Consider the following 72,089-nt stretch of genomic DNA (forward strand, 5'->3'; position numbering starts at 1 on the left):
ACAATACTTCAGGTGGAAAACATTTCAAATCCCGTTTAGAACGCGAAGAAAAACCTTTATAAGTGCTTTTTCAGCTGACGGCGAGTTAGCCGATCTCGTACGGATACAGAAGAATTTTTCTTTTCAAAAACTCTGGTTTCCAATCTAGCGAAGCAGGCAAAGTGGCCAGAACAGTCGTAAATAACAAACAAACATCATAACATCATACAATGGTCTCATGGCATTAGTTATTTTCAAAATAACCCCAACCCTCAAAAAATACGGACAGTTTAACGTAATCCTCCCCCTTTAATAGTTCCACTAGCCGTAGGACGTCAATTATCTTCAGCTGTCCACTTTAAATTTGATTTTTAATTTCGGAAACGGAAACAAAAAAAGTTCTACGGGTGGTTGATCTGGAGAGCAGGAGTAAGTGAGTGTTAGCATCTAATTTCTCGCAAGAAACTGAAGCAAGAACAAGATAATGTGAACGGGTGAAGATACTAGTTATCGTGATTCTACTTCTGCGATTTTTTACATCTTAATCTCTCTCTCTCTCTCTCTCTCTCTCTCTCGCGCGCGCGCGCAAAGGCCCTGAAATATCGTATAAACGTATCTTGATGTTAAAATTACGGATTAATTTTGCTCTACAAATTCCATGTGAAAGGTTTCTTCCACAACGAGGATGTTTTTTTACTTTCCATTTCAATGACCAAGTTCTTGCGGCCCCCGAAAAAGTAGAAACTGGTTCTCTAGATATCTGTTTGGCTTCATAATCGCAGCCATAAAGCATGTTTGATAACCCACTGTGAACACACGTAAAAAATAAAATAAATAATAATTCATTTTGCACGATGCAGTGAAACAAACGTCCGACAATAGTCAAGGACAACATCTCGTTTATCTAATAACAATCCCCTGCACTGCTTAAACTCGCTTAAATTCACTTGGACCCATATGTTTATAATATGGGTTCAAGTGAAAAAGCAGTTATTAAGCCATCAAACCATTAAGCCTTCAATTTGAATTTGATTATTTAGTACCCATTTTCTCGTCTTCAAAAATACAAATAATAATGATTAGTTCTACTATGCAGCGTGAACTTCTATAATTCGATAATATATTATCCGGTGACTCCTCTTGGTTTCGTGTGTTTTATACGCATTGGATAATCTGGCATAAATTCCAGGTTCTGGTGTTAACCGTTCATACGACGGTTCTTAATCATGACCAATGTTCATTTATACGACCCCGCATTCGCAACTAACGAATTTAGTAACGGTTTTAGCGACATTTAGTGAATCAACCAATGCACTGAATTCGTGAACTCAATTTACTTACGACATAGTTACTAACTATTTATTAACTATTATTTTACTTTATTACTTTAATGATGGCAGATAAAATTCAAAGTAAGGGTGCTGTTGTCTCCATGAAAAGAAGGAGACGCATTAAAAACATTGAATACTAAGATTAAAATCATTAGTGATAGTGTTCGAACCTTAGAGAGACCGCAGGCTTAACTTGCGCTATTACTATGACAATTGTTAAAAACAAAGATAGAGTGAAAGTGCTATATTATAGTTATCCGTAAACGCGACAATCTTATTGCCGAAATGGAAAAACTTTTAATGGTGTAGGTCGTCAAACCAACCAGTTTGATGACCAAATTGGTTGGAGTGTTCCCTTAAGCCAAGCTGTTCGGAATAACTTTTTCGTTTGCGCAACTGACATAAATGAATGCTTTATTTACGTCATTTATGCGCATTCATGACTGATTAAAAACGTCATTAAATGATTGCATGAATCCAGAATTGAAATTAAAAACGGGGGGGGGGCAGAAAACAGTGATTCGCCGTACGACAAAATTCGCTATATAATATATACGACGGTGGTCTGGAACCTGATGTGTCGTATAACCATGATATGTTTGCATAGCATTTTTTTTTTCAACTCGCTTCAAGTCTCCAGTACTCCGATGACATCACACTTGGTGATGAAAATCATCTGTCATTCTTAAAATTTAGTTCAATAGCAGGACCATTGAATAAACGAAACTTTATCACAGAGTAGGAAACTACCGATGTCTCGTTACAAGTAAACTCATAAGATAGAAAACAGAAGTTATCTGGTCAATATTCTCCAGCAGAATAAATTTTTTGACAATTTAAAATGTATATAATTTATAATAACCATTATAATATTAAATAATTTGCAGTAATATCATCTTTTAGACACTATCATCTTTTATATTAAAATCGACTTCACCTCTTTCTGATCAGTAGTTCTTCGAGGGTCTGTAACTTGCACATTCAACCCATTACCAGTACCATTCCATTTAATGCTCTCGGTAATTCTTCTTTAATATCATTTTCTTAGGTTACACGTTAACTTACAGAATGATATACGAGATAACATAAAAAAAAAATTCTAGGCAATGAACTAGGGAAAACGACCACTTGATTTATGAGCAATCCCTCAAGAGCAAAAAGGGGGTCTGAGAATAATAGATGAACCAGAAGAAAAACTAATAATATCATGTTGTAAGACTCTAGTCCTTCTAGCGTTACGCCCCAAGTCGTCATTTAAAGTGCACTTTTGTCCACCCTATTTTATTGAGAGAGAGAGAGAGAGAGAGAGAGAGAGAGAGAGAGAACTGTTTCCGACACACTAATAATGTTCCAACAGGAAAGGGTAGTCTACAAACACGTGCTCTTGGCAGAAACAAATTGTCTTGTTTAGTGTTGTTTCAACAGAAAGGCTAATAAATAGAGGGAACGTGTCCGAGGCTGGAATCGGGTTAGTTCAAACAAAGGACACAATGTCAGGATGCAAACAGACAGGTTGTGTGCTCTCAGTGAAATGTTTACGAAAGAAATTTCGTCATTTGATTCCTAGTGGGAAATGATGGATGTCCTTTACCAGCACGTTGATTAAAAAAAAAATGAAGAAATAAATAAAATAATTATTAGCTTTTCTTCTCTATTGCAAAGCGTTTCTTTGAAATCATTAGGAATGATTAATTACCCTTATTAATTTACAACGTATCGTTCAGTTCTATATTAAAAATATCTTTATTAAAAGCTGTCATATATATAATAATTCGAAATATTTGTATACGGTCCGATAGAATTTTAGTCCCAGATAAATTAAAACATAGTTTTCGATATTAAGGAAAAGGATTTTTTTTTTCTAATAATATAACAAATGCCCGAGTAGTAGTAAGAATAATTATGAAAAAAAGAAGTATGAAGAAGTATAAAAAATATATCAAAAGTATCAAAGAACCATACTTTATAATATTATATTACACTAGGGGGTCCCCCCCGGAGCCTACGGCGCCCAACCCCCCGTGTTCCGGACTGGAAGGTGGGTTCTCACTGAATTCTGATGACTCGAATTTTGAAGACTCGACACTCAGGGTAGCCCTGAGTTTCAAAACGTGACAGAAAAACGTGACATAAAAAGGCTTATCATTTTATATATATATAGGATAGATATAATTATGCTTGCAAACAGTGTTACCTTTAATGATCATAAATATGTGTATCGAAATTTATTTTCTTGGTGCTTAAAGGAAGCGAATCTTATCTGGTCGTTTACAGGCATTTGTGTATTATCATGTTCGCTAGCCTCGATCCCAGTATCATTGTTTTTTTTTTAGTTTTTGAGTTAAAAAACTGTTGTGTGGAAGTTACCTTCATCATAGCGCTCTAAAGTGTAACTGTGCACTTTAGAACGTAGTTGTAATATGCAAGCTACTTCTTCAATCGTAACCTTGCAATTCCGAGGACGACTCGACGTCTGTCCCTTAGGTTCAAACCCCATCGATGTCGATGAGAGTTAAGTTAGAGTTCAGAAAAACTCCAGTTTTTCACAAACAGAATAATTCACGTATTTGAATGGAGTTTCCTCTGATATTTATTACTATTCATCCTTCGATGTTATTTTCTATTGTCCAGATGTTTGCTACAAAGTTTCCAGCAATTTGTTAATATACTGAAGACTTCTCGCCCATTTTTCCTTTATATAAATCAAATAACTAATTTAAAACAGGATATACATCGCACATTTTTTTCGATGATCATGTATGACTTAGGACAAGCATCTCCCATGTGGAGGATTTTGCGTGCCGGATGTACCAATCTAACCATAGGTTGGTAACCTCTAGCGTAGGCGAATTTCGAACTTTAAGCTTAAGGGGGAAAGTATCAAATAACACTGGAATCCTCTTCCTAATTACCATAGTAGAACTTCATTCGATTATCTGTTGGTTAATTTGTAGTTAAGGCTGAAGTATCGAATTCCTATATGCGTTTTGATGACGTAAATAAAACGTCTTCGGCGACGTATATGGAAGAAAGCGTTCTTCTCACTGCCCACATAAAGAGGGGGGGGGGAAATATCCGTTATTGATTGTATGTTGAACAGTAAAGGAAATGGCCGACTGCTATAGTGCTGACAAAAGAGCATAATCAGTGATTCAGTGCACCCTAGTAAATACCAGCTGGCACAGAATTTCACTTCCTTGATTTACCATCACTCTATCACCAGATTAGTTAGTTGTTTATCACGAGGCTTGCATAACTTCTTTAATATTTATTATTTGTTTTTTTCTTTTTAATTTTTTTCCGTTAATATTTTGACACACGCATGTTATAAATACATGCTATGACGTAAGTGAAATATCAGGAGCACCACTTCCTTCTCTATGTGCGTATTCGTGTCTTAGTGTGCTTGGGTCAACTTCCTACGCTTTTCTAATCATTTTAATAGGAAAACAGCGCCGAATAAGTGGAACATCCCTCATCTTTTGTTGCTCTTGCTGAGTTACAATAAGTACTTAACACAGATACACAACTCCCTACCGTATAAAGAAGATTTTGGATCCCCCAGCATGTTTTTATACTTTAACACCTAATTGTAATATTGCTTGTGGTGGTTAGTGTATGTTTATTTGAATACTTCCAATTACACAAATCGGCATTTCGCATTAATTGGAACGCTGCCAATAATTTTTCTCACGGTGATAGATGGATACGACTAAAAGACTGTAGCTTGCTTTATCGCTTATAATAAAGGTAATGGAGATCCACTACGGGATAACCAGGACACGCTTTTAAGCATTGGACCTTCTAAAAAGCTCATGTTTTTGTTTCTTTTCTTTTTTTTTATATATATAAATTCAAAGTTTAAGATTTATGCTAAGTCTACAATGAATAATAATATACCTTGCAATAAAGCAAGTTTATATACCGTAAACATTCCAGTCATCCTATATTTCAGTAAATATGAAATATTTAAGTAATATTATGATAATAACAATACAATTCTTTCAGAAATTTAATGATCGTTACGTGATATAATAAGGTAAAAGTATAAACACATGAAAGCGAGCATTCAGGTAATATTTCTTCAGAATAAAAATAAAAAGAATGAAAACGCAAACGGTACAAATATTTTGCTGAGTATGTATACCAATTGACGAAATAATATGGGACGGTTTGCGTACATGCAATATTTTTATGATAACAATAAAAAATCCTACTTAGATTACGAAATTTTTTCCACGGAAATACGATAATGATAATCAGTCAGTTAAAAGTGTGCCTAATTTGGAATTATGGAATGTATGAAAGGTATTTCACTTTTAGTGCATGCTTCATGCGCCCACGTATGGAATGATATGCATTCAATTCAGCATTCGTTTAAAGGTTAAAAAAACTATTGCTTCATTTATCAGGAAATCTGTGTTTATAGAAACCGCCTCCTCCTCCTTCTCTCTCTCTCTCTCTCTCTCTCTCTCTCTCTCTCTCGCTCGCTCGTTTCGCTGTCATATGCTTACCTAAAAATAAAAATACATATCTGGAATGCCGTAAACGGAAATATTATAATGTTCAAATGTTTCTGAAGAAATATCAAAAAATCATCAGCTTATGCTGACTGGCCTCCTATATCCATCCACCATTCTCTTTGTTAACTATTTAGTTTGACTTCAGTTTTGAGTGATAGTCGTTTCGCGGTCGAATCTCCAACAATAATAAGTTTGACTCTTGAAAATATGCTATCTATCTGTAAATTGTGTAACACAAAATTCATATATAACATAAACGAATTCAAGCATTTCTGTAAATGTTTACTTAAATGCAGACCTATTTAGATATGCGCTGCCTAAGTGGGATGAGTGGAGTGAATAGATTAAAATCTTTACTCCTTCCATAGAGAACTAAACTTTTACATGGACGTAGTCTTTGATGTGCAAGCAATGGGATAGAATGCCAAAAAGCGTAATTTTTGAGTTTCAGTAACTCGCAAATGTTTTTCAAAATTCGTGCTTCGCTAACAGAAACCGCACGAAGTGGGCTACTGCGCATATGCAAAAAAAAAAAGACGCGACAGATAATTCGGCATTTCGGTTTAGTTTGAAGCTAATATGGCTGAAGTATGGAAATATAGGGTCTGTTAACCGCGTACATTCTCCGGATAGTTTATCTATTTAGCGGAGGAAAAATCTATTCTCCCCGTATGAGACTGGCTAACTCATCTTCATTTGAACCTTTACATGTCTTTATAAAGGCTCATCGAGTTCCTGTGCTAAGAGCAACGGAGCAGAGTCGTCGCCGGCCTGGTTGACTGAATGGTTAGCGTACCCGCTGTGGACATGGATGTTGTGAATGTCTTTAGGTGGGAGATGGATTTCATCGCCCTATGTGAGACTACCGCCCCGCTTATTGGAAGTCAGAAGAAAAAGTCCCATGTTTTGGTCTCTAGAGAAGGTTTTCATAAAAATATTAAAAAAATTCTTAACCTACCCATGGTAGGTATGTACTTTAGGTTCACAAATAAACCTTTCGTGGGCGGGAGCTACATAAAAAAAAAAAAAAAAAATCCAGTGGTTTTAGCTTTTAGTTACTTGATATGTCGCTGAGCATCACCTAGTATTATCACGTTCGCAAGTATTATGCTCTGCTCCCCAAATCCATTTACTGACGTCTTCTTTACAGAAGTATCTTCTTAGAATGCTCTATACGATATTTGCATAATCTCTATTTTTCATGCTTTTTTCATCACATGCACATGTGAGAGTTCCTATACTTTTGGCAATGTAGTGTATATCATATACTGCGATTAAAGTTTTTTTTTCCCCTCAAATTAAGGAATCATTTACTAGAAGTATATGGAATAGTAATCCAGTTAAGTTTATTATATATAAAACTACACACAATCCATTCGAGCCCAGGTTACAAATTCGAAATAGCCAGATTCAGATAAACATGTTGTTATATATCACTTAACAGTCACTTAATTAGTTATATGTATGTTATATGTAACATACATGCAGCTAATTAAGTGACAAAATTTTGCAAAGCAATAGCGATCAAAGGCTACAATGGAAGACCTCCAGTTTTAAAATATTTCCACCTCTCATATTTTGTATTTAAATACTTAACTTCATATTTCGATTTCCTTTTACATTTTCAATTTCAGCTTTGTCCGTGCGGTTAGCCGAGTGGCTATGAGCTTCGCAACCCTATGTATGGGAAAAGTGTGTCCTGGGTTCGATTCCCGTCGCCGACGTGAGGAGTTTAAGTATCTTTCTCAGCCATAGCCAAGTTAGCCGGTCTTGGGCGTGAACTGCAGGGTTTTTCCTCCCGCAAGCAGGCAAATCGACCCCGTGATCACACGCATTTACGGACATAGGACACACCGGGAGGCATAGGACTAGCCACCTGATCCCCGGGAAGGGTACGGCTTAGAAGAGCTAAGGATAGCTCCGTAACAGGCCACTAAGCCTAATACGTAAAGGGAAGAAGAAGAATTTCAGCTTTGTCACGTTCTGCATAAATTTGTAACGAGAGAGAGAGGAATTTTATTAAAGGAATTTCAAAGAAAGCTAAAAACAATGCGAGCATTTTTTGTATATCGTCCACAACGCAAAAAGCGTCGTTATTTTTAATTTCTAGTATATTGTTTTTGCCGTTACTAAATTTTACATTAATAAATAGTAAATTCTTATGATTTACTATTCGTTTCTCAAATTCTAAAAATATTCTCAATGCATTCTTTTAACTCTTTTTTAATAAACAGCCCTGTATTACGCAGGCGTGTCTAAATTGAACCTAGCTGTCTACCGATTTTTGCAACACCGAACTGTATATTGTAAGCATGACATTATATCGGTCTAGTGGAAAGCCACCCGCTAAGTTTTGTTTTGATGAGTTTGACAAGTGACAGCATGAATGCAAGTCCCATAGATAATCCTGGAGAGTTCTAGTTTGCGTTGCTCGCGTTTAGTAGAAAAGATCAGATAAAAATTGGTGCTTTTAATTGATATTTACTGTTATATGTAAAGGTTCAAAAGCTATCTCCATACATTAAGCATTAATCTACTCAGTCGTAGTCATTTCGTATATAAAATAAACTTTTATATGCATAATATAATCGGGCAGTATCTCTGGAGTGACGAAATTCACAGCAGGATGGTGAAAAGCAGGTTCACCATCCTGCTACCATCTCATGGTTTGACACGACGAGATGGTAGCCGCACGGCTTTGCTCTTCGAAAAGATCATTAAAAATTTTAAAAATACTTCTGTTTTCAAAAATGAAATTCAAAAATTTGATTCGCTGTGTGTTAAAATATGCCTTACTTCACTTATTATTATTGTTATTGTTACACAAAGGGGAAAAAGTATTTCTATCATTGACCTTTGCGTCTTTATTTCCACCACCCCGATTAAAACCTTATTCACCTGGTCTTATCCTGTTCGTATAAATTGCTGTTTGTGTTTTTCCATTTTCCTTCTATCATAACTGTGCTTGTAATCTTTTTGCTACTTATGATGGTTCATTGACCGAAAGGTAGTAAATACACAACACAAGGTTTGATCTGATGGTTGAATACAGAAAGCGGGTAGTCCTGGGGCACCAACCTACAGGTAGCCAAGCTTCATTTTAGCGGAGCCGCCACACGAAGCGTGTTGGCGCCAGTTAGGCATGCTCATAGATCCCTCTTTTCGAGCAGATCGCCTCGGTGATATTACACTTGTTTATGTCATGTTCCTAACAACAAGCGATGAATTGCCAATCGTAGGCCTATCTCAACCATCTGAAATAAAATTAAAAAAAAAAAAACAGACTATGGATAACATTGCAACGCACGGCATAGCAACGTCTAGTTTAGCTCTTATTCTTCGGTTTTAAAGCATAAAAACCATCGCAAAAACTTCTTTTTTTGTGTATGGAGTTTATCTAAGTTTCTGACTGACTTGGAGATTATCTGCAGATGGGAATGAATGTTTTCCGAAATTAACCAATGGATTCTTGCATTCGATGTTTTAAATGTTGAAGCGATGAAATGATATCATAATAATTGATCTAAATGTCTTTCGCATAATCATTTTCAAGATCACAAACCTCCGGGATGGAAAAAAAAAAGGGGGAGGAACTTTTAATATAAAAAAGAAATGAAAACTGATACGAAAAATAATAATAGTGACTTATAAAGAACAAGAATTAGACATAATGTTAAATACGGGAGGATTTAAAATTACAGTCATCACAGTTAACATAAAAATAAATTAAAAAAACTACGAAAACAAAAGAAAGTGGATTCATAAATCAATATCATACAAATATGAACAGAGGCTACTTAACAATAATTGAGTTATATGCTCTAGCAGAAGGAAGAGAAGATGATTATATACTATTATTAGGAAAGTTAAATATAAATAAGAATTGAAACAAAAATTAATAATAATAATAATAAAACAATATATGGAGAATATATATATTAAAATGGTAAAAATTAATACATTTTATAGTATTAACAATCATAATGTACGTAATTATTTCTATGATCGAAACATCCCGTTATGAAATCAGAATATTAAATGATACAAATGTGCAATGGCTATATGTGCAGATAATTAATTAATTAATTAGTTAATTAATAATAATAATAATAATAATAATAATAATAACAAAAACGAATTAGAAATTAGTTTAAAAGTAAAAAAAAATGAAAATCGAAAATGAAAAATGAAAAAAAAAAAAATTCAAACTTAAACTCGCAATTATCTAAATAATCAGAATAAGATTCAAAGAAAAACTTTGTTCAAATTATTTTTAAATCAAGTATTCGACAATAAATCCACCAGAGTAATAGAAAACAGCAGTAATGATTGTTATTTATATAAAAAATAATAACGTTCTAAAAATTATAAGTGTAAGAATTTCAAATTCTTGTTATAAAATGTATATTAAAATATCAAATAAGAAATTTTAAAATGTTCAAATTTTATTCTAGAATTATAGAACGGTTTTAGAGAAAAAATAATATAATGATCCAGATTTGTGCGTGAAAGTGGTAACAGAAAAGAAAAAAAAAACATCATGATTTAAAAAAAAATCATTTCATAAGGTAAAAAGAAACAATTTATTAAAATATTAGAAAAAGACAAATACTATTCTAAGAGCTAACTTTGTTAGAAGATATATGATGATGAAATAAAGACAAGATTAAATTCTTATATATATTATCTCAGAAAGAAATAAACTAAAAGGTTAGATGTATATGTTCCCTATCTGCGCCACTATTTAATATTCTTTTAAATAAAATAATACTAAAATGGAATAAAAAGAATTATTAATGTATTGAATTATCCTCTAATGTAAATTAAACAAGATAATTACTGATTTTAAAGATCAATTTCAGAAAGATATTCTAAACCTACAGAAAAACAACCGAACCGAAGACTCAGGATTGATAATCTTGAAATAAAAATCGGAAAGAAGAGCTTTTAAAGGTCAAAATTCGATTAGAAGTCAAACGGCAATAAATAATATTATTTTTTTTTAAGGATTAGGTAACCTGGAAACCAACCATTGAAACTTTTAACTCACTTCAGATCTCCCAGTAACCAGAGTGGTAGTCTTACACCAGTTAACGAAAATCATCTACATCTAAGGACTTTCAGAAACATTCATTGCATAGTTGGATATGAACCAACAGCCTGTTGGCTGGAAAGGGGACAATTAACTCAGTATAAATCATTCCGAATAATGAGATTAGATCATCCTCAAAAGGAAGAAGTACTCCTGCGGCAAAAGGAAGTAGTACTCTTAAATCCTTGAATTGATGATGATGATGATGATGACTAAAAGGCAACTTTTCATCCAATACGACATTCAACTTTAACATTATTCTTCAGTTGTGTTTATCAAGTTTGAAAAACCTTTTGAAAAAAATTTTAAGTTTTTCCGTCCGCTAGAACTTGACCAACCTTGATCCATATTATTAAATATCCAACATCAAAGGTTAATGTCCGGGTCATGAAATACAGTTGTTTTTAAATATGTTTCCAATATTTAGAACGCCATTCTACTGTTGACTAATCAGAATAACGATATCTCTTTCTTTCTCTCTCTCTCTCTCTCTCTCTCTGAAAAAGTCCTTATAAATATTTCTTGCGTATTAAACAGAACTTGAACCCATATTTTTTTCCAACCGAAGGACAAGGTCTGAACTACATCTTTGAACTACAGCTAGCTCAAAGATGCTGTTTGTTAAAATCGTTATCTTTGCGCTTTGCACTGAACTAAGTGGTGCGTGTAGTATTTCGTTTCAAATTATAAGTAAAGGTTTTTTTTATTGCGTATGTCGCAGATATTATCTTCAGTTTCTTTCTTTGTTTTTGTGATACACCTCCTAAAATAATTTATCTGGCCGCCAAAACTTGGCCAACCTTGATCCATATTATTAAATATCCAACATCAAAGGTTGATGTCCGGGTCATGAAATATAGCTGTTGTTAAATATGATTTTCATTGTTTAGCACACCCTTCTAGTGTTGACTAATTAGAATACCGATCTCTCTCTCTCTCTCTCTCTCTTTCCTGTGCGTGCGTGTGTTGTCCAGTCATTAGCTTCTGGTAGAAACTCAGCAATTAACTATGTGCCCGCCCCTTGAGATTAGGTTAATATGTCACTCATAAATAACAAACAACAAAATTAATGTGTGCGTGCGTGCGTAGGTATTTTCACTTCATTTGCTTTTGTGTCGCCTGTCTACTGTCTTTCGCAATTCTTTCTCGACCAGGCTGGTTTTCCATTTCGATGTCTGGACATCAAACTGCTCACTTCGCCACGCGAGGACATGTAGTCTTCTTCAGTATGTAGCCTTCAGTTAGCGCAGCAGCCAAAGCCACATTCATTTATAGCAATAACTCATATTGTTGTTGTCAAGGTAATGACGTCACATCCATCAACCCCTTGTCCAACAAAGGTTGTGGTCACTTCCTGTTTTCTAACCATCCCGTTTGGCAACACTGCTTCTTCCCACAGCAAGTCACAGCGGCGCCGAACATACTCCTTTTTGTCATCTTTTTTGTCTCCCATTTTCGGTATGTGCCGTCTGTATTCCATTTAGTTGGATTTTATACGTAGTCACCCTGTCGCTGTGCATTCCCTCCCTCTCCTTGTAAATCTGATCGTCAGTGTTCCCATATAAGTAAACTTTGAGAATAAAAATATTATTTTAATAACAGCTGTTGCTAGCCAAAGCATAATGTAAATGCACTTCTAGCGTACTTGTTGCTAGGCTACATCATAACTAGGCAACACATCATGCATTGCTTAAACATTGTTAACGTAGGATGTATCATTCAGTTTTGGCAATCGTTTTCAGAGCCTCAAAGAAGAAATTACGAACTAAAGCGCGTTTATTATAATGTTTACTGTTTTTTTTTTTTTCGAGATTTTATTCTCTGAAAGTTTGTAATGCTAAGAAATAAACCGCATATAAATGAGTGTGTATTACACATAGAAAATGAACAAAAAAAAACGATATTTATTTGTATGAAATAGTGCTGGCATTTGTTTCTACATACTGGGAAGCGCATATGTGCACAGCACTCTACTGTCCATCCTCTCTCTCTCTCTCTCTCTCTCTCTCTCTCTCTCTCTCTCTCTCTTTTCCTCTCCCCGAGGATCGACCTTGAAATAGAACTTGCGACAGAATCACGAGTCATCCTCATAAGCACAGCTTTTTCTTTCTTTCTTTTTTTTTTTTTTTTTTTTTTTTTGCAGTAGCGACCACACTTGCTTCATTCCAGTCATTGAGAGCGCTCAAATCCATCAACCAATCAGGTACGTTTGGGAAGTTTTCCCCAACTCCGCGCGAGGGCCGCTTACGGTATGATGGAACGCTATATATTCAGCGGTTCATGCCAGCACTTGGCAGTGATTCAGCAACGCTAGCAGCTGTCAGGGAGGCATTTCGCGAATGACATTCGGAGCTCCGCGTGTTTTCGGGGACGACCACCTTAAAGTCACGTGATAACTTCCGTAGACTCCCGAAGTCAATGGAGGCGATGCTGGCTTGTACGTAAAAACAACTCTCTTTGTTTGGCAGTCAGAGACTGGGAATTTATTGTCACCATAGTAACGGTGAGGCGTGAACTTCCTCCAGTGTTTCATCCGTTTCGATAAAAAGTAAAGGGTAGAAGAAGTTAGAGATGAGGCTTAGCGTGCTTTGCAAGTCGGTGGTCCTGCTGGCAGTGATAAGTGGTGAGTAAATTATCATTTGGAAGTAGCAATCGTATAAATCGGATTACTGCATGTGTATTGGTTTATATTCAGAGTGAATTCAAATACATTGTTGAAAAGTAAAGTCAATTGTTTGAATACGACAACTCTTTGCATGCAGTTAGCATATTATTGACATCAACCGAAACCTAAATAGCAAGTTTGATGTTTACTGTTTGATTACGAAAATTGATAATCATCCTTATATACACTGCTAATATTATATTATCATGAGTAGTATTAATTTTTCTCGTAAAGAGAATCCATCAGACCGTTTTTATTTTGTAACGTGATTGGGAAAAATAATAATCATTCTCATTTTAAACAGTCTTCATAAGTATATTTCAATCATTTAAAAATTAACATGAGAAACGCAACTAAGTTGTACTTCTATGTATATTTTGGTGATTGCAATATTAAGAATAGATAGTTATTAGTTTACTAAATAAATAAATTGTTTTTAATTTTTTCGAATAACGCCATCATTCATCAAATCAACTCTTGTTTTGGTGAATGATGGCGTTATCCGGAACGAAAAGTCTGAGTGTAGTTAAAATGGAATATCTTGATAAATAAGACGGAAATGAGAAAATATGCTGCAATTTTTTTTTTTAAATCAATAACTTGTATTTTTAGTATTATATAAGTAACGAAACTTTGTAGCAGTTTTAATTTAATGCATTCCTTCGTTGATTCCTTGACATCCTTCTTATGAAAGGGAACAGTTATCCTTTTTAGAAATAAAAATGCTCAAAACTTCATCTTCCATGTTTGGATTCTAGTCAGTCTGTTATGCCATTGATTTACATTATAGGAAAGCATAATTTCGTTGATGAATTGTCTAATCAGAGAACTTAAATCTGGGAAAGTTTCTAATAATATTATCATCGAGGAATCTCTTCTGCAGCTGCATCCGGATCTCTTATCTCGGGAGTGTTTATACTCTTCTTGTTTATAGCGACTCTCATATCTGAATATGAGGTTTGTTTAACCAGCACGACAATGTTCGTCATGAAAAAAGATTGCAGCAGATCACATTACTGGATCTCTTTGCATGACTTTACACCTGACGAATGAAAAATGAACAATCACAAAATAGAATAGTGAGAGGTTTGCATTAAGACGGAAGGAGTTAGGTATTGATATGGTTGCGATGATCCAACTTATGGACATTTGCATTTATATACAATAAGCGGCCTGTTTATTAGATATACCCACTCATAACATCATGAAGCGCCAGCATGGTTGGCCGAGTGGTTAGCTTATCCGCCCTACAGTCAAGAGGCTGCGGGATCGAATCCCACCTAGGCACGGATGTTTGTGATTGTCTTCGACCTTCATACATTCATTCCTACAAATATATATATACACTCTCCCAATATAGACTGGGTCGCCATGGGATTAGTAGACCCAAACCTCCTTCAATGAGAGACCTTCACCCTGCAGTGAGTAGAAAAATAGACTGTTCATCATCAACATCATGAAGCACCAGGAGCCTCTTCGACACACCCTCAGGATGCAGCAGAATCAACTTTACTCTGTTCCGGAAGCACTCAATAAATACCCTATCCCGACTTAGATAATGTTATCCTGTAGTTCAATAAGATTTGCAGGCGGTCGGTCCCCGCTAATAGCATCTAGTTCTACCGTATCCCAAAGATGATCAATGATAGAGAGATCTGAAGAGTGACTGGGAGGGGGGGGGGAGTAAATCCAATAAGGTGAAGTCATTATCATGTTCCTGTAATCATTCCCGGATAATACTAGCCATCACATGAAGTATAAGTTGTCAATGGGAATATCCATTCATATTGAATATTTACTTTTGTGCTTGTTCTGCAACGATATTGTAGGCTACACCATTCGGCCCCGCTAATGGTATCAAGAAGCCTAACGAGTGACAGCAAAGCATACCTTAGACCGTCTCTCCTCTCTCTCTCTCTCTCTCTGCATTGACGCATCGGGAAACATCCGCATGAAACAACGGATTATTGGTCATGCACTGTCTTCCGAAAACAATGTTTTTCTTTCTTTCACCTATTTAGTCATAACTGCTTTGTTTTTGTTGGGGAGACGTAGTATTTACAAATGTCGTTTGCTGTCATATCCCATTCGGTACGGCTTAACAATGCAATAGTGCACTGCGATGCATTCCCTCGCATTTGCAATGTTCATGAGCAGTCATTTGATATTTGTAGTAAAGCTTTTTGGATTCCACAATCTTGTCGATCCGTCGTCTGCATCTCGCATCAGTCAGCATTTGCTGGTGATATGCTAGATATTAACATAATACTTTCTGCTTATCGCACCGCTATATCCGAAGGCACTGTTACATGATCATTCCAGCAGTTCTATCCACAGTCGTAAGTCACTACCTTCGTCCATTATCACACGCACTTGAACGCAAATAACATCTGGAGACCATCCACCTCGTTATATTATTCGACGAACGGACGAATGGATACTCATTCATCCACTTGGAATGCTGCTTCGAAGTGGATAAATGGACTCCCTATGTGAGAAAAATACTAATATAAAACGCGCTGTGAGAAACAGATACTCCATCTAGTCTCTCCGAAGTAATGGGATATTCCGTCAAAGTATGCTGTGAAAAAGATAGATATCTCGATTCTCTTTCGGTAATGTGAATCTTGCATTTAATACTTTGTAAACTGTTTTAATATTATTTTATTCAAGAAGGTGAGCGAGTTTATCCATTGCTCGGGTTTTATTTTTCGATTGGTTCCACTGCTAAACCCGCAACCATAAACATCTGTGAGGTATGACTGAATTATCAGTTGTTTTGCTGTATCCACTTGAATATGGCCGATCTGCGGATTTAGTCGTGATTCTGGTTTTGAATTTATACGTCGTAGGTGCACTTTCATAGATAGGTGGCAATGGATAAGTAGCTTGTCCATCTCCAATCCAAGAAATTTATTTTTTCCTACTGTGCATCGTAAGCAACGTAAACCCAGAATTCCGTTGTATATTTGAATGAGACAAATGCATAATTATTCACTTAGGCGTTTTCTACAAGGAGTTTTATTCATCCCAACGTATCAGCACAGGAAGGTTGATAACATGACATGACATCGCCGTCATAATTACGACACTCATATAACAAATTTCATTCAAGTGTGCCTTCCCTCGCAATAGAGCTTTTTAGTTTCTGTCTTTACTGAATATATTGATAGCGTACCTAGATAATACGAAATTAAAGCTGACAAAACGTTGGTGTGTTTATAATTTATTTACTTATTAATTTTTGCATTTCCCACTAATAAAGTAGTTATTTTATGATTATTACTTGTGTGCACGTAAAATAAAACGATGATGTTATTTCTATCATTTTAATTTTTAAATTAAATTCTTAATAAAAGACTTCATGTTTTCAAGAACTTATTGTTCTTAATTAAATCTATAAATTAACATAACTATTAATATATACGTTTTTCTTATAATATTATTGTGTGAATTTTCATTCTTCCTCGAAAGGTTGAAAACCTAATAGTTCTCAATCTTTAACGGGTAGTTTTACATCAATATAGCCGTTCCTCTGTAGTGCACTTGCGAAAAAGAAATGACATTTACCATTCGGTTGGAAAACAGGCATTTGAATTCCATCTAGGATTCAATGAACCTTTTTTTATAAGGCTTTTTCAGCTGAAGACGAATTAGATCTAAAACAAAGTGGTCGAGTTTTACTCTCGCAAAACAGACAAATCTACCAAAGAACACACAAATAAAACAGAAAAAAAAAAATACTGGCTGCACGGCCTTAGTTTCCTCTTTCCGCAATTCCGACCGGTGTTCCTATATTATAAAAGTATGTGCTTATGTCATATTGGATGATGAAAATCATCTGCCTTAACTGTTGCGTTGCATTTTGTGAAAAGTTTTCATCTTGTGCATTCATTGAAGAAAAAAAAAAATTTTTAATTACTGAATTAAAATTCTCACGTTATCAAAAATGAGCTAATAAACATATCTGATAACAACAGCTAACATTCCGAATTTATTAATCAAAACAGTTTGCGAACAAACGTTCTAAAGAACACTGAAAAATACTGATCATCATAAGAGCACAGCTGTTATTGAATTTCGTGATTTTAACAACTCCGAAACAAAAGTATCATTTAAAATGAATTCATTACAACTTCCTTTATCAAGGTTCACAAGTACAGCCATAATCAGGACCGACCTACTACTAATAGGATTTGTTGATTATGGCTAAGCTTTACTTGACAACTAATTGATTAAAAGTCGGACATCTAATCAATTCCCAGTCATACTTTAGAATTACTGTTATATGCATAAACAAATCAACGTTTCACTTGACGTGATAAATGTTGAAAATAGGGGACAGCGCTGATTAACTACAGTTGCAACAGCCATACTGCAACCGAACCATACAAAAAAATAAAATAAAAATAAAAATAAATAAAATGATTAAAAAAAAAAAAACCAGCAGTACAATAGCCCACAACCATAACATATGCCCTGTAACACTGTGTGTGTGTGTGTGTGTGTGTGTGTGTGTGTGTGTGTGTGTGTGTGTGTGTGTGTGTGTGTGTGTGTGTGTGTGTGTAGTAATCTAATTTGCTAAGCTTTTAGTTATTATCCCTAAAAATGTTAGTGTTATACTGGACAGTTTTACTAAAACCTGTATTCTTGTCATACATCGATTACATGTTCGTGTATTAAATAGAATTTTGAAACAAACAAAGACCAACAAATTTATTAGATGTTGTTATCTATATGAAATCGAATTGTCGTCGCATTGGATAGTGGTTCAGGTTACCTTGGATGAAGATAAAACGATAATTTTATGAGGTAGCCGTATTCCCCAATATGCTGAAAAATTCATTATGTTAGAATTACCGAACTTTTCCCCAAGAAAAAGAAAAAATCATTACTGGATTTGTTTTTGTAGAGACATCTTTGCAGCGATTAGTCTTTATAATAAAAAAAATCATATATAAGAGAATGATGTGACTCTGTATTCCTTTTTGATTTAATACACATCTACTTTGTTTTCTTTTCCATATCAAACATGTGACCCATTCCTGTACTTGAAGTTCAATTGCTTTTCTTTCTAGATGCTAAATAGTAATATTAAAGTCCTTTTTGGAATAAATTTATTATCACAAGTTTTTAAATAGCTTTACATGTTTAGATTGACAATCACAAATTCTTAAATCTGTATATTTCAAGCTTTTTTCTTAAATTATATATACTATTTTTATTATATATACATATTCGATATATTATATATATCAAATTCTTCTTCAACCCATCCGGAAGAAGCACAGAGAATCCCGTAATTAGGGGTTACGGCGAATTAATGCAGTAGGCACGCCACTCATCTGCTGTATCCTCTAAATGTAAGTATTTCTTCTTGTAGATATATGTGTTCACAGAGGTCGTTTGCCTGATTTGAGACGAAAAACTCTAGTTTCTGGGAGATACCCTCAACCTGCGTATGAGGGAGGGTACCTCCCAATTTGATTCAAAAGACCTGATAAATTCCTCAAGTCATAAACGGGATTCGAATCCGGGTATGTCCAACTAGCTATAACAACTGAGCTAGGGAAGCTCCACGTCGAATTCTACGAACTGGAAAATATGCATGTGTAGTTCGTATAAAATACTGAGGTAAGGGTTCTGTTTTTCTGACGAGGTAGTATGTTGTGTCGATGTGTGACGCTTACCCCTACATGAAGAAAGACAAACAATCGTACTTTGGAATATTCCCTGTCATCTGAGAGTTTGCAACTGCTGCAAACACATTCTTCATGTCGATCTTTCAGATTATTAGTGGTGGGCGGTTGAAATGAAAATGGCCTATAGGGACCGATCAGTAACCTCACTTGATCTGAAAGACGTCAAATGTGATTTTGAAAACATTACACTAGTAATGTCTCTAAATGCAACGAATCAGTAACACGTGGCTTCGAATATTGACTTGGAGCAGTAAATGCTAGTGGAAGTCAAACGGGATGACAGGAGTATCGTGGAAACTGGTATCCTGCTAGGGTGGTAACCCGCAATTGTAAATCGGTATACATTTCACAAAAACGATATGATCAACAGAAAACGTCATGGGTTGTTATTTGAATGCAAAGCAATTGTGATGAGATGATGGGTTGGAGAATTTTCTAAACTGGCACTCTCTCGTTGAAAACATCGTTGCTGACCACCTTACTTGAGATGTCATTTCCAAAAGGATAACACTCCATATCAGAAGACATATTTCGTCCAGAAATGGTCACAAGAACATGCTAGTGACTTCGCCGTAATGGACTGCCTCCTCCTCCTTGGTAACTGGATCTTAGTCATTATTATTATTATTATTCCTGACACCTCCAAGGAGTTCGAAGACTCATCGCGGGAGGACACCTACAACTGTCTCAACCACTACACCGAACCTCTACTACAATCATTTCCATCAACGCCATCTACCGCCCACCTCCACCACTACCACAACTAGTCATATTAAACATCTTTGGGGATGCAGTGGAAGGGGGGGGGATTATGACAAGAACTCATCAGCAGCAAATTAGTACATCTGCCTGAGGTGGGAGAGTGTTTTCCGAAACTCATGAAGTCGATGGACGCCCTAGTGTATTCATGCTGTTCTGAGGGTTCGTGTTGGTCCAACACACTATTAGTTGGATATTCCACTAAAATGGCCATTCAGTGTATATCGGTTTATATAGTAGAAAGCAAACTTTACCGGCATTTTTATTATACAGGGTGGCCATAAAATAACTTTCCATCTTTGGAGGCATCTGTAGCTAAAACCAATAAACGGGATGAGACCAAATTTTATATTGAGACTTTTAAAGGCAAGTGGAGATGATTTCCGCGAAAAAAAGATTTAGTACCAAAAGTCGCCGATAGGGGAAATTTTGGCGCTGGAAGAGCCGAAAACAAGCGGATAATTACATTAAAGGCATATAAAATGGAATAATAACATTGCTGCGGTGTAAGCGACAGCCGCATCACTCATTCCAGCTGAATATGTGGCGCCTTACAATGATAATAATAATAATTAAACTAAAACAACAACTTGCGAGAAACATAAATTAATCACACAGTTGAACTCACAGTTGAATGGCAGTTGAACTCACAGTTGAATGGCAGTTGAACTCACAGGAAATAATGTTTTATTCATAGCTAATCATAGCTCTCAGTGCTATGACATAGGACCTGTACGCAGGTTATGAAGCCTTCTAAATTCCCGAAGGGAATTTAGAAGGCTTCATAACCTGCGTAAAGCACGCTGAGGCAAGATAGGATGCATATTGAGCACAATTCGTCAGTCATTCGAATAACTGCCTGAACGTTCCCAATCCCTTTTTAAGTGGAATTGGTGGCGCTGCTGTGGTCACGTACGCACAGTAAAATTTGCATAATCCTTTTTACCGCATTTACTGCAAATATTTGACACTTCTTTAGGCTCCGCCAGCGCCAAAATTTCCCTATCGGCGACTTTTGGTACTAAATCTTTTTTTCGCGGAATTCATCTCCCCATGCCTTCGAAAGTCTCAATGTAAAATGTGATCTCATTCCGTGTATTTGTTTTAGCTACAGATACCGCCAAAGAGGGAAAGTTAATTTATGACCACCCTGTATATAACAACATTTTAATCAAATATAAGAGTTATATTCGTCGTAAGTGCGTGCTATTTCCTTATGCTGTTCTACTTGAACCTTTATTTGCGATATTATTCAAGAATTCGAAATGGATTTTCGGTTGGAACGCATCGTAGTCACCACCTAGTAGTGCATTACTGGAAAAACCAGTACAAGTCGTATATTTTGATTTTTCCTAGCATTCTTACACGACTTCATACAATTCAGATGGCCTGACATACGGTCTAACACTATGTCAACATCAAGCTGTCGTTAGATATGCCAGTATGCTATCGGTCATTCTTGATATACCGGCGTCCTTTCAGGGGTTGTCTGGTCATTTTTGCTAACCCACGTACATGTTTCTCTGCTGAAATAACAAAGGAGTGTTCGCTGTTACTTTTAGCACTTGCAATTTATGTCAGCTCTGCAAAAGGCGGTAACCTCACATTTGTAGGATGTCGCTTATGGCTGAGTCATCTATTAGTCCTGAAAGCCAACCAGAATATTAAACATACTTTCATTTCAGTCAGAAGTTACGCCTTGTTCCTTCTCAAGACCTTCGAAAAGAAGAAAACAGTTTTGGCAAAACAAAATACTTTTTTTTACTAATTGCTAACAGGATATGACTAGATGCGACGGAAGACGTGAGGATATGACGCTAATAGGATATGGCTGATTTAATCGGTATAGGATAATTATTAAATCATGTATAATCTTACTTTCACTGTCCGCTTTTTTTTTCACGTTTCGCATTGTGAAAATGGCTAATTTCACTGATGGCTTCGCTTTAAAATAAGTTGGTCTAATTAGCATATCAAGTGTTCGTACCTGAACAAGTTGTTTAGGATTAATATTAAAGCATCTAGGGATTAAAAAGTGTGTACTTAGTCTGTCAAATGCGTGGCTTTTTCTGTTTTGAGGACAGAATAAACCAGAGTTTTCAAGAGAAAGAAAAATTCTTCGCGTCCTTGACGCGATCTTTCTATCCAATGAACATTTCCATTCATCTAAGTACGTTACGGATGGGACCAGAGACGATATACACAGCTTGGAAAGAAGTCAACGACCATCACAGTGTGAGGAACAAACAGCCATGGCGCCCACCTTAATAAGATGTAGGACCTCCTTTCATTGTGATGATTTCAGCAATCCTACGGAGCATACTTTCCACAAGCATACAATAGCGATCAGTGGGAATTTTGAATCATTCTTTTTTGTAGGCATGTAATGAGATCCTGGGCTGTTGTGGAGCGGATGTCTCTTCATCTCACCCGACGCTCCAGTTAATCCCACGGATAGCGTTGAGATCAGGGTTTTGTGGAATCCACTCAAGTTGAGTGGACTTCATTGAAACCACGCCGCAGCGTTGTCCTGCTGAAAGAAACAATGATATGATCAGTTCCGCAGAAATGCCACAAATTAGGAAGCATTGCATTGTCCAGAAGTGAGATACCTCTCGGAGTTCAATGTTCGTGGCCACACAGGGGTCTGAGGCTAAACCAGGAAAAGACAGAACCATGCCATTACACCGTCACCTCCGAATTTCATAGTTGGGATTACGCACTTTGGTAAGAAACATTCACTGGACATCCACCACTCCCACACCCGTCCATCTGCTCAGATAGATGGCATAGCGTGATTCATCTCTCCATAACACAGCAGCTTTCCAAGCTTCGACGTCCCACTGCACACGCTCTTCGCACCAACTGAAGACGACGCTGCATGTTGGTTTGGGTAATGCGGGGCTTGCATATTGCAGTCCTACGATGAAAATCCATGTTATGAGCCTCGGTTCTAAATGTTTTTGTGCATATTCGTATTCCAGTCAGTCGATACCCGAAAATCCGCATTCAACGTGTCGGCTGACGAATGGCAGTATTTACATATTACTCTTGGTAACACCCTGCAGTCACGTTCAGTGAGTGTGGTAGGTCGTCCACTGCAGGTAGCACTGGCAGTTGATTCCCCGAGCTTCCCTCTCAGTATGGTATCACAGATTGACCTGGAATGGCCCAGTTTGCTAACAATTTGCCATCAGTTCCCTTCTCGCAGCCATTTCACTCGGACACAATTGCACTGACTTGGGAGCATCATATTCCTCCAATTTATATCGACTACAAACACGTGGCTCATTACATGGCACGATACGCCTTGCCCATGTCCATTGACATCTTTCCAAGCAGCGTATAATAATTACTTTTAACATATTTTCCAAGTGTACAGTTGTAAAATCTTGTGAGAAAAGTTAGAAGATTGTCTGGAAGCAAATAATCTCTATCAGTAGATTAGGGTTAGAACTCGGTGATATCAAAATTCCTCTACACTCAATGGAGGTCAGTCTATAAACTTTCGAGAGAAAAAAACAAACTAACCAGTTTTATTCATGTTGGAGACTTGTTGAAACTTTCATAAAATTAGACATTCAAACAGCTTTTCCCCCAGCTCAGCATTATGTGAGTATATACTTGGGAGCATCATCATCAGGAAAAAAGCATATGTAATTGATAGATATACACCACTTTATGTGATATTTTGTATGGTTAAAAATGAAAAGAAATTCTTTAACTCCTTTTTTTCCCCTTTAAAGGGACAGAACTCCTTTAGCCCTAACGTTTGAAAAACACTGGGTCCACTCTTTCCTTCAAGCATTTACTGATAGTAAGCCCAAATATCAAGAAATCAAAACTTTTTCAGGGGGGGGAGAGAGAGGGTGGGGGGTGGGGAAGAATGAGTACAGCAAACAAATACCGCTATCGTGGTCCTAATTCCTAACACCTCGTATTATTGTCCCTAATAGTGCGAGTTCGGTGGCTTTTCTTGAAATGTACGGTTAAAAACCCAAGTTTCCGATGGGGAAGGCCTACTTTCGCGTGACGGAGATAGATTTTTCTTTGCTCCGCCTAGAATTATGGATGCAAACACCATTTTTACAGGGCTATACAGATACTTGCTGTTAAAAAGACTGATTCTTTAATTCTTAAGAAACTAAAGAATATTTATGTATATCAATAATTTCCAGTCCATTCTGGTTGAAAGATCCACCAATAATTCTGGTCTTTTCGAAAACAAGACCCACTTGACAGATTTCCAAATGTAGTATAACCATTAACTATGGAGTACACAAGAGGAAAAAATACCTTAACTTTCGCATTTAGGCGTACTGCATTTATATAAATCTTTGTAATTATTTTCTATTATTAAAAATACTTATTTAAAAATAACAAAAAAAAAACACTGTTTGCTATTTCAAGAAAATCATTTCATACATCTACTATTATACTGGAACATTCTGCTCAACTTTATTCATTCATTTAGACCAGTGATTTTCAACCTTTTCCATAATACGGTACACCTAGATTAATTATTAAAATTCTGGGGCACACTAAAAATATATTCTTTTAATCTTTTTGATGATCTGGAAAAAAACAGGCATAATTTTGATTGATTTACACACACAAGAAGAGGGAAGACCAGACCCTAATAAATAAATGCGCAAATTACGACATTATTTCTTTCAATTAATTTTTTTTCATAAATCTCGCGGTACACCTGAAGACCTCTCGTGGCACACCGGTTGAAAATCGCTGATTTAGACCAATGTTGCTCGATCTTTCTTTAGTAATCTCCCCCTAAAGGACTTTTGTAAGTAATTTTTTTCTGATCTCCCCCATACTTTTTATATTTGTCCCTATAGCTTTTCTAATTGCCTCCTATAATTTGCCATACCAATATATTAATTTCATAAGGGTTTACTGGACTTTTTTCTTTTCATCAAGCTTCAATAGGTCAAATAGGAAGAAAAAATTCCTATATTGAAGGAGGACTGAGCGAAGTCAGCGCTTTTCTCTTGGATGACACATACGAAACACGATGATAAAGAAGCAGTATATCTTTAAGCAATGAATATGTTTCCTATGAATCATGCTGCAAAGGGTTTTTCTATTATTTATTCACCATTTTAAAAATTAAGTGTATATTTCCTCATTTGTTATATACCTCCATTATCTTTCATATGGCAGCGTTGCATTACGGCTGACGTGATTCCTGATATATTTTTCGCACCAAAAACTAATTATCTCTCCTCAAAATAAATTTTCTCCCCAGTTGAGACACAATGCTTAGACTCTGTAATACAAAAGATGGCTTCTGTATGAGGTACATGAGGAGTATCTGTGTTTAGTTCTTTTCTCAAAAAAAAAAAAAAAGTTTTGTTTCCTATGCACAGCCATGGGCATTTGTAGAAGCAATCTGAACGGCTGATAATATAAAAATGACATCCAAATCCCACTGTTGATAAGAATATTATAGGTCTCTTTTTTTTTTCAGCTAAGAGGACAATTTTTTCATTCTATTACTTCATTTTTCCTACACAATATAGTCAAACCTGTTTTGTGATTGTATAATCCTGTTAAAAAGGCAATGATGCGAATCACAATTATGAGCAGATCTCAAATTGTACCAAGTGGGCATTGTAGACTTAAAAGAGCAATCTCTCTAACATAAATAAAATAAACTCGTAGTTAATCTGAAAAATATTACTGCACTATTTTCAAATGAGTTAAAGGTAGGATTCTAGTTATTATTCATCCTCTCTCTCACTCACTCACTCTCTTTCTCTCCAAAAGATTTACTATGATGAGTCATGCGGACAAAAAACCAGGAAAGAATGGAAATTCTCTATGGCTCCTCCGTAGGACATTAGGGAAAATAACTAAAACCTTCCCATCAGGGAAACGAGGAACACTTTCAAGAATTTTCAAATGACGGTGAGATAGCCAGCTCTTACATAGGAGACATTGATTTTTTTTTCTGGTTTTGCTTCTGCAAACAGAAGAACCAGCAGCAGAACACTCGGAAATAACATACGAGTCTGTACTTGCTTTTACAGTCTGAACTGCCGGATTGAATTCATAAACAGTAGCGGATATATAGGATATTAAACTGAAAACTGGGAATATTACGGGATTTTGACACCCAAATCTTGCACAGCCTACTAAATATAACTGTATAAACTTCTCTGTAGCAATGCAATGGTAATTTTATCGCCCTAGTAAAGGGCGATAAAAGTATAATCATATCGTCATAAGTATCCTTTACTAAGACGATATGATTATGAGCAGATCTCAATCTAAATCATCCACTAACAGTGGTGAGACCTCCTCACCTTTGTGCTAGGTATAAAATTACGAAGCCCTGGGGAGGGGGGGGGGGGGTGAGAAACACTATTTTTTTTTGTACGAATGAGTCAAATGAATAGGTGAGTATAAACTGTACTCATTCATGCATTTGGCATTCACATTTTCGTGTAACGTTTCACAGTTCTGGCAAGTGAAATGCAGTGTTAGTGGGTGATGTCGATCTGGATCAAACAGTAAAATATACTTTGATTGAGTGAAAACAAAAAGTTCATTCAAGGGGGATCGAACGCACAGATATCTGTTCTGCTCAACGTTCGATGTACATCTTATACATAAGCGTTGGCGCTGAGTCATTGTCTTGAGCCATCCATCATGCAGTCATATTAAATCTGGCTCCGTCTAGCTTTCATTTCTTCTCAAAAATAAAGGAAAATTTCGATGGCGTATTGAAGATTTGTTTCGATCAACTATGAGCTTAGTTCTATGTTGGCGGCCTTATTAAACCACATGATGGTTGACGGAAGTGCATGCCCACAAAGGTGATTTGATGAGAAATATCTGCGTACAGTTACAAAGTAAAGGTCAACATTAGTATCCGTTTTTGTTTCAATCAAATATCTACTCTCATTATCTGAAGAGAAAAATAGGAGTAATTACTTTCGACATGCTTACATACATATTATCTCCATATTTAAAGGAACATATTTTAATCATTTGATAACTTTTGAATCTAGTTTACTAAGAAATTACTTTACTGATCAATCTAGCTAGATTATGATTCGATGAGGGCTTTAACAATTTTCTCCCCAGTTGAGAAACACTGCATAAAAATTACATCCAAATCCCACTGTTGATAAGAGGGATATTATAGGTCTCTTTTTTTCCAGCTTTAAGTGCTTCAGAAAGCATGAATTTTTCTTTTGTTCAAAAGGTGCAAAAGCTGATAAAAAATACTTTTTTTGCACTAGATGAATGCAATGAATTCATCACACGTTATAAGAAGTACAAGTATTTCAGTTTTGTTAGTCTTTTTTCAGCTTTCCAGTAGATATTTTATAGTATGCAAATTTAGCATTGAAAAGCACTTTAGTCGGAGTCCGCTGTGCAACTAATTTCCTTCTGAAAGAATTACACAAAGCATTTTAATGACCGATAAGAGACACCAGTCATAATGAAAAGGTGGTCATTTCACCTTGGATTAATAAAAAGCAACAGAGAATCAAAATTTATACAGAACGAACTTTTGTGAATAACGAAGGTCCAAGTGAAGAGGTAGACTGTTTTGTATACTTTGCCTGATTTTCTCCTAATTCTCCTTGCTGAAATTATGTTGTTGCTTTGTATTTCTTTTCAACCTAACACTGCAGAATCTTTCGAACTTACGGTTGTTTAAAGATGTACATTTATCAAAAAGAGTATCAGAAAGATAGTAGTCATGAGAGTCACTCTAAAGAATCAAATCATCAGCATATCTACCTAAAAAAAAAAATTTAATTTATTGCTGATAAAAGAACCGTTTCTACCAGTAAGTTTCACTTGAGGTATGCACGCGTTGTGTTATTACCTAATGAGGATTTGAGTGATACCTTTTCAATTAAAAAAAAAAACCAAAAAACTTTTTGTTTCTGCTGAACTTCAATGAAAGTATTGCTTATTTTCAGGAAGTGAAAGCAATAAATAAATAAAGATTTTAATTATATTTTTCCTTATATTTATAAATTTCTGTTTCCAACTCATCTGTGTTTATTTTGCTAATACTTATTTTTGTATATTTTTAAATGCAAATACTGAATAAAAAAAATGAAAATGATAACGCCGTATCTTTTGTTGACAATCTGAGCCTATGCGTGGTAAAAGCAGTGCAGAGTTTACATTAGGCACATTGCACAAAGTTCTTTAAAGCAATAAATAAATAAATTCCTTATTTATTTATTTATTGCTTTCACTTCCTGCATTTAGATAAAGGTAGGGATTAGTTGGTAATCTAGAACACGTTCACAAAACTACGCTTTTGGGTCAAGACAGGTCATAAGCTTGGTGCAGATTGCATTGATGAGAGAGGACTAAGATGAGGAAATATTAACTTAGCGTATGAATCGGAATTGACACTTCCATCAGTTGAAATCTTTAGCAAGAACTAAAAATAGTGACGCCAATGCTGAATAATGCCCATGAGTGTAAGATATTCTTCTTCGGCATGCTATTTCTCGGGCTGTAGTGATTATTGTACAGTATGGTTGCTGTTTCCTTTAGCAGCATTTGCGATTTAACCATCGGAGACATTTGTTAAACATTCTATGCCACACAACAGTAGCTGGATCAGTGCAACTAGGAACTATCGGTGAGTTTGGTCATGTCTCAAAAATAAAACCTCACTGAAGAAGACATTTTCAGTACAACTACATTATTTTAGGCACTACTAGACTAGTCGCTTACAGATCTTTAGAATATTGTATCTTATATAATTTTGCACCTCATTTTAATATAAAATGCTGGGATTCAAATGATCTTTGACAAATTGTTCTTTGTTTTCAGAGGAATAGAGCATATCAGCACACCAAGTAAATTATTTCGATATTTTAATTTCTTTTCTCTCTATCTCTCCAAGGGCATTAGCACTACTAGCTATTCACATTTCTAAACAAATTTCTAAACATTTTGTGGAAAAGAAATAACCATTCTTTTGCATGGTTCTCTTTCACGTATCACTTTAGATCTCCTAAAACAAGGAAGTATAGCGCCAAAACAGTTCACCTTCCACTTATGAAGGTCTTTGCTTGGTAATAATGATTTACATTCCAACATACAACAACAACATAAAAACGAAGACACTTAATTATTTGTAATTAGCGTTAATGGATTTTCTGTCCAGATGCCGTGACGAAGTTGAAACTTATAATGTAAACACCATAATTGGTAGTTTCTTTAGCCTGACAAAAGGTTAAGAGTGTCCGTTTCCCTCTTCCAAACTTGAATACGATCCGGTAAAACCATCTCCTCCCTCTACTTCACATTAAAATGAATGTCATGCCGATTATCCAGGCGATGTTATTTTATTCATCGAAAACAGTTTATAATTTGGGAACGTATAATTGGCTCTCCTTTGCCAATTGCTGTAACAATAGAAATTGCCTACCCTCGGGTAAAGCCTTACAGCTGCGTGAAGGAGGTAATTAAAAAGAATAAAGAAAAAAAAAGTGATTTTGCACGGACATACCGGCTTTCTTGCTTCTGAGGTGTTAATCCCACTTTCTTTAATAGTAGCTGCAACGCTGGTCTCCTGATAAGAAACTTTACTTGGCATGATTGAGTCACGACACTGAAACTGGGAGTTGTTGATCACGGCCCGCTTTCAGGCCAGCAGGTAAAATACTGCTTTTGCATCCTGCTTTCTTAAGAGTGGCATTCATAATACTGGCTTGGTATGTTACTAGGTTACGCCCGTGTGCCTGGAAATAGGTCGCCTGTGGACATGGGATGCAGCAGAGAGCCGAAGTGTCGTCGCATTGTGCGAGAGCCGTTTAAGGGGGCTGTGTCACGACAGGTGGAGAGGTCAAGACCTGGTCTCCATCTCTCCTGCAGTGCGAATGCGTAGTAGAACCCGCGGACTTATTTAAAGGTCATTTCTTTAACAAAGAACTTCTGTTTTGAAACTGTGGATACTTTTTAAAGTCTTGGAGGCGGTAAACTGGGTTAATTCCTTGTTTTCTTCGTTCCTCAAAGAAATACAGTGATGAAAGGATGCTTTAATATTTGACCTTAAGTGGTATGAATAACTGTGTCCTAGTGCCCAAAGCACAATGTCTTAGATTTTTCTTGTTATTTTGTTATGTATAAGTGAATGCTATGAGTTCTTTGTGATATTTTAGTGCATCAAGATTTTCCTTCTTTTTTTTTTCTTTTTCCCCCCTTCCAGAGTGATTTTTTACTTCTATCGGATCACTTGTCCCATCAGAAAAAAAAGTATAAATTATTTTTGTCATTTACTTCCTTTATTGTAAAAGAAAAAGACAAAAATAGAAGAGAGACAAAGCATTCCTATTTCTAACTCGTTTAGTGAATATCTTGTTGCTACGTGGAACGTAGCAACAACAATTGGAACGAAAATCGTATGCAACCATCTTTAAAAGAAAAAGTCTAAAACAAGATTAAAATGGTTTTTGAGTATAAAAGATACGCATCTTTTTTCTACGCATGAGTTGTATTCTCAATCTTTTTGTTTTATTGCATTTAAAATTGCTTGCAAAAGAGTAGGAGTTTTCAGGGCCGAAACAAGCAACTCCTAACTTTCAGCCATGAATACACCTACATGAACTTTCTTTGATGGTTTTTAAGTCGTATGAATATTTTGTTTTGTGTAGTGCCACTTTTTTCTATCTGTTTAGAAGTTTGGTTAAATATTTTCAAATTTAATTTCGCCTTGTAAAAATTATAAAAAAAAAAAGTATCGCCCTTCTTCATCTGATCGTGGAAATATATTCAGAAATTGGAATCTGAATTCAGAAAACATCTCATCGCTTAAAAATGTCACTCAACAAACTTTAAATCATAACATCAGATGCATATTCATCCTGCTATAATCCGGATCTATATACGGTTAAATGAAAATGTCCATTCGTGCAATAAACATTTGAATTATGTTAATGTTCAATTAACACTTTTCCCCATAAGTTTTCTTGAACCAATTAATAATACTAATATTATCTTTTTTTTTTTTTTGGCGAATAGCGACATGAAAAAGCAAACCTAGGTGTTGTTTGTTTTGTTATCGTCCGAAATGATCCGCTTTCCTAAAGATTACCGGAAACTGAATCCAAGTGATTTTTCTGTACTTGTTTACGCATGCGCTAGGAGATGAAAACTATTACCGTAAGGTGGGTTGTGAGGAATGTTGTTTCCGAGGCGTGGCTGAGACAGATGTCTCCACATTTTCAGCACATTAGCCTTGGTTTGGCATTAATGACCTTCTGTAGTTATAGTCCTAGCAGCTGGCCTTGCAAGCCGCTTGGGTCTATGATTTATTTTCCGAACGTCGGCCAGTCTGACGGACATCAGGGAGTTAGATGTAAAAAGTGACGCAGCCATATTCGGTTTCAGGATAGAACGCCACTGAACTCCTAGAAACCCACGCAAACAGATAAAGATCGACCCAACGCATAACACAGAGGCGGATCTGTGGGTCTTTTACCTTTGTGAGGGTGAGAGAGGGAGGAGCGGCACGTGACCTTGCCATTCTCTGCCAAATATGTGCCCATCAAAGAGAGAACACAAAAAAAAAGTCTGTTTTATCCTCTCCTTTTTTCATTGTCAAGCTTTATAGTAAAGGAGGTAATAAAATTACGGCTTTTTGAGGCTGGGGTGGCATTTCCGGTGTTAAAGAACACTTTACTGTTATCGTATGTCTCTTTATGCATTCGCCTAGTTAGGTACCACCTAATATAGATCTTTTGAAAGACAAAACTGGGAATATGTCATCGGTCTGATGCATTCTCCACCCAGACTTGCGAGGTTAAGCGATAGCTTTAGACCAACCCTGTCTGATTTTGTTACAGAAATCAGGGAGGTCAACTAGTTGACCTCAAGAAAAAAAGTAATCATAATTAATTGTTCTGCAATAAACAGAGGATTGCAAATATAATTGAGAAGCTCTCTCTCTCTCTCTCTCTCTCTCTCTCTCTCTCTGGATACAAAAGAATCTTAAGAAGTCATTGTAATAGTTTTAATTTATAATAGGAATTCTTAACCTCAAAATTTTATACATGATCCTGAGAAATGGTTACCCAGTGAGAACTGGTTAATAATTCTTGGAACAGATGGTAGCTCAATCTGAATATTCCGTATTTTCCAGCAAAAATTTTCGAAAATGCTGTAAATAATAATAATTATTATAATAACAGTAACTTCAGTCAACTCATAACTAATTTTCATCGACTTCTGAGTTTTGTCAACTTATGTGGGAAGTATTATTGTTATTCAAGAAGTATAACAGGTTTTTTCCCCTTTCTACGCTCTCATTTTTCCCTAGTATTCATTAATTCTGTACTTAAATATTATTAAATTTTAAAAAAATGACAAGGAAAATTTAAAGATAAGAGTGTGGAAAGGGGGCCTTCATAAGGAGTTTATGAATCTTTAAAGAATAAATAATGAAAAATAAACTAAATAGATTAATTAAGAGAATATTTTCAATGATAAACTCCAAAAATAGTGGGCCTGAAGATGTCTTTAGTAATGTCTGCTTCTTATACGTTTTTCGATCTGAAAGCCTTTATGAAGATGAGTACTGGCTTTTTTTTTTACTAACTCGTTACTAGAAGTGGCTCGTTAAACCGACTGAGGAATGATGGGCTTACTTCAACTGGTCACAAAGCAGCTATACTTTGGGAACTCACCTTTGGTGACAATATTTATATATATTGTTTCTCCAATACATAACTAAATAATAACAATAATATAAGAAAATAAATATCTCTTAGAGTGGTTTGCAGCTCCCAACCAGTTTGCTGTCGTGATTTAGATATGAATTGTAACGTATGAAATGAAGTAGATGATGTTTAAGATTATGATGATGATGGATGGGCTAAAGGAGACAAGACCAGAAGATTAGATCCCCTTCCTTGTATCAGCAAACCTTCTGTCCAGTTTTTTAGAAATACATCTGTGCATCTGTGTCCTGTCTAGCGACTCAGTTGCTTACAACTGGATTCTGTTTTTTACTGCTGTTTAATTTCTTAAAAAAAAAAACTCTGAGCTGTCAAGTTTGAGGAGGGCAAAAACACAACGAAGGTACAAGAACTGGTCCTTAATGGGATTTGTAAATGTCTAGGGAGCGATTGTGGCTCGAAAGGGTTCAACCATTTACTGTAATCACACGTGGGATCAAGTAGAAGGTGGTCCGAGTGCCATATATCTTGGGGTAACAATCTCCCCGAACTGTCGGTAGCCATCATGGCGCAACTGATCAAGTGGCTAGGTCTGGAACCCTTGTATACCAACTCGTTAATCTTTTTCCGCCCTGTGGTTGTGTGGTTAGATTGCCGTTAGTGTGAGTTTTGTTTTTGTTTTTTGTTTTTTGTTTTTTTCAGCACAATATGACCTTGATAATGTGATAATTCTAAAATTTACTAAAACTTCTCATGTTTAGATCTTGAAGATTTTGAGTAACTATAGAAACCGACATTCGTGGGAGTATCGGTTTCTATAGTTACTCAAGTCAGTCAAAAGTTAGTCACTTTTTTTTTTATTCGCAGCATGCGTCACTGAAAACAGACTAACATCGTTAAGGCCTGCTGAGAACAAGTACGGTAGGTTGTTCAAATGAGACATTTGCCCTGAATTCATTACAGTTCTAAAATATCCATTACTCCATTTTTGCAATCTGCATATTTATTAACATAATACCGGTAGTTAAAGGACGGCCTTTTTAATGTCTTTATAAGACTGGAAGATATTAACGAACAAATAATAAAAATTTGAATAATAATGAAGTAACATTCCGTAATCTACTACTTGATATGCATTTTCTTCTTATTATTATTAATAAACGTTTGTGAATATATAGTCTTCTATAATGTGTTGTAGAATTTTTCTTTTCTGTACGTGATTTATGCATGGTGGAACAGGTAAAACGTACATGGTGATCAACAACTCAGCACTTGGCATAAATATCTCAAAATTTCCTTCAAGATAATGAAACTCGATTTATTATCCTAACACAAGGAGAAATGCGATGCTTCTACTTATCAAGCTAAAGTGTGCTTATGAGATCTCTATTTAAATAGTTCTAAAACGTTAACCAGATACCTCAACTTGATTCTTCAATCGGCTGAAAACAAATGCACGGTTTATATCGCTGAAATTTCATTCAGTATTTTGTCGAGGTTAGTTTGACATCGTCCAATAGATTCTCTTTTAGCCATAAAAGTCTTCTTTTATTGCTGAAAGAAGACTTCGACGAACAGATCATTAAACTTTTTCCTTTTTTTTTTCTTTTCTTCTTTTCCTATCCATACAAAGTATAAATCGCATCGTAAATGTAAAATAGGTTTCGCAACATGATTAGAATCTAAGCCAGCTGGCAAATATGCAATAGAGAAAACTGTTGAAGTGCAAAAGGGCAAATTTAATTTATGGACATCAGCATCTCTTCATACTTGAGGCGTCACGGGGAACGGGAGCTCACTCCAGATACTATCGCTAATCAGATTAGTGCATTCAAACAGTCATTTGGATTAGGTGAATGACATGAGACATATCTGCATAAGAATAAGATGTGTTTTTCTTACGTCACGTTTTATGCTAAATTCCTTTGTCTGTTGAGACTTGCAACATACCAAAGTGTTTTCGATTTGAAGGCGAAGGAAATGTGAGCTGTACAACTGGCTTGTTATGCTTTGATGCTGAAATAATGTATTGGAAAATAATTTGCGCTACTAAAAGTTAACAAAACAAATTGCTTATCTACAGTACGGGATACCGTACTGTAAATTATCCCCATTTGTCGTGAACGAACCGGGAGAAAATTTGAGAAGGCGTCGAGAAGATTTACGAATTGTTAATTTTTTTTTTAACTTTTAAATGTCTGCTTTTCCTTCCTTAGTAACGGTAGCTACGGTAACTTAAAAATCCCATAATTATTTATGTATCGCTTTTTGTGTCGAATTCGCATACACTGATACAAATAATTAAAAAAATTGAATTTTTTTTGCAGTTTAAGTGGGATGTAAATTAAAAATCTGCCTTATCTATTGGATTATTATTGAAGAGGAATGGTTAATAAGGTTTTTAAACAATTTTTCGAGTCGAATGCTTGTTTTTGAATCTCCAGTTGCATTCCTGTCAAATAAAAAATAGAGGCACCCGTCTTTTATTTTTTCTCCCACTTATGTACGCATAGTAGGAAAATTGTTACTATTTACAGCTATACTACATTGAGAAATAGATGGAATAAATGCAATTATGGAAGTTTGTGAAGGTCTTTAGATGCGGATCCGTGTTAGGTCATTAGTTTGCATGTCGGAAGGGGTAGGATTCTAAGATTATATAATTCTGTGCACATCCACGACATTAATTAACCTTCTGTGGGTGGAATTATCATTAAGAAATGTAGCGAGTGCAACTAAACAAGCTTTATTACTGGCGTGACATCTTAAGACCATAAATTAAACAATTATAATTTTGAAACATACTTCATAACAATAAACAGAACATAACAAGACTATTTAGCGAAATTTTCTATAAAAGTGAAGTTTTCCCGTGTGATATAGGCCAGCGGAGAAAACAAATTTGTACTTAAAACTATAAGAATTTTGATGATAGGTATAAAACTTTGGAATTCGATTTAAACGGTAATGTAAAACGATTCACAGCCTTTGGGCATAGTTTAAGTTGTATTCGTGTAATACAACGACACACACACACACACACACACACACACACACACACACACACACACACACACACACACACACACACACACACACACACTAAAGCCTAAGATATCTTCTCATATATACAGATACTTCGAAACCCGTAGCAGTTTCAACTGCGAACTTTGTTTGCACTGGTAACGCATATCAAATACTTAGCTTCATTTATTGTTCCTGATGCACACTCAGGGACATAAGGAGCATCAGTTGAATACATTGAATTATGAATTAGGAAACAGTAAAACAATTTTAATAAACAATATACGCTTAATTCAATCGGATGTAAGAAGAACACAAAATATATCGGTCTCAACTTACTTTTATATTGCACGCCGTCATTTTCTAAGCAAGCAGAGTGCAGCTAAATGAGAAGAAGCCTGTGGATCTGCTACACAGTACTTCATTATAAAAGTTGTTGTTAATGACGAATATTTTTGCTTATGTAGAATACAAATTCGTTAATAAAATTAGTATACAGGGAGAGCGTAGATCATTCTAGGGGACTAACAGTTGTAGATATCGTAACGTTCTTGATAGAATGCATGTATTACGTAAGGGAAGAATTACTTCAAATTTTCTACGATGTGCGATACAAAAATTTCTGAATTTTTTTTTTCTTCCAAAGATAATTACCTGCTCAACTGCTGTCAGCTTCAAAGTATTTTTTGTTATTTGATATAGCGAGTCCATTGTTCGTGCCATTCTTGAAAACATTTGCAGAGGTTCTGTTTTGAAAGTCGGCAAACAAATTGTGAAAAGAAAGAAAAGAAAAATGCAGTGTAGCAGATCTAGAAAGATCTGGTACCAGATCGTTCGTGACCAAAAAAAAAAAAAAAACTTCATAGACTAAGCAAAGACAAATTAGAGTATGATCTGATTCTGTGAATCGATGACAAATGAAAATGATCAGTTTTGAGGTTCATTTGTACTTTGGAATCACTCACAAAATGTTTCAAATTAAAGCCAACCTAAACAATAATTAAACGAGTGATTTATTTATTTATTTTTTTAACCGATAAGAACGTAGTGGTGAATTATATGCACTCTATGTTACTCATTACGTTCGAGACACAGTTCAAGTCTATTCTGAAGGTTTCGAGTAGCTCTTTGTAATGATGTTGCGTGTGTGGTTCAAGGACATTCTTAGTGGCAGTTTGAAGTTCTTCGCTGACTCCCTAAATGGGGTCACGAGAGAGAGTAGTTTTTTTTTTTTCTTTCAGTATAATCCACAGGAAAGCGTTAGGTGACGTAAGATGTGGAAATTGAGAGGGATAAGGAAGTCTGTGTCCCGATAGATAATACTCCTTTCGGAAGTGATTTCTCAGACAATAAAAGGAACGTCTACTTCGAGCAATAATTGCTGAGTCAACATTTTGTTGAAATTGCAAATTTACCAGGATCTAGATAATGTAAAATGACATTTGTCATATAAGTAGCACAATATAAGTGTAATTATTGTAATGAATGGCTTCATGAAATGCACTAACAAAAAAACAGTTCGGGTTGAACTACATTGAGTTTTCGAAACACATGCGATGGGAAAAGACACTTATTGCACTCAAAAAGTGATCATCAGTTTGACCTTTACAGTACCGGTTTCAGAACGAATGTTTTCTTGTTCCAAAAGACAAAGTATTGTGTAAATTCTGAAATTGCCGTTTCGAAGACCCCGATCTGTTAGATTCAAGCCTATCAACAGTAAGTAGGTTAGTAATAAAGTGTCCGAAGAAATTAGCTCCTCTAAGCTAAAATATTAAATTTTAGGGTTAGTGGGTAACGTTGTTGAGTTGGACTCCTTTTTTGACCAGCTATAAGTCTCTCTCTCTCTCTCTCGTGTGTGTGTGTGTGTGTGTGTGTGTGTTGATATCATATGTACTTTCTTTGGTTTGATTTCCATCCCAGTACGAGAAGACACTTTATAAAGATGAACGTAAATTTTTCAAATGAACGTAAATTATCGTCTCATATCGAGGAAGAAGGCTTTTCTTGTTCTGGAATCTTGGGTTTTTCATCTCCCCCACCCAAAATAAAAACATATAGGTCATAAAACACGGGATATTTATAGACAAATAAATTTCAACGAATAGTAATCGAGTGGATTAATAAAATGTGATCGCTTCCCCCACGCGTGCTAAATAAATAATTTAGCATGCATTGGGGGAAGATAATTATTATCCTAGATAACGTCCCAATAATGAATTAAAGAAAGCATTCAATTTTTTTTAAGAAATTAAATCTTGAAGAAGAAACGACATAGAATGAAATTCACAGTTTATGGAAGAATGAAGTCGGTTTTCTTGCTATGTCAACGATCAAAACCAAGCACCATGAAAGAGGTCGTAGCTAAACAAATGATAATCATTATACAAAACTATAAAATTGATGACATTCTACGAGAAAAGTGAAATGGAGGGAACAAGAGAAAAGTTATGATTCTGTTATGAATGACTTCATAACAGAATTATAAACGCAATTCTAGTAATGGAGAAATTTGTTCGAAAATTTGGAGATTCTAACATAATTTTATTATAATTAAATGATGAAAAAGTAATTAATAGTTTAAATTAAAGCAATAAGTAATCCATATTTATTAAAAGGTCGACGTCTTGGTTGACGTATACCGTACGCTTAAAAAAATAACTGACAAAGGGGATATCATCGAACTGTTGTTATAACTATGATGCATTAAAATCCGGAATAATGAAGAATGGGATGAGGGAGTGGATAATAAGAATTTAGAGCTCGATAAAAGCGTTACAGGCATCCTTACAGAAACATCTAAATTGGGCCATTTAAAGCTTTGCTTAACTCTTGCCACTGCAGAGCTAGTCATTAACATCCAAATAAATAAACAAAATGCAAGTCCATTATGTTTTTTTTTCTTTATTTCGTGCTTGAATCGAATTAAAAAAATAAAGTGGAACAGAACTGTGGTTTTAGAGAACTTGAGGACCAATATTTCAAAAGGACAGTAGAATGTCTGCTGGGATAGAAATCGAGGAAAACAAAGAACGAGAAGATGGTTCTGATGATGAAAGAGTGGCTGGGCGTTAACCGGATGCCCCAAGGAAGAAAGCGGACACTAAAAATAATTACCGTTTTATTAAAGGCTAACACATAAAAACATTTTTTATCCTGTTTCCTATTCTTTATTCACAACAGTAGTAAAAAAAAAAAAAAAAAAAAAAAAAAAAAAAAACAGTTATTCAAGTGAAAACAACAATTTGAAAAATATTAGTGAATTTAATATGAATGATAACATGAATTATAGGATATCGACGTCATTATAACATGTTATAGTTGTACAAGTAAAAAAAAAGTCTATGAAGAAGCATCATTAGTATGAGCCTCCGTAGCTCAGTCAATATAGACGAAGCCCTTTGGTCGGAAAGACCTGAATTCGGTTCCCGTAAATGGTGCGAGGAACCTTTATCTGGTCTCTTTCGACAAAAGGTGAGTTAGCCGGTCTCATACGGAGGTAGGGGATTTTTTCATCCGGAAAATGGGGTTTTTCGTCCCCCAGAACAGGCAAACCGGCTCAGTCAACACACGCTTAGGACACCTCCGAATGCCTACGCGTGAATGTAAATTAGGATATTTTTATTTTTATAGTTTATATTTTTTATTTTAAATTTAATATTTTAAATTTTATATTTTTATATTTTGTAAAAAATAAAACAAAACCACGATTGTGATGCAGTAACAACAGTTGATTGTATACCACATCCGGTTGCGCTTATGTGAAAGTTCAATTGCATCGGTTAAGAGGCTGCTAACCCTGTCTTGGATTTGTTACGAGTGTGATGTTACCGCAAAAGGAGAATGCACTTTCTCTTCGGGAAAAGGAAAATGTACTGCGAAGATATCAGCAAAAAATAGATTACCAACATTCAACAAATTGCATCTCTTCAGAGAACAGGGCTGCTATTCGAAGCGGTTATCGCTATAGAATTGCAAGGTCACGCCAAATAAAAGTGAAAGGACTGTGGAATGTTGGAGCAGGAGTCACTGCAAACAGCGATGCTGTTAGATCGGTGGGCAACCAATAACGTAAAATAGTATCGTCTCGGAAAATTATTCTGAACTAAAAACATGCGTTCTTCGCATGTTCTTGTGCCCTTTTATGTAATGTGGAAGTTTCGAGTCATTTGAATAATATACGACACTGCTTCAAGTTTTGCAATTATGCGATAAACAAGAGCCTTTCCTCGTCGAAATGGGCTAACGTATATGGAAAGAAATTAACAGTAGTACATCTATGCATAGACATTATTTAACACGAATTTGATCGGTTAAGTTTCCATCGAAACCGACTACGATTGGAAATCGATGAATGGAAACTTGCTATGATTTCTGGATAAAAATTTGGCAACTTTTATAGTTTTATGTTAATCTAATCTAGCTCCTCGGCTTTCACTTAAAGTAAAAACGAACAAAAGCAAGCTAGAAGATATCTAGAAATAGATGTATAAAGTTTCAAGAGCGCGTATTAAAATACGCGCAGATACACAGAGACCTTGGCTCACTCTTTCTACGCTCTAAGTCTATATTATCATAATTAGTAGAATTTTTGCTATATCATAAAGGTGGTATCTTTATTGTTTACTATTCTTTTTTAATATAATTATGAAGAATAAAAAAAAGCGCACAACGGTTACGTCAGTAAATCTACTATAGCGCCACCAGTTTCTTATGGAAGAATTAGAACAGCTTATTATCGAAAACAGATTTAATTTGTGCGAAAAAAAGTATTTACATACTTTTTATACTGATTATGCCATTCATTACGTTACATTTGACGTCATATAGGGTGGAGTTCTGTTAGGTTTCCCTGAGTTCCTTGCGTGTCCCAGTTTTGAGATTTGAAAATATGGACACTTCATGTAAGGCACTACGTGATACATTGGAATTGACATTAATTTCCTTCTGCAGCTGGCGACGTTGCCTTCTATGGCGATTTGAAGATTTTTGAAGAAAAAAAAAAAGAACAAGTATTTTTGTTTTGTTTTCTTTTTTTTATATATCTTTCTTTTTTTGTGTGGGGGAATAGAAAATTAGAAACTATGAGAATGATAACTAACCCTGTAGTGTAGGCACATCGGGATGGGGTAAGGGACTATTTTCCATGGGTTTGCAGTGGGTTCTTTTTTTTTTTTAACTTCAATTAGTTCCATTTAAAGCGAAGGTAGATACTGTTTATGATTTTGTAAGAAAACAACATTTACTTACATTTTCCATCACAATATTTTAACAAAAATTAGCAGTTTAACATAGACTCTTCATGGAGTCTTCGTATTGACTTTGCTTCGGGATGCCAAAGCATCCTCAGCCATCCTACCTCTTTGTACTTGGACAATGTACTATCCAGCTACAAATGGTGAAATTGGATTTATATGAGGCACAAAATCAATTTTAAAATCAAGCGAAATGCACTTGGGAATGATGGGAACAATCCTGAAACACCCGATACATGATGAAATAAAATTTGTGGCCATACTAGCAGAAAAAAATCACAAATTATTATTTCATATTTTTACCACAACTCCATTTTCTTTGGAATTCGTCTGATGTCGATGATATATTTAAGCTTTGAATCAATTTAACACTAAAACTCGCTTTTATTTGACAGTTTTACTGAAAATAATCCAATTCACAGGTTAAGAAATATGGTTAGATTTAACATATAATAAATTCATTTAAAAAGAACGCAACGTGATCTACTGATCAAAGAGATATGCACTCGTTCTGCAGTTCTGACAATACAGAATAAATCAGTCGGCAAGTTGCTATAGCGCATAACATTTAATTCCAATTACTCATGTGATTTTTGGTGATATTTTCTATCACGAAGAACACATTCTATCCCAAGGCATCCTTTATTACCTCATGTCGTTTTCATTTAAAATGAAAGAGAAAAAAAAAATCTTTTTCGCGTTTCATTAGTAGCACATCGGCCATACAGATTCATGTTGAGTAGCTTTAAATTTGGGTTGAACTGTAAAACTAAGTGACAACATACCGAGCCGAATTGGGAGGTCTGAAGTGGCTTAGAAGAGGTTTTCAGATTATATAACCCCTAGTCCACCCATGGTACTAATAGGTTTATAAGTTTACAATTTTTCTTGGGTGGAATGCACATAAAAAAGTTGTATCATCATGTTGCTAGATATCTAACCGAACCACTGTGATGCCTCTTCAGATTTGCTGGATTTTAGAAATGTAAAGATGCTATTTCTTCTCTTATAAACAAAAACGGAAAAGAAGATGCTATTTATTATTGACTTCTGATGTCATTTTCTGATTAATTTCTTTTCTTTGTACGTAAATTTCCATTTATTTATTAATTTTCCATTTCAATAATTCCTCACTCTATTAAAAATCATTTTGATTTCCACGATGGAAGGATGTTACGAAAGAACAATTTATTCTAGCTGGTGCCTCATGCGGCCAATAATAAATTCATCACACTGTGAATATTATGATTGTTTTGCAATGTGGCATTGTCACGTGCTAACTGCTCGTATGAGTATGCGCTATAACTGTTTTTCTATGCTCTGGTTAACTTTTGACACTTTTGAAATTATTCTCTACCATTTCTAAAATAATTTTTTTTAGGAGTAATATTGTAAAGTGGTGTTACTCGGTTTTTCGTACTGAATTAAGAAATATAGGAGTCTAGTACTTTAACTCAGTGAGTTAAAGTACTTAATCAACCTTGAGTTTCAAACTGAATTGTTGACTTACGCATTTTCACTTGTATTTGCTTACATATCGTTCGTATTTTCATATACGAACGATATGTAAGAAATTACATATCGTTATTATATATATATATATATATATATATATATATATATATATATATATATATATATATATATATATATATATATATATATATATATATATATATATATATATATATATATATATACATATAACATGAATTTTCCAATGCCAAAATATCAGTCTTAGTGATTATATCTGATTGCTTTGAATAAGTAGACTGGACAGAATACTCTACAAGTACTATTTTCGTAATTCTCTGAGTTTAACGTAGAAGCAACTCCTTCCCTGAAGCTGCATTCAAAAAATAAAATCCATGCTATCGTAAAACATCCTTAATATACGGTGTTAATTTCATTTATTTTGCGGTAGAACCGTAAGGCGTTTATTTAATCTAACTTCTTTCTTCTAGCTTACACACCGACAAAAAAGAGCAATAGGGAGGAAGGTAGAGAGGAAGATAGATGAGAGAGAGAGAGAGAGAGAGAACAAACAGATGGTCTTCACTTATTCTCATCACTCCTGGGAGCCCACGGAGAAAATTAAACCGTATTAAGCTGCAAATCACTGCTATGTCTGGCTCTGCAACATTCCACAGTTTATTTATATAATTTCTTCTTAAGGACCCTGCTCACTAGACGAGGACGCGGCCTCGAGAGGTCAGGCCGACGACATGCAGTGACAAAGAGCAACCGGACCTGTTCAGCTTGATAAAACGAGCTCGGAGCCACCTCTCCGCCTACAGTGTGTTCATCTACATACCACTAGAATATAGTAGCTCTTGGAAATGCAAGCAAAAGAAAGATGTGAAAGTATCAAGGTATCACTTTAGCTATTCCTTTTATTTGATGGGGCGATAAACAGGGGTGTTGCCGACCTTTCACATCTATTCGGGACAACTACGTGCCTTCAACACTTACAATGTGTATGTTGTGCTCATAGCAATTGTCTGTTTATCGGATGATCGCTGTCTTCATCTGCAGAATTCGGTTAGTTGCATAATAAGAGGGAGAATACGAGTTTCAATTGTAACGTGCGGAATCTACACGGTGAAGATTTAGTGTTATTTTTTCCGACGCGCCTGAAGAGGCTTCACAGCAGAGCAGTAGACGAAGCATCCACACTGTGTAGACCAAGTGTAAATCATTTGAAACTGATTTAATTGCGTCTTTGCGATAAGCTGCTAAAAAATGACAATGACATGAAACAGTAACTATATTTTTCTGCTCTTGTTTAATAAAATTTTAATATTTACTTTAGTGCTGCCATCTATCGTGCATTTAGCGACTTACGACTACAGAAGATGCATGACTAAATTTGTACTATAAGCAGGAAGAGATCAGCTGATTTTGTAAATGATTATTTACTTAAAGGCAAACCAAGCTTGTGTTTCTGGTAACCTAGATCGGAGGACATTATTTACAATGTCTGATCGCAGTTGTTTGATTGTTTAATACTATTAAGAGCAATGGGGAGTCTTTTATTAGTTGGTTTGTCTGTTTTGAGAAGGGGAAATATCTGAGTTTCTGGATGGAAAATCCTTGCACGCTCTAGTCCTGAATATAAAATCATGTTCAAGTCAATATATCAGTAAGTTAATAAATGAAACAGCCGAATATTATTCATTTCTTCTCGCAGAAAAAAATAACATTAATTTAAAGCAGTGGTTCCCAACTTTTTTCCACTTGTGTACCCCTTTTAAACCCATTTCTATAAATTGTACCCCTTGTTTTTAAAATAGCGGTGATTCAAACTTAAAACATTGATTGTTCCATAACTAACCTTTTGCATGTTGTTTACTTTACTTGTTTTTCCGGCATTACTGATTATTTTTCGTGTACCCCTGAACGGCCCAACACGTACCCCTGGGGGGTAAGCGTACCACCGGTTGGGAACCGATGGTTTAAAGGAACAAAAATAAGGCTTTACATTTATGAGTGCTTATTTCTCTTATATCAACAGTAGAAGTGGAATGATTAAGAGTTCAGAGACAGAACAACTGGAGCAACTCTCGTAGTTTATTCATTTATATTCATTGCTGCTTTCAAGCACACTGATACAAAAGGACATAAAGGACAAAAAAAAAAAAAGATGGGTTAATGCTAGCAGTTTACATTAATAGCTTATTTGCAAATGAACGCCTCTTTTAAGTACCGCTTGATTGATATGAAAGCAGTCCTTTTAGAAAACACACAGCTCAGTATTTTATGTGGTATCATTACCATTTTTATGAATGCTTTTCGAAGCGTTACTTAATGAATTATTTAATATTTTTAGTTCAGTCTTATCTTTCAGACTAGCAGGAATACTCGTCGTATTCCAGTAAGTGATACTGCTATAAATTTTATTATAATATGAAACTGCATGGCTATGGTAATCCGTTTCGTAAAGAAAGTTTGCTTATATATTTGTTCTAATAACGTTGGTTTGCTTTGATACAATTTTATGTAGTCAATTCAAGGTCGTATCCTGGGGATTACAGCGTCATGTGGGTATTAATGGGTTAGGAAATCTCATGTTCCGTACCATAAAAAGTTAGTGTTCGAGCTTGCATCAGAATTTAAAAAAAAAAAAAAAAAAAAAAAAAAAATTGAAATGACTATCCAGTTTAAGAGAACATTAACTCAATTAAAATGCCATTTTTCTTAATTAGTGAAAGAAAAGATAAGATTTTCCTGCAGTTATGTTTGCATTAATGGTTTAAACAGTAGACGTCTGGCTGATGCGTTTTTATTGTCAATTAGTTTCAAGGTAAAGTATTTTCACGGATCTAATAATCACCGGCTCAGCCTAGTTTATGGGTAGTAAACTTCATCTGTCTCCATTTATCTTAATCATTTTAGTTACAGCAAATAGAAATTTAGAAAGAAAAATGGTACTTGTAATGCACACACACGTTCTAAAATAAACGAGGTCTTCAAAACACAAAAGAAAACTACGAAAAACGAAGATTTAGCTAAGAAAGATAACAAATATGGAAATAATTTATTTTCGAAATAGCATTTTAGAAATGCCATTTGTTATACTAACAGTAGCATTTGCTATTTTTGCAACTGTATTCTTGTATAGTGACGTCATTTATTATTATAACAACTAGACCGACATCTGTTTTTGAATTACGCATATTGTACAGTATTATTTAGTTTCATTAATAACATATAGTTTCGTACCGTTCTGCCTAATTTTACCAATAAACAATGACCGATTTAAATCAAAACCAGATAATTTATCGATGTTTTAATATTTTAAATTTTTCAATTTTTTTCAATTTATAAGATTTATCGTCGGTCTGGTTGATCGAGTGGTTAGTATATTCGCTCTCTAACCAACAGGCTGCGGTTCGAATCTCCCCCCCCCCTCGTGGGCATGGGTGCTTGTGAAAGTCTTGAGGTGGGAGATGGATTTCATCGCCTGGTATGAAACCACAGTCCGCTTATTGGAGGCCTGAAGTGGCTTGAAAAAAGTTCCATGTTTGGTCTCTAGAGAAGAGTTTCCGGACCTGGTAAATAATAAATGAAAATACAAAAAAAAAAAAAAATCAATGAAAATAGATTAAAAATCCTTACTCGTCCATGGTACGATTGTTCTATAGGTTCCCAAGCAACTCTTTCATTGGTGGGAGCCACATAAAAAAAATTATCCCAAAAATTATTTGAATTGAATCAGTAGGCTTTTTTTTTTTTTTTTTTTTGAAAAAATCGATATTGGAATCCGAAGAACTGACGCTTCATCCCTGATTCTTCATCCCATAAACTAGTCCCACTTCAAATGTGATGTATGTAGCATTTTTACGGATATATATCCCGCATATTCTTCTGGAAGATAATTTTTTTCTCTCTTTTTCTTGAACGCCTACATCAAATGAAAAATTTCAGTGAGAACCATTTTATCTTGCATTATCTTTTATCACTTACTAAATTTTTAAATACTTATCTACTATCTGATTCTGCAAGGACCAATTTCTATTAACCATCCTCTAATCCCTCCAACTCTTTGAATTTTAGTGCAACAGCTTTTGGTACGTTTATTATACATATTGTGTATTCCTGTTTGTTGATCTGTCCTTGATATATGAGTAATAAAATTTAGTTGGCAATGCCTACTAAATTTTATTACTCATCCTAGTATGGTGTTTTCACTTATATTTAGAAAGCTGTTGGACCCAGCTATTATTAAATTTTGTATGGCAGCCATATTTCATGGGAGGTCCAGTTTGTAGAAAAACTACGCTCAGGGGTCAAATTTAAGGTCAAAACATAGCCTTGGTCTTCTCATAGTGAGAACAGTGAGAAAGCCTTCAAAAACCATCCAACTTAAAAACTGAATAATAAAAGAATTTTTTAAAAAAGAAATAATTAAAGGCCCGGGCAACTGTGGTAATCTACTAGCATCATAAGCTAATACCAGCAAGAGATATAAACATCGCATAGTGAATCATATATACCTTTCCAAAATATATTCTCCAAGGCACTGTTCCCACATAGAAACAGGCTACAATTTTTTTAGTCATCTTTTGACATCCGGCCATTTAGTACGTATAAATTACTCTAAAACATAGGCCTCAGGTAAAACCGCTAAAGTAACTATATATTATTTAAATAATTTAGATGTTAGGCAGTCAGTTTAACGCGCTGTTCTAAACCTATTTTTTTATATTTTTATTATTTACTTTTTTATGGGTGGAGGCATATAAACCTATAAAAGGCTTCTCATTTACAGAATTTATTATATCAACTGCCCAGAGACTGCTGTCGGCAAACTACTAAATAATATAATTATCTGTGCAATAAGAGTAACAGACTGAATTATTCAGTTTGTCACAGAATAAAATGTCACTTTAAATGTCCTTCAACACGTGCAAACAAAATGATTAAAAGAATTCTCCTTCAATGGTGAAGGTCACTGGTCTCTTACCTCTTGTTTGTCGGAAGCCCATTTGCTAAAACCAATTGAAATTGCATCGATCCTGCTTGCAACTTTATTTGTCATAACTTACGTACTTGCTTCTGCTATGATTTTTAAATTTCTATATTTGTACAGCTTTTATAAGAAAATCTTTTCCTAGACGGTGCTATCTCAATTTCCTACAATGAATGTTATTCACTGTAGGGAAAAAGCCTTTCCTTGCTGCCCATTTCAGTATTGACGATATTCTGAAGATTGTTTTTTAATAGTACATTAGTAAAATTATTTTCATTTTTTTATTAATTTCATATCTCTGATTATATTTTATTTATTTTTTACATTATAAAATCCGATGTAATAAAATGTTTCCAATTGCCAAATAAATAAAAATCTGCGAAATGCTTTGATAACTTAACATCAGGTATTATAATCCTGCAAAAGTCACCACTTGCAAAGTTTATAAGTCTAATTAGGATTGGAGAACTGGTCCCGAATATAATTCAAGTAAAGATATCAACAAATTACATCACTATCTGCCTTTTATTTATATCCAGTATATATATATATTTTTTTTTTATTTCATGCACAATATTATTAATGACAACAATAAATGATTCTGGCAGAAAAGGAAGTGGGCGGTTAATTGAACAGTAACTCATGCTTTAGTATCGTTTGGAATGAGAGCACAGCACACCCGAGAGAAAAAAATAAAATAAAATAAAATAAAATAAAATAAAATAAACGGGAGAAATTAGATGAAATATCATAGAAGAAATGCGATAAATATGAACCCTAATTACACCTCATCCATTATGAAAATTGCGTAACATTATAAGCTACGATGACAGAAGAAAAGGGTTATAAGTTTTGCAATGCATTCAGCTAAATTCCTTTCACAGTTCGAAACAAAAAAAAAGCATGCAAAAAAACGAAGACAATGTATAAACGACGTTTTTGTTTTATTAGCAGCATCCATTGTTTCTAAATAGAATTAACCTGGAGGGGGATCGTTTACCCCGTTTACGAAGTGCTACAGATTTTCACATTCCTCTTACACGCCTATATCACTTAAAAAAAAAAAAAAACATATAACACCAACATGTAAGTTTTCTACATAAATGTATTTATTTTTATGTAACTCTCACTCACGAAAAGGTCATAAACCTATAGTACTTCAGTGCAGCGAGTAAGCTAAGGATATTTTATTTGCTTATTTATTTTATATATTTTGTTTGGTATTTTTAATCTAATTTTACAATTTTTACAATGAGGGTTGTAAATTTTAATATATTTACAACCCTCTTCTGTTTTTGTAACTTCAAGCATTCCAGATCTCTCTCTCTCTCTCTCTCTCTCTCTCTCTCTCTCTCTCTCTCTCACACACACACACATACACACAGCATGTTTTAATATAAATCAATATAGTATTTGGACTCTGTTCTTATAAGTAATTTTCTTAAGTTTTAATGATTTTTTTAAGATTTTGAAAATAAATTGCTTTTCTAATATGAAAAATTCAACTTTTAAAATCAGTTCTCATCTCAAAGAAACGAAATATTTTGATTGTTTTGTAATGAATACAACATCATTCAAGATACCTCCTCCTTCAGAATATGACATAGTTTACGGATGATCCTTTAATTGAGTTAACATTCAGATCTAAAAGTTCTTTTAAGCGCATTCTTCGTATTTCATATATAGCATTAATAGTTCATAAAGTATTCACTGCTCAGTCGGTATCGACAATAACCTTTGGTTGGAAAGACCTTGGTTCGAGTCCCGTCTAAGACGCAACGAAACTTTATCGGGGCTTTTCAAGTGAACGTGGGTGAGCTGGTCTCACACAGTTGTGGAAGAGCTTTTCCCTTCCGGAAACTCTGTCTTTTCATTTCAAAACACGTAATTTACATACATACTAGACAAAATGAACTGCCCCCCCCCCCATAAGCAGTAAATTGGTATCTAAGAAGTCAAGTTACTTGGCCATGACAGACCATTAGACCGAGCAAGAAAGATAACATGCGGTTATTGCATTAAGAAGGATCTTATCCCTGTCCACTAATTACCATCAGTAATTTCTATCTATTTATTTATTCACTTTTCAGAGTATGAAAATGTATAGTTATCCAATAGATAGTGTACAAGTTTTTTAAGGAACTGTAAACATTTTTATAGTACAGAGAGAAAGTACTTCACTCATATAGTATATCGTAATCGTTCGTGTTACAGCATACATTAACTGTATTGCTAATATTTCTGTATAGTTCCACTGGGATCTGTCAACTCGCTCTTGAGATATTGTGGGCCGAATACCTAATATACCAGTGATAAAAAAATAAAGGCGGTGGAAGATATTTACATGATGATGCTGGGGAGATTTTTTGTATGGTAGAACAAGGACAAACCAGCCCTGGAAATTGCGAAAGGAAATGGTTGATGGGGTAAGAAGTGTCTTTTTTACATGGAAGATGACTCCTGGTGAGGGGTAATGAAAACGCATATTTTCACTACCTTATATCACATCTCGTATTTTATTAATATATTATTATTATTATTATTATTATTATTATTATTATTATTATTATTATTATTATGATTATTATTATTATTATCTGAGACCTCCAGGGAGTCAAGGACTCATCGAGGGAGGACGTAAATTACCCAACTGCTATCATACCTTTCCTTAAATTCGTTTACACTAGATGCACTCACTACTCCTAAGGGCAAATTATTCCACTCACTCACTCACTGCTCTCTGAGAGAAAAACCTAGCTCTTATCCCTTTCTTGACTGAAAACAACCTTAACTTCCATGGATGTTAAGGTTTTTTTTCTCTCCGCCTTCCATATAACGAAATATTTCATATTTGAAATGCTATAACACCCATTCAAAAGTATATAGACCTCTATCATATCACCCCTCTTTCTCCTGTTAACCAGAGTCTGTAATCCACATACTCGCAATCTGTCCTCATAATCTAAATCCCATAATCCGTATATAATCTTTGTAACTCTTCTTTGCACCCTTTCCACAGATCTTTCCGCAAATCTGCGCACAGTAATCCAAGTGTGGTTTTATCAAAGCCTTATAAAGAGGCAAAATCACTTCCTTATCCTTACATGTCAAGATTCGCTTCAGCATAGAAATTATCCTGAGTAGTATTTGCAACTTTTGCTATGTGATCTTTGAACTTTAAATTCTTATCCACCAATACACCAAGATCCCTTGCCTCTTCAGTTTCTTGTAGCATAACCTCGCTAATATAATATGCCGCTGGATCTCTAATCACGCCAAAGTGCATAACATTAAACTGATAGCCATTTTCGTTTGCCCAGATTTCCAGTCTATTCAAATCATTTTGTAATTGCTGAATATCAGTAGCATCCCTGATTGCCCTACCTATCTTCGCATCATCAGCAAACAATTACAAATCTGATGATAGACCCTGCTTGAAGTCATTAATGTATAGATTGAACATTATCAACCATCTACTGTTGAAACTCGCCAAAGGTACGTTCTTCTTTCTAAATAGTATTGGCATATTTCATATAAACTTTCAACTTTTCGTTTATCAGTTAAACGTTCTGTAGATAGGACTGCTATAAAAATATGCATTGTGAATGTCAAACCTTACACTTGTTATTCGAGGATATTAATGTTCTTCTAGGCTCTCTCGCTCTCCCTCATCATCATCATCATCATTTTTTAATGTGCATATCTCATTGATAATACACGTTCAAATATATATTCAATTCTGTTTTGAAAATTTTGGTACGTAATTGATCATGGATATTTTGTTGCATTAAAATGAACCTGAGAATTCGCATTCACGACATCACTTAATATAATTAATATCCTTTAATTCGCAAATGCAACCTTATATTAATTTTATTATAGCTATTTAAAAAAGATTAAGGTTTTCAATTCAATATGCTTTATACTATCATCAGAAAATTCTTTCGTTTACGTAATTTCGTTGATTCAGTTGCATTATGGAATCGTAAGCAGCTTTAACCTATGAAACAGGTTAAAGTCCATATCACAATTTTTAACGGTTATTGTTACTTTGATTTATATTAATTGAAAGTAAAATACGAGTTATGAAAAATTACACACACATATAGTAGCATATTCTTCATGCCTTTACTGGCCCGTGAGTTGATCATACTTATCTTTATTCCTAGGTACAACTGCAGCAAGCTGGAATAACTTAAACTGTCCTGCACCAAGAGCTCCAGAGAATGGTCTCAGTTTCATCTTTCGTGACGGTGAGCTTGTTCACTTTAGGTGCCATCCAGGTTTTATAATGAAAGGTAAAGCAGTGTCCCACTGCATCCAACACCAATGGACCCATCCATCTCCTGAATGTATTCCAGTAAACGGTAAGGATTTATTTGCTACTTGCATTTTACTTATTCTCTTCTATTTGATCATTTACATACATAATTGTAAGTATTATTTCTTTATTACTTGAAATTTTTGTTGAATTAAAAATAAACGGAATGAAAATTGAAGAGTGAAATACATTTATAAGAGCAGAAATAATCTAATTAAGCAGATAATGTCTTTATTTATTTTTTTGTTTCTTTTATATGTCGTCCACCCATGAAAGGTTATAAACCTATAGTACATCGGAACGTGGGCGTGGTAAGGAATTTTTTAGCAATTTTATTCAATTTTACGTAGTCCGGAAAACCATACGCTAGAGACCACACATGGAACTTTTTTTCATGACACTGTAGAGGCCTCCAATAGTGGTCTCACACCGGGCGACCGAAATTCATCTTCCACTTAAGGACAATCGCAAACATCCATAACCAAGGCGGGATTCGTACCAGCAGCCTGTTGGTTGGAGAGCAGATACATTAAAACCCTCAGCCATAAAATTTATTCAGAATTTCTTAATCTTGATTCTCTGTATGTTGGGGAAGGGGCACACTAACCGCGGACAAGCAGTATACGCAGCATATTTGTTCATGGCAGTATTTGAAAAAATATAAAGAATCTTATTTCAGTTTTACAATAATATTTTCATCGAAAGGCCAGAACATCAAGTAAGATCATGTGGGAAGAGTTTTCAGTGTCTCTGATATACAAGGGCGAGTCAAACGAATTGTGTAGTGCTATAAGCATTTCAGAAGATAGAAATGTAAAATCAATTCTTAAGCTGTTTTTCAGTATAATCTCCAAATTCTTGAGATATGTGATTCATTGTTCTTTGTGTGTGTGTGTGTGTGTGTGTGTGTGTGTGTGTGTGTGTGTGTGTGTGTGTGTGTGTGCGTGTGCGTGCGTGCGTGCGTGCGACGAATGATTGACCACAATTTTCCCTCCTTACAATTCAAATTGCTTGTGCTTATTTCCACTAATTTCTATGCTAATCTCCTTTGAAAAGCAGCATCCACAAAATGCGGGATTAAACCTGTTTTAAATTCTCGATAAGCCAGATTTTTCTACATAATTGATTATTAGTCACTCTGCTGAGATCACCAATTTATTGTTAGGGATAAAAAAAAATTTCTGTCACTATAGTGGGGCCAGTAATCTGCCTCTAAATGTCTCTTAAAGTTTCTCAAGTAATCTATTTCCCAATGCCACTTAAAGCTTCGCACGATACCTCATTTGTGCGATTTGAAAAGCTTTAGAAAAGAAGCTATATTCAAAATACCGTAATAGGTAGTGTAGTGTTGCCATTTGCTGAAGAAATATGAAAAACACATGAACGATTCATTTTTCATTTACATATTCTGAAATGTTCATAATACTAAACTACGTGAAATTAAAAATGTTATGGAAAACGCTTTTTGATCTAACGTCAGATATCGCACACTTCAACGATGCTGAAATTGATTGGAACTATAAGGGGGACCGGAAAGTAATCAATTATTTTTAATAGGTCATTTTTAGCCGATTGTTTTTTTCTTAAATAACACATAAATTATTAATTTTGATTTTTATTTAAATATTAGCATTACTTTTCTATTTAAAAAATCTGTTTTGTTTTTTTTAATTTTAGATTATTTTTTTTAATATGGCGGACTTTAAAGTTGAAGAGCACCATTTACGTGTTGTATGCTGTTTTTGTTTTACCAAGGAAAGAATGCTACCGAGGCTACCAAAATCATTTGCTCAACTTATGGAGACGTATTGAAGGTTAACAAATGTCAGCGATGGTTTAGGAGATTTGCAGAAAAAAATTTTGATCTCTCTGATCGCCCTCGATCTGGAAGACCTCTTACTCTAGATGACGATGCTCTTAAGACTTGTTGAATCAGATTCAAAACAAACCATACAAGAATTAGCAGAGAAACGTAATTCATCATAGTCAACTGTCCAAGAGCACTTACATAAGAGTGGCAAGGTTCTTAAACAGGGTGTATGGGTACCGCATGAAATGTCAGAAAACAAATGTCAGAAAAGAAAAGAAAAAAAAAAAGAAAAAAAAAGCACAGAGACGGGCGATTTGCAATTCATTGTTGACCAGACAACAAAATGACTCCTTTTTGGAACAAATCATAACTGGTGACGAAAAATGGATGCTGTATAAGAATAATAAATGCAAAAAACAGTGGATTTCTCCAAATCAAACTCCAATTCCAACACCTAAAGATGCACTTCATCCACAAAAGGTTCTGTTGTGCGTTTGGTGGGATATTCATGGAATTATTCATTACGAACTCACGGAACAAGGTAAGACTATCACAGCAGCCATCTACTGTGAACCATTAGAGCGACTACATCAAGCATTGTTAATCAAACGTCCTGCGCTTGTCAATCGAAAAGGTGTAATTAATAAAAATTATATGAAAGCGTCAGTAAAGCTACGAATCCAATATATTATGTCTGTTCACTGGACAGTTTGTTTTGTGGAAAGAAACACCCTTACAACTCTGTATGAGTCCGAAAAACTCACTTTTAGGTGAAAAGCCCAATAAGTCAACCATACCCAGTATCGTGGCTATATCGATGTGCATTTTATTGATCTATTTATTTATATTAGTTTGTTGATAATCTATTTATTACATATTCCGATATTTTTGAAGCTGAAATCAGAATTGAGTGCATGTGTGTGCTTATTTCTGAATTTTAATATCAGCTGCAATCATTCCATTTGAATTTTACTAAATTATTTATTCAGATTTTACCGTGATTCATATGTTTGTCAAGAATTATTTCAACTAGAGAGTGAGTTTGGCTTTTGATAGCTCCTTTTCTCTAAAGATCAAAAACACTTATAAAAAAGCAGCTCACATCCAAAATGTGAATTCAGTAATGACTTTGTAATAATCATTAATTAAATCATTTCGAACTTCGTAATGATATATGGATCCCGATAAAGAATAATCGTCTGAATCGGTCATAGCAAACTGGACCAACGAGAACTAATTAGATTATTTAATATTTTTATATTTATGGAGATACCGATGGAAAGGAAGTTCAGATGGTTTACAGTAAGGATGCTGCTGACTGTTTTTTTCTTATTCACAGTGTTAACCACGATTGTTTCTAATTCATCTGTTTCTAAGGCGCAACATTTTTGATAGTTTTTTTTTTATTTCTGCTCGGCTACATTTATGTATGAATGCGGAATAAAATTTAAAATTTTAAATTTTAAATTTTAAATTTAAAAATTTTAATTTAAAAATTTAAACAAAATTAACTTAAATAAAGTACTGATAATCAAATTATCACATTTTATGTAATTATTTGTAAAGAAAACTTATATGCCATTAATATGTCTTTAATAATCTTTTATATATCTTTAATAACTCTTTCAGCTCTAACTTTTGGAAATCAGTAGGCAGCTGGGTCTATCCTGCGATTTACAAACTTATGAGGAGAGTACTGCAGAGCTGCAGCCATCTTGCATTATTGGGTGAAATAGTGAGATTTCACTAGTCGATTTAATTTTTTTTTTCCCGAGTTTTTGGGAAAAGAAAGTTATTTGGAAAAAAAAAAGATCGAGTAACTCTGTTAACTAGCTGGGGAAAAAATATCATTGAGTGATTCCTCTGCCGATATCTAGCGTTATGAAAGTTCTAGACTACCCAGACATCATAATCATAGACGTTAATGCTATTTTAATGCACTCATATTCTTAACATTTCATTTTAAGATGTAGCAGTTCCTACCTTTTTGATCGACCTGATGCAGTACATCCATCGCATCCTGTATCCCTGCGACTTTGTTCATAGCTACAATCCACGCACAACCATCTCTAGAAATCCATTACATCACATGCCTTCCGTTCTCTGCTTTGAGAAATTAGCACACACTAAAAATAAAGTAACATAAGAAACACTCATCAATATAGAAAGCATATTCTAAAAAAATTTTTTTTTTTAAATTGAATTTGCCTTACAATTCAAGGGGAATGTTATTATTGGATGGAATAATTGATTAAATTAGTTAATACTCTCAGAAAAAAATTACAAATGTATACTAATTGAACTGTTAGAGAATCAATAAACGAAGTGCGGCAGTTGTAAAAGTTGGAATTCGAATACTCTGTCAGGTGATATTTTTCCTGCCTGCACGGATACGCTGAAATTGGCATGAACTCAATTAGTCATAAATAATTAGAAACCCGATTTATCTTGAATTTAAAAAAGTGACAATTAATTACCAAAGTAATTAAAACATAACCACCGGCAACTTCGTTCAATAGCTCAACCAATCACGTGTTTTGCGTGTAGTTTGTATTCTGCTTTCAAGGATAGTTAGCTAATAGAGCTTGTCCGTTTCATTAGTCTAGCTCTAGTCCTGTTTTGCTTTACAGTTTCAAGTCTAATTATCTATAATTATAAAACAGCTCCGATTTATCTTTTCTGCATAGGGTCTAATAATAGTTCTTATTTCGTCTTTTTGCATACCCTGAAGTGTTGCCTGTACTAATTTAAAGAGAATATATATTGATGAAACATGTTTCTCAGCTTCAGACAACATGCTACATTCTGAATCTAGATTTTTTCATAGATTTTTCCAGGCAAACATGTCATTATTTCTTAGTTTTTATTTTCTTCATAACTATTTCCTTCTCATACAAATAACCACTATCAAGATCATTTAAATTATGGGTTATTCTTATACTGGTATTTCCTTCTAATTATAGCTGCACTTTTTTTCATGATAAATTCATATATTTCAAAATATTTTATTGCAATATCAAAAATAGGATTCCAGTCCTATACAATTTTATTATAGAAATTAAATGTTCATTTTTGCGTGTACGAATTTATTATGTATAAATAATGTATTCATTTATTTTCCCCATAGTTAAATTATGAAAGAGATAAAAGGTGTTTAATTTCGAATGAATCTTATTATTATAAGTAGTGAATTATGAATCGAGCATAATATAGATGAAACCTGTTTGGAAGAATTTTATTTCGTATCCAAGCTAGATAAAAAGACCAAGTTTTGACTTTGTTTGTGGGCAAACAGGTGTTTTCTTGTTTTTTTTTTTTTTTCTGTTCTTCACTACTTACAAGGGTTACCGATTTTTAATATTTTTAATATCTTTTAATATCTTTAAAACTTTATAAATAATTTCTTGCGAAAATGGTATTTTATTTTTAATCTTTCTCAACTAATTTGTTTATTTATATTTGCAGGTTATCAAGAGTTCCGTTCGACAACCTCGTATTCGCCGTACTCAACAGAAAGAGGGCGATATCCTGTAACCATTCCAGATCATCCCAGTATGCGCAAACATCCGCCTGACCACAAGGATGCTAAAACCAACAGAGTGCTTTTTAACTGGGATGGAAGTCGGCAGAATCTTCCTCCTACCACAACCCTTAGTCCGTACGGTGACGGACCTCACAGATTACCTGTGATCAACGGTTTATGGAGACCCCCAGTACATAGCGAGAGCACGGTGCTGACTATAGCTCCTCACCCATATAACAGGATACCCACTCATTCGTCAACCCCTATGAATCTCGTCAAGGAAGAAGTGGACATCGCCGAATTGAGACACAGGCAGTTAGAGGAAATTAAAAAAACACGGGTTTCCGACATCCCGCCCTCTCCGATACGCAAAGAAAAGAGGAAACGACGCCAAAAAAAAGAAAGAAGGCGTCCGGACACGGTACTGAATTCTGTGGATACAGACAGTAATGCAGCGCAAGGTTCGGTGTCCGTCAGTTTAGGTTCATCAGACGGATCCTTAATCACATTCGGCTATGCTAAGCCGTCCAATGGAACAAAGTCCACCAAGTTGGCACGAGACCGTCATCGTTACCGCCATGACGGGAAAAAGAAGCGAAGGAAGGAAAAGTCTAAGAAATGGCCCAATGCAGACCCCCAGATAATGTCTAGACCTTCTAGAGTTGGTTCTCAACCTTACAAGCCCTACCTTCGTCAAGAATACGAACTAGCAGAATTCCGTCGTCGACCAACTGAGGAAGTCAAAAACAGGACATCCATTTCAACCAACGAGAGTCATCGCGACAATCGGAACTCAACCATATACTTCACTCATGAGTTCGACGTCTCTTGTTTTCAGTCTTTATATGGACACAAAGTACCAATGATTGCTCCCCAACTCCCTCATGCATTTGTTTATCGTTATGAAACGCGAAAAAATAAAAGCTATCCTCACAACAGTTACTTGCAGGTTAAGTATCGATGTCTTCGTGGATTTGCGTTCGACGATCCTCACGCAAACGCCCTTTTCTGTCGAAATCAAGCATGGATTGGAGAAGTGCCGAGGTGTATTGCAAAGCCAAATAGTTAGAAACTGCAAAAGACTTCTTATGGCGAGAAAGGGAAGCACTTTTACGCTTTATCAAGTGTTTGTTATATACTGAAACAATAATGCGACGCAGCATTTAGGGCTTCCTCTTCCATCCATCCCCCATGTGTATGAAACCAAACAGTGAACTCATCATCGTTTAACTGTAATGGCAACAAGAACTTTGCAAGAGGAATAGAGGACCTGCACTTCAGTTATAATTTGCCATCGCGATGCTTGCAGGATTGCCATAGAAATGGATGCTCGATAAGCATCAAACATTTTCACCAAGTGCCTTCTTCCTTTTACATTTTTATGCATAAGTCAAATCGTTTTAAGATTTTGTGATAGTTTCTTTGTTTCAATCAGTCACGAATACGTTGTAAATTTTATTCCAGTCTGTTTTTCCATGACGTTTCTTGAAAAGCATCTGTTTGCTAAGTGAATGACGCAAACTTAAAAGAACAGAAGCGTAAATCACCAAGAAACATTAAAATCATTGTATGTGTTCGTTTTTGTATGTATGTATGTATGTATAGTTTTATGGACCGGATAACGGTTAATAAAGATTAAAATTAATTGTCTGTTAGTGGTTTTAATACAAAAAAATTATCGACTGATCTCTGAAATAGTTTTATGCACTGTTGAATATCTAAATGATGAACATTAGCCAATTTAGGAAATTGATTTCGATAACAGAGCTGTGGGGACTTATTGCATGGGATGTTGGAGTTCAATTCACCAACGGTAAAATCACTCTCCATATTACAAAACAAAAACAAAAAAAAAGCCTTGATAGGCAGAAATGTTATTAATCAATCATGTTTTCTCTGACAATTCGAAAAATAAATTTAAAAAAATGAACGATTCAAGAGATAGCATGCATTATTAGCACCACTAACCTATTGAAAATAGAATGGGAATGTGTTTCATTGTAATGTTCAATGCAGACACTTAGAAAGCAGAATGTCTTACAAGTTAAATGCTTGTTCACTTCACAATTAATTTTAGCTTGAAATAGGAATTCATTTCAGGGAATCTCGCTGTAAAATTTATTTTCTAGCGAGCCTAATCTCAAGGAAGTGTTTGTTTCTTAAGTTAACCAGCAATTAAGTTAAAATTATAAAAATAAACAAACACACTAATTACAGTAGATTGTGAAGGGGATGACACCTGTGTTAATATTAATGCAATGGTCATAATGTTTATTCCCGAGTTATGACGAGCTTGCAGGATTTTGAACCGATTAATTAAAACTAAGGGTAAAAAATATATTTCTGGAAAATTACTACTTTTAATTGTAACGATATACTAATATTTATGAAAAATTAGTTCTAAAAATTGTGTAAGCCGATTACTGCCTATTTCAAGAAATGCAAGAAATGTGTGGGGCTTTGTGAATGCTTCGTAAACATTTATCTTCAGTTAATCTATAAATTTCACATCAAGTTAGGGTTAAATGACCTCCGTCTATTACCTTTGAGGAATAAAAAAGGCGTAGAGAATTTCTTTCCAGGAGGAAGAATTAAATAGAAGAAACAGATATTTATAATTGGGTATAAATACAGTTACGAATTCTGAATTTGTTCCAGTAAAAACATATGCATATAAATTGGAAAAAAGCTTTTTCATTTATTTTAATTTTGATAACTGCTTTCGTTAATTTTTTTTCTCTCCTTTGAAATTTCTCTCCAATTGAAAACTTTGCCACCAGGGCTGTCGGTTAGAATCTCATCGCAGAATGGATGATGAAAATCTTTAGATAGTTTTCATCGCCGAGTGTTGACACCACTACCTTGCATATTAGAGATTTGAAATTATATGAAAAAGACGGTGGCAGTCTTTGGATGAGGTTATCGTAAAAATACTAATGGAATCATAAGACCCATGAAAAAAAGACCCATGAATTACCATATAATTTGACAATAATCAGCGCTTACCATATCCTGTAAATACATTATCAATTCTGTCTCTCTCTCTCTCTCTCTCTCAAGTATTTATCTTCATGTTTACCTTAAGACCGCTCTTAGATATGTATCTAAATCTTAGATGTTTTCAATGCCTTAATTCGAGTTTATATTATCATCATTATCATCTAGTATCATATCATTCCAGCTCTACATAAATGAAATTAACAACCTGGCTAATATTTTTTACAATAAATTTTCTTGAATTTTCGATGATCAACTTTTCCGCAGTGTTTAAAATTTTTTCACCTAGAATTTTGACCTTATACTGTATACCATCAAGGTTACCTTCTTTAACTCTCTTTCGCGGATTGCGTCATTTTCAGCTTAAATTACGTGTTTTTTTTTCCATGTTTGCTGAGAGTCATCAACTTCTTTTCATTGTTTATATGAATATAAACAATGAAAATTTGCTCGTGCACAAGTATGAGTAAACACGAGTACATGTAGCAGTGCAACGCTTAATCACTAGATGGCGCTGAGATATGCAATTCCAGAATGACTTTGGACGCTAAAGAAACTGACAACAGGATTGTGACAAATCTTCACTTTTGACTTTTGTAATCTCTCTCTCTCTCTCTCTCTCTCTCTCTCTCTCATCCTGGCTTTCTTGAATAATTTCTTTTTCACATTATCTTTTCGTTTTTGATGTCTAATGTTATTAATACGTATAGCATCTACAGTGTTTTGTATCATATAAGAGATTTGTATCATATAATCAGTAAATTGCAGCATATGGGAATGGACATAGGGTTGGTGAGATGGATAGGAGGGTGGTTGACGGAGAGATATCAGAGAGTGGTTTACTCAGGAGTAGAGTCCACAAGACGGCCTGTGACTAGTGGTGTACCACAAGGATCTGTTCTTGGACCACTGCTGTTTAATTTGTTCATAAATGATATAGGAAAGGATCTGAGAGGAACAGTTCATTTGTTTGCGGATGATGCGAAGTTGGGCAGGGCAATAGTGAATGCAGATGACTTCAAAATTTTGCAGGATGATTTGGATAGATTGGAGGTCTGGGCTAAGGAGAATGAATGTCAATTTAATGTGGCAAAACGTAAGGTTATGCATTTTGGGGTGAAAAGATTGGCGGTAGTTTACTGCATTGGTGAAACCGTGCTCCAGGAAATTGATGAGGCACGAGATTTAGGAGTGTTGGTGGATAAGGAATTGAAATTTAGGGGACCCGTTGCAAAAGTGGCCAAATCAGCTCATCAAATCACTTGGTTGCTGAAGAATACGTTGACAAGCAGGTTATTGTTCCTCTGTATCGAGCCTTGATAAGACCCCATCTCGACTACTGTGCTCAGATTTGGTCACCTAGGTTTCTTCTTGATGGGGAGGAGGTGGAGAGGATCCAGAGGCGAGTGACCAAGATGATAGCAGGTCTGTGGAATGAACCGTATGAGAACAGGTTGAGGATTTGTGGGTTGCAAAAATTGGTTGATAGGCGGAGGAGGGGGAGATATGATTGAGACATTCAAATTACTGAAGGGTTTCTATAAAATTAATTCAGAAGATATTTTTGAGAACAGGGCTGGTTGTGGGAGGACTAGGGGCCATCCATGGAAACTGGGCAAAAGTGTTGTTAGTAAAGGTGTTAGAGCTGGGTTCTTTACTTTTAGAGTAGTGAATGAGTGGAATGCGCTCCCTGAGTCTGTGGTGGATGCTCTGACAGTGAATGAGTTTAAGGCGAGGTATGATAGATACTGTATGAATGTCGAATAGTTGTGATGAATATGATTTGGGGCCTCCCTCGATGAGTCTAATGACTCCCTGGATTTGCCCGCAATAATAGTAATAATAGTAATAGTAATAAGACAATATTGAGGCAGGTACTGACAGACATACGATTCACTTGTAAACAGACGACGTAAAGTTATGGATCGATAAATACAGTACAGTACCGTAAATGTATTTTCTCTTCCTTGTGATTTTCTTAATAACATTTTCTTTTCTTTAGCTTACTTTATTGTTGGAATATAGTATATAATACATACATATCATAAAAAAAATAATGTGTTCATCGACTGTTTATGTTGTCGGTAAGACTTCCAGTCACCAGTAGGATTAGCAAAGTTTTTGGGGAGTCAAAAGTTATACGCGATTTTCGAACAACGCTGGGGGGTCGGTGCCCCTAATCCCCGCGTTGTTCAAGGGTTAACTGTGTATACCGTTTTGTTATAATTTGTTATTGTTATGTTTTGTTTACCGGTAGTCATATATAAACAAAATTGTGGGTGCACTGAAAGTTTTTAAGTGGAGCTTTCATTTCCACTAACAGGCATGCGGTTTGACACGCGAATGAGAGGGGATCTGTTATCAGTTCGTTGCACCGCAGTCCTTGTTTTCACCGGATACCGGAATATGCTGCTTGTAGGAGTGCATGAGAGGCCAGGGTTAGACGCTCTTATCATTGCCTGTACGACCTTAGAACGTATTTTACTTACAAACTAATTAAATCAAGGGGTACAGAACTAGAGTCAAGGTGAATCTTGGACATCAATAATTCACACTTGTCTTAATTCGCAAATTTACTAGCATCTTTTCAAGGTTTTCTTTTTCCGTTTTGTAAAATGTTCTTAGTTTTATTTATCAAATGCCCTAAGAAAAACCGAAAGTCGGAATGTATGTCAGGGTACAAAGGAGATAACATCAGTAGGCGTATCCCGACAATCCACGGTCACCACTTAACCAATTCAACGCCCTCCACAGGAATTCGTGATATCTTTGTATATATGTTGGTCTGATGCCTTTCTTGATTTCACTTTTTTATTTTCTGGGTGAGAGTAAAAGTTGTTCTCAAAACTTTCCAGAGTATAACGTTTTTTCAAAGTAAACTAGTTGGGAGAAGAATAGGAAGGTGAAAAGCAAGAAGTAACTGTAAATACGAAGCGGGAGGGATTATTTTACGTAAGGAACGAAGAACATATTATTTACAAAATTAAACCGAATTTGGTTGTTCTAATCCAAATGAAGAGATAAGAGATGTATTGGAATAAATATAATCAGCAGTATATTTTATATGCTAAGGTGAAGGTTTTAATTTGAATGCATATATATAAAGTAAAATTCAAAAACGATCGATCTTTGTAAACTTAATTTTTTTTCTTAAATAAATTAATTTTATTGTAATAAAATAATTTAATTATAATAATGTAAAAATCATTTTATTTCAAAAAAAATAAAATTTAGTTTTAATGGTATTTCAGAACGATGTCTTTTAACAATTTTAATGCATTTATATACATACATACCTTTAAATATACTTAGATATATAAAACAAGATTTCCTCTATGACGCATTAAATAAATCTATTGTTATATCTGAGAATATCAAACAAGGACCGATACTTTTCATCCGTCCAACCACCGAATATTAACACTGTTCTCAGATTTTGGGTGGTGGTTGTGGTGCTGCTAAGAGCTCCCTAAAATCGTGACTCATAGGAGATATCAGATCAATTTGCAATACTCTTTCATAAAAACGTTTAGTTTCTTCTGTGCATTTTCTCCAAATATATCCGTCACTGGTGATCAGAACTAGCAATGGATAATTGCTCCACTCTTCTCGAAATCTATTAAGACACAACGAATTAGCCTTTCACTGTCAACTCTTTCTTTGCTCTACAAGTTTCTGCCGATTCAGAGATGTTTAACCTAGTGTATTATAGGTTGCTGGGCTGGTTAGTCGAATTAGTGTATCTACTCTCTAGCCAGAAGACTGCAGGTTCGAACTCCGCCTTAGGCATGGATGGTTGTGATCTCTTTATTTATTAAGAGGACTGGGTTACCATGGGAGAAGTAGACCCAATCCTCCTTCCCCCATTAGAGGAGGAAGAGGCCTTCTTCAGCAATGAGTGAAATCAGACGTAATGCATACTATAGGTTAAACAACATTTTATGTGTGGAATTATCATTAAAAATATTTTTATCTTACCAGAATGGAGACTCAGATTATTTACATCCTCTTGCATTATTTCGAGTAGATTTTTTGCATTATACTTTAAATAACTCTTCTTAATTTTTGTCATATGAGTACAGACTCAGATAAAATCATTAGTGTTGAAATCTCCAAAAGGAAATAAAAATCCAAATGTTAAGTTTCTTATGAGATCTGCAATATGTGGTGTGCACATGTGCGTTCGAAATAAATTAGTTACGTAAATGTTTTTTTTTTTCTTCTTCTTCTTCCTTCAGTGGGTGAGCTGAAGGTAGACATGCAAAAAAGATGTCATTCAAGCTTATCATATTCGATCAGAAATCATACCTCGGTCAAGGCATTCCAACTGTCTGTACGCATCCAAACACTTCATTCTTTAAATAGCGGACGCCAACGGATTCTTGAGAGAGAGAGAGAGAGAGAGAGAGAGAGAGAGAGAGAGATTTAGAACAGTTTCTTTATTGATCAATCGATTAATGCGCGTAGAAGTACTACTTGCTAAAAGGCAACAGGCATTCCCGACTGTGAAAGAACGGGCTTTTAAATAATGACAATCATGAATTGTATCATCCAAAATCACAGCATAATTAATTAAAATGCAATTAGTAAACCTTCAGATAAGAAATTAAAAAATAACATTTATCGACGACATCTTGCGAACGGCTGGACTGGTTAGCCAAGTAGATTGAGTACCCGCTCTCCAACTAGCAGGCTGTGAGTTCGAATTCGAATCCTACCATGGGCATGGACGCTTGTGATTGTCTTACTAGTTTTGTGTGGAAAGGGAGGTGTTTGAAAGGAAGAGTACTGTTCCCCATAGCGACAGAAGAGATAGTAAAATAAATCGTTTTTATAGAGAAGTTGAGTGTTTTAATGAGACTTAAGTCAAATGCTAAACACTCCCATAACTGGATTGTTTCCTACCAGAGGAAAAGGAAATCAAAAAGATTATTCATATCCTGCTCTTATTATCTTAAACAAACAGCTTTTCTTAGCTACTCATTCTATTTGAAATACTGAACGGAAGAAATTTTAGATTCGTTAGGCTACTACCAACGTAACCTTCAAACTCAGCAAGATAAACGGAATCGGATCATTATATCGAGTCGAAATTTTACAGATTTCACCTTCATTAAATGAGGAGTGTCAGTGTGTGTATTATCTTTCAATTTCTATCCCTATCAAACTCGCTCATACATCAACCACTGATATTTTCACTAAGTTTGTAGCAATAACGAAACTATTGTATAAGCATTTCACAATGAAATCCTCTTCGAAGAGGTTCTCCTACTATGCAACAGCTTTTCCTCCAACATGACAATGCATAGTCTTATCCAAGGGCCCCGCCTCTGTCTTTGACTGCCCACCATATGCCATATAGTAAGCGGTCTTCACTGGCTTGGTGTTTCTGTCTTGAACTGCTCACCGTATATCCCAGACCTTGGCACCATCTAAGTCCATCTCGTTCTGAAACTGAAGGAACATATGAGAAGGCATCATTTCGCGTCAGATGATGTAGACAAAACAATTACGAAGATACTGATATTGTCAATAACAAGATGCTGTTCAATAACAAGACATTCCGTTCTATCATGACGGTCACACAAAACTACCGGAAAACACTGGCGTAAGAGAAGAATGTGGATAGAGAGGTAATAACGAAATAATCGAGTACAATTGTTAGTGTTTGGTAATATAACCATCGTTAAAACGCTTCTCAAGGTTTTTTTTTCCCTTCTATAGAATGTATCCCTGGTGCCAGTGTTAATGAATCTTTACTAGAATTCGAATTTAACAGTAAGATAAATAAGATCGTGTCGAAACTACAGATTTCACTTAAACTTTTGATTTTGCACAGCCTCATAAGTTTAAGTGAAATCTGTTATAGTTTAATTTAAATCCTTACTCAATTTTTTATAAGTTCTGTATGCAGCACTACAGTGCTGTAATAAATATTCGAAAAGTTTTGAGCATCATGTTTGGTTTTATGCTATTATTTGAGAAAAGCAAGAGTCGCCATTCGTATTTTCTTTAAAGAAGGTTATTCTCATTAACGAATTCACTTCAAGAACTATTTCTTCTTCTTCTCATCTTGAGTATAATAGTAATAATTTATTTTTATTTTTATTTTATTTAAAAAAAAACAACAACAACAATTTATTATGTCTCAGTATAAGTTACATATAATAATAATATTTACAGTAATTACTATAAGGATTATACAGAATTTTTGATTTTAGAATATACATAATAATAATAATAATAATTTTTTGACCGACTGACTTTTTTTTACTGACTGAAGTATCTACGACAAACGAAGAGGCAACCTCCTACCAAATGCCACACTTCCAACAACACAAACACTGCAGACAAACAAAACGAGGCGGTGGTATAATAATATTTACCAAACATAAACTAGAAGTAACAGAAATAAACTATAAATTAGAATACGCAGAAAACATATGCATTGAAATTAAAAACATTAAACAAGAAAACTCCCTGATATTAAACAATATACAGACCACCCAACTTAAGCACCACAAAATTCCTAGAAGAACTAAACAGATGGCTTTCAGCCACGAAAGTAGGCACCTCAAAATACTTGATAATAATAGGAGACATTAATATAAACATTAGGAACATAAATAACAACACAGAACAATACCTAGACCTATTATCGGCATATAACATAACCCCATCCATACAGTTGTATACACGAGAAGAGATAGGCGGAAACACAACAACCTCAACCTGCATTGATCATATAAATATAAGGGCCCCTCCAAACAGCCACACAGCAGCCGTCATAACATGCAAACTAGCAGACCATTATTTCACAGCATTGCAGTTACACACTGAACCAGAACCCATAAAAATCACTGAGACTACAAAACAGTATCATAGCATTGTAAACGAAGCAATAGTGAACGATGAAATCAGAAAAACAGACTGGATGCAGATAGCATCTCTAGACTCTGCTGAAGCTCTATATAATAATCTTAAACTTGCATTTAACAAAATATATAACAAAGCATTAACAAAACTAAAAATACGCCCCCAAACGAAACAAAATCCATGGATAACAGACAACATACTAACAGACATACAAAGAAAAGATGCCCTATGGAAACAACTTAAGTCGCCAAACAATATCGCTTTAAAAGCTGAATAGAAAAGAAAAAGGAATCTCCTAACAACCCAGATTAGAACGGCAAAAAGAAACTATTACAGCAACAAATTAACAACAGCGCAGAATGACATAAAGGAAACCTGGCACCTGATTAATGAAATGCTGGACAATATACACAGAACCACTGCCTCAGAAACAATAAAACACAGCTTTGCCTGCGACCCCAAATCCCTCAAACAGTTGGCAAACAACTTTAATCAGCACTTCGTGCACTCTGTCCAAAAGCTACAAGAAACAACCTTTCCTCACACAAACGAACATTCTCCACTAGGTCCACGAGCAACCCATTCGATGTGGTTCCCCACAGTAAAAAAAGAAGAACTATCACTGGCAATTCAACAAATTAATCCTAACAAAGGACCGGGGATAGACTGAATCAGACCAAAAGACATCAAGAAACACTCAACCGAGCTACTTCCAGTTATACAAAAACTGTTAAATAAAATCTTCGAAACGGGACACATACCTGAAACACTGAAGACTGCATTAATCACACCCATACACAAACAGGGAAAAAGAAACATAATAAGTAATTACAGACCTATCGCCACGCTGCCTGTAATCAACCAAATCATGAAGCGCATTGTACATCAGAAACTCTCCACATACGTTGAAAAATTTCAAATCATACCGAAAACACAATATGGCTTTCAAAAAAATAAAGGAACAGCAACACTCCTGGAAGATTTCACAGATCTAATAAACGCTGCATTGGATAAAAAAGAACAACATTAGTGGTCTTCATTGACCTAACAAAAGCATTTGACACACTAACACATAAAACCTTGTTAACGAAACTTACCCATATCAGAATTGGAGGTCGTCTGCTCCAGTGGTTTAAAGCATACACGAAAAACAGAAAGCACATCACACGTATAGGATCAGCACACAGCAAAGAGGTACATGTAACCTGTGGAGTACCGCAAGGAGCTGTCCTATCTCCCATTCTATTTAACATATACACACACGACATAAGCCAACTCCCCCTAAAAAGTAAAATCTTCCAGTATGCAGACGACACGGCCATAGTATCCATTCACAACAATGCAAATATCGCTTACAAAAATATGCAACACGACATCAATCAAATCACTAACTGGTTAACCGAAAACAGCATATATATAAACCCTGTAAAAACAAAGCTAATGATATTCAAAAACCCCCAAACCCTGCCCATAGAAACTAAATATCTCACTGTCCAACATTCATCCTCCTATACACAAAATGCAGAACCTAAAATCACAACCATCACACAGGTGAAAACAACACGCTATCTTGGACTTCACTTCGATGCTGATCAAAGTTGGAATAGCCATACAAACTACCTACATACCAAGCTTAGGATAATAGCAAGCAAACTATACAGATTAAAAGACATTGCTCCAACCCACATAAAAATACTAATCTATAAAGCATTATGTGAAAACATTTTAAGATATGCAATCACATCATACGCATTCTGCGCAGACTACAGACTTAACAGGCTACAATGGTTGCAAGATAAAATGATAAAACTGATATTCTGGGAACAACCCACTCTTATGCAGGAAGCAAAGCACGGACAAAACACAAAATATTTAAGGTGAAACACTTACGCCACTACACAGTCATGTTAAAACACTACTACAGCCCAACATATAGAGTAACCAGAACAACATATCAAATAACAAGACCACAGTCAACAAACTACATAACATATAAGTACAACAATCACTACGGCAAAGCCACCCCGAAACTTCTACGTACCTGACATGATAAACAAACTGCCGTTCGACAACAGAAACCTAGGAACATACAGAGAGCTGAAACAGGCACTATATAAATATTATAGCGAGAATGAAAATTAGAGCAATTCCTGTCTCTCTCTCCCCCCCCACCACACATGCACACACACACACACACACACACACACACACACAAACCTATGACAACCCCCCCTCTCAAAAACTATCACTACAAGAACACAAAGAAACAAACACACCACGTCTAAATCCAACCCTATTTGCACAAAAAAAAATAAATAAATAAATAAAAAGTTAAACTGTAATAGCAGTCGAAGTCTTTCGAGCACGTACCAACAAACAGTAAAATCAACACCTGGCTTGTGACCAGTATAGGAACACAACCATGAAACCACCACCCTCTGTCATCTATTATCTTCCTCAGATAAGCTCTGCTAAGCTTCGAGGAAGAAAATTACTAACTTGCAAGAATCTGTTATACACGCTTGTAATGCGTTAAAAATATTATATATATATAATTACTACAGCAACTATCTATGCAATTCATCTGAGACATAAAAAAAATGATAATAATAAATAAATGAATAAAATAAATAAATAATAATAATAATAATAATTATTATTATTATTATTATTATTATTATGTATATTCTAAAATTAAAAATGTAACTTATACTGAGACATAATAAATTGTTTTTTTTTTAAATAAAAAAAAATATATTACTATTATACTCAAGATAACTATTGTATATATGTATGTGTAAATATTTTAGCAGTGAACAAAAATATTATTTATTTAAAAAAAATTATTATAATTTAAAAATATTAATAACTCGCCAGTATTTGTTATTCACAATTGCAATGTATTATAAATATTATGTATATATATACATACGTGTATATAAAACTATTGTTGTATCTATGTATATAATTTATCTGAGACAATAAAATGTTTAAGAATAAAAAAAAAATTATGATGATGATTATTAACATCTGACTTCCATGGGAGGTCATATGTTAATAATAATAATAATTAAATAAATAAAAATAATAATAATTAAAGACTCATCATGGGAGGTACACACTATCGCACAATGCTCACCCAACCGTGCCTTAAACTGATTCAATGTATCTACATTCACAATACACTCAGGAAATGCATTCCACTCATCAATCAACTTCCATGCAAAGAACCTTCCCCTCAGTCCTCTGCTCACTTCTTATACAAGTTCCAGCGATGGACTCTTGTTTCTACACCCCCCCCCCTCTCCCATTCTATGAAAAATCTCATCGATGTCAACCTGATAACAATCCCTGACTAGATTATATGTCTCAATCATATCCAGTGGCGGCTCGTGGCTTGAAATCGTGGGCGTGCTGCAACTTTCGAAGTATACGTGTTTGGATAAAATATCAAAATTATGGTAAAAAGTTTTAAAAAAATTAAACATGAAAAAAATATTTTTTATTATCGATAAAATTATACAGTTTAGTATAATTCAAAATTACTTAAAAATAAAATCCATTCCTTTAATTGTAATTAAAGGAACGGATTTACAATTTTTGGACATTACAATTAAATCCTTTAATTGTAATGTCCAAATTATAATTGTAATTGTAGATTTAAAGAGACGGAGTAAACACGATAAGCATTACGAACATTCTACTACCGGCGCAAACTGCATATAAACAACAGTGGAACTGCGCGACGAACAGTGTCGCATTACGCTAATAGCTCGCATCTCACTATGACATGCATATGCTTGCGCGCATAGCAATATGGCACAGTACTGCTAGCGTCCTTCGCCCTCCAAAGTGCTACAAGATGGATTTTTATTATTTTTTATACAAAATAAGAGAATTGTATAGGATTGTTGATGATAAAATTAAATATTATAAGCAAATATAAATAAATTAATAAATATATTTATATATCGAGAAAAAAGGTGCTGCAGTTCCGCAGTGCCTATGTACGAGCCGCTCCTGATCATATCCCCCCCCCTCCTCCTCCTATTCACGAGGCTTTGCGGTTTACATTTTCTCAATCTGTCCTTATGCTCCACATTCCAAAGACCATTGACGACGTTCACGAATCATCTCAGGACTCTTTCTAATATATTCTCATCACCATGAAAACCTGGTGACCAAATCTCTGCACAATAATCCATATGAGGCCTGATACAATGGCATCATGGCCTCTTTGTTTCTGCATGTCAGGATCTTTTGCATCATTGCCATCATCTGATGTGACATCTTCACAACTTGTGCAATATGAAACCTGAATTTCAGGTTCTTGTCCTGAGATCCTTCAGAGACCTTCCTCAGATCTTTCATCTCCTCTACCTCCTTTAAGGTTACCCCCCCCCCCACCACCACCAAAGGTATACTTTGCTCTACATGGCTGCTTATCAGATTTCAAAACCTCACTTTGCAACATTGAACTGCTAGTCCCATTTGCCTGCCCATTCATCCAATCTATTCAAGGCTTCCTATAGGGCCATAACATCTGCTTGGCTCAGCATTGCTCTTCCCAATTTTGCATCATCTGAAAATCACTAGTTAAACCCATCCCAATATCATTGATATACAAATTGAACAACAACAGTCCCAAAGCTGATCCCTCAGCGAATTATCTTATATCCTGTCCTGATTTACGCTCACGCGTAGACCTACCCCTTTTACGGTGTAAGCATTCGGAACCGAAATCCTACGGAATAGGTTGGTTACTCCTTATTCATGGAGGTTTTCCATGTCTGTAGACAGCGTGTGTTCAGGGCCGGCTTGCCTATTTGCGGAAGGAAAAACCCCAGATAAAGTGGGGAGAAAAAACCCGCAGTCCACGCCCAAGACCGGCTAACTTGACTATGTCTGAGAAAGATCCTAAGCTCCTCACGTCAGCGACGAGAATCGAACGCAGGACACTCCTTTCCCAGGCAGATGGTTGCAGAGCACGTAACCACTCGGCTAACCGCGCAACTATCTTAGATACACAGTTTAAATATATCTTTATATAAAGCAGACACTGTTTTTTTTGAGATGTCTA

The 72,089-nt window shown here is 35.1% G+C and overlaps 1 protein-coding gene across 1 annotated transcript; it reads left to right on the plus strand.

Moving 5' to 3' along the window:
• The first annotated feature begins 13,230 nt into the window (after nucleotides 1-13,230).
• Nucleotides 13,231-58,786, plus strand: LOC150105805 (uncharacterized). Its single transcript, XM_090393594.1, has 3 exons — nucleotides 13,231-13,548; nucleotides 51,652-51,849; nucleotides 57,079-58,786. Exons 1-3 carry the CDS (start codon nucleotides 13,497-13,499, stop codon nucleotides 58,203-58,205), a joined length of 1,377 nt encoding a protein of 458 aa, XP_090249720.1. The 5' UTR covers nucleotides 13,231-13,496; the 3' UTR covers nucleotides 58,206-58,786.
• The last annotated feature ends 13,303 nt before the right edge of the window (nucleotides 58,787-72,089 follow it).

Source organism: Typopeltis vanoorti, chromosome 6 (assembly GCF_054136105.1).
Source record: "Typopeltis vanoorti isolate ZY-2024b chromosome 6, IOZ_Tvanoo_1.0, whole genome shotgun sequence".
Lineage (NCBI taxonomy): Eukaryota > Metazoa > Arthropoda > Arachnida > Uropygi > Thelyphonidae > Typopeltis > Typopeltis vanoorti.

Excerpts from the sequence above, each read along its gene's own strand:
- LOC150105805 (XM_090393594.1), top strand. The coding sequence starts at position 13,497 with ATGAGGCTTAGCGTGCTTTGCAAGTCGGTGGTCCTGCTGGCAGTGATA. Across the intron at positions 13,549-51,651 it reads CCTGCTGGCAGTGATAAGTG|GTACAACTGCAGCAAGCTGG; the intron begins GTGAGTAAATTA and ends CTTTATTCCTAG. Across the intron at positions 51,850-57,078 it reads TGAATGTATTCCAGTAAACG|GTTATCAAGAGTTCCGTTCG; the intron begins GTAAGGATTTAT and ends TTATATTTGCAG.